Here is a 63,169-nt window from a genome sequence, read left to right as displayed (position 1 = left end):
CGGACTTCAACGAGTTGATCCGTGGAGTCCAGCAGCTCGGGGAGCCTTTGCAGCGACCACCTCCGCGAGCTCTGCGTCGACCTTGCCGCCAGAAGGAACCGCCGCCGCTCGACGTCGCTCGTTTGTCGCCGTTCCAGGAATTTCCCAGTTCGAGCTCTACACGTCCCGCAATCAGCCCGCGCCGTCGCGGCTCTCCCCAGTGCCCTAGGTGAGATCCCCATGCCGAGAGCTTTCCGTTTTGCCGCTTCCGGGCGTTTTCCGTGGAGCGTAGATCGATCTCGGGTTGTAGCATAAAGCCTCTGTAGGTGCGTTCATGGAGTATGCTCCTGTTCATCACGTTCTGATGACCAGAGGTAGAAGAAGCACTATGAGCCCTTGGATCTGAAATCTATGGTCCATAATAGATGTGTTTCATACCCCTTCGTGTGGACCCGGTTCACCGTAGGCCACAGTTCCTTTTTCTCTGGTCCATAGATCCCGTGGACCGAGTTCACAGTATAGTACACAACCATACCCCCACGTGAAAGCTCCTGTATAGAGGCACTTTTGCAATTCAGACCCTGTCCTTAATTGTTATTGCGGCACAACTTTTTTGTGTCATACTAATTTTTTCCTTCTAGCCCCTGAATACCTTGTTAAATCACTGTTTTGGTCCTAATTCCGGGGCGCTGCACACAGAACTTGTTCTGATGCAAGTTTTCGGGGTCACTGTTCACTCCACAGTACGCCCATTACAGTTTAATCCCTGTTATTTGCGCAGTATTTCAGATAAACCCTTGTATCGTATAACGCTTATATCTTTTTATTTATAGCTCCGTTTTTATTGGTTCTTGCGCTCACGCGATCGTTGTAACGCGTAGAATAGTTTTAGCTTAGTTTTGTTCATTGTTTTTATGTATTGTTGTACTGTTTCTTAGTGTTTTTTTCCTTTATTTGCATGTATATGTATGTGCAGGACTTGTTTTGGCGTTGCGATCATGAGTAGATGTTGAGCTACCGGAGGAGCCCCAGTACCAGTACTAGGAGCCATCTTCTGAGCAGTTTGAGCAGAAGGAACAGTTTGAGGAAGGCAAGTATAACATGAACACCACCTATCACTTTTAAATACATTTTCATACTGCATTTTAATACTGTATGCCTATAAGGACTTTCCTAGCCACTTTATATCCTTTATATATATCCTTTGGGTTGCATTTTGGTTAGTTGTGCTAGGTGCCGCGCTATAACACACTTGGACCTTTTTAATTAATTTGATTAATGGTATATGCAACTTAATTCTGAGAGTGGCCCGTTTGAGGGGCTCACGTCTCGTTAAAATTGGTTTTGTTAGAAACATGGTTTAGGGGCCAGCACGGTGCTTACTGCCTGGTTGGCCACTCTCCATAAAGACCGGTTCATAGAGCGACAACCTGGGACAATAGCGCTACCACAAGACTGGAATGGGACGGTCTTGGCTTACTAATTAGATAATTTTGGTTCGGGAGTAACTTACCAACGGGGCAAGAGGGGGGTCGAGCTTCAATGGTCCCCAGGCTACGAGGCTTTGGTCTCTGTACCCCCTCGAGGTGGGCACCATCGTTGCATTGCCTGAATCCTTAGTGGTTACACCTTACCAACGTGTCCTTTGTAACGGCCTCGTAGTGAGTTTGCTAGTCATCTCACCTAAGGAAGTGTGATGAACAACTAGCGTAGCTCACGACTTGTGGGTAAAGATGTGCAACCTCTGCAGAGTGTAAAACTGGTATACTAGCCGTGCTCACGGTCATGAGCGGCCCAGATCCTCCTTTTGATTAGTGGGGTTATCTTCCTTTGACGAGGCAGGTTTCCCCGGGTGGCTTGGTTTGATATGGTTCTCAGTAGTAACATGATTAATTTTGATTAATTATTATGTAACTGGGTTTATGGTAATTTATCAACTTGTAGTAAAAAACTTTAATAAAATTTAGCCAAGACTTAAAATGCTAATGCAGATGAGTCAGCCAACCTTAGAGCCTCATATTTTGTGTTATACTTATTGAGTACAAGTTGTGTACTCACTCTTGCCTACTATACTCTTTTTCCTCTTGGGGATACTCTACTGCTGCTCAGTTCCTGCCGACGCGAGCGAGTTCACCCGGAGCTACCAGGAGTACGAGGACTTCTAGGCGTTCGTCTCCCAGTCGACGTCCCTGTGGTGTCCAGCTTCCGAGAGACTTTGTATATGTATTCTACGCTTCCGCTGTATCAGACATTTTGTCATTAATATAATAAATAACTTTTGTACTCGCTTTATTATGTCTTTTTACGTGATATGTGCTGTGATATACTGTTCATTCTGTTGTATATACATGTGACTTGATCCTGGCACGTATATGATTGCTCGGTTTATGTCTTTTTATAAATCGGGTGTTATAGAGTGGTATCAGAGCCGTATCGACTGTAGGACGAAAGCATAGATAGAACTGTTCGAGTTTTAAGTCTTCTCCTCTCTCAGCCTTGTCTGCTGAAACTATTTTGCTATTATATTCCTTGAACTTCCGAGATTTTTACTCGTCTTACCTTGATTTCTCTCTACATAATAGTTTCCGTAGATTCTGTCTTGAAGTGAGTCGACTGACCACCATAGGTGTAAGCTAAATGACCCTTTTATAATAGCACGATAGAACATTCTGCGACACGTTATGTTATTATGCAAATGTTTGATTTGGATTTTTGGTTGATTGCATAGCTTAGTAGTTAAAATTTGTTTAATGAAAATCAGTTTTAAGTTAAAGTTAATTAACTAATAAAATGAGTTAGATCGTTGGGGGTAAAACCATACATTCTATTCCGTCTACTTTATCATGCCTTGGGCTTCTGTCTTGCTTGCTGAGAAGGATAGCACGAAGAGAACGTGATATTCCAGGATTCACCGACGAGGACGTCGGTTTCTATAAGGGGGTAGGGATGTGACACCCCGGCCTACAGATAGTACTGGAGAATTTGAGAATCTCTCAGATGAGGCAGAAGAGTTATTCTATAGTTCTCTTTTTTGGGTTTATGTGACATCTATCTGGAGTTAGCAGCAGTGATGCATGGGTAGTGTTGTCCAAATAAGATAGAACCTTACGTAGTGAGGTTTTCTCTCTTCTTTGACCTTACCAATCTATGCTTCCTTTTATCCCAGCTCAGATGTCGGCAGAACAAAAAGATCTTGGAGACCGTGCAATGGGTGATGGTGTTCATGCAATAGTTTCCGTGAAGCAGCCGACAACGGTACAAGATCAGTCCTCGCAAACAACATACCACCCGAAGAATGGTGAGAAAGCTTGTCCGTGTTGCCAATTCTATGGTGTTCCCTGTCGTCAAGTTCGTGCGACTGAAGATGAAGCCACAACTAGGAAGAACCAGAGGTTGTTCTCCGGTACAAAGAGAAAGAGGTCTCATCAAGAGCAGCTAGCAGAGGATTCCCTTTTCCTTGACTCCCCATCGGTCGATGAGCTACAGACCATCCAGAAGAGAAAGGATCCTGAGTGCTCTAGAGATACACAGGTCAAGAACCAAGCACTCTATGATTATGTTGATGGGTTGACTATCACTATGAATGTGATTTAGCCACACGGACGCAAAGAGTCCAAAAAGCAAGCAGAAGAAATAATGCAAGATGTGATGTTAAGTTCACAGGGAGGTCAACCAAGTAGCGCCATTCACCACCACCGCAAGTGCTACAAATGCAGGCAAAAAGGTCATTATGCCAAAAATTGTCCACAGAAGCGCCTTTCACTGGCTCCACGGCAGGCAGGACAGCAGGGGCGCCCAGCCCAACCCAGGGCGCCACGACAGGGGAAGGTGAACTTCCTTCTGTTGACTATACTACGGAGCAAAAGAACAAAAAAAAGTCAGTCGCACAACTTTTTGAAACAGTTGAGTAACCTGAGTAGGAAGGCACTCGGGCAGAAGCACAAAGGTCAAATCAATTTCAAAAGCCTACCATGTTGTCAAGAAACGGCTAACGTCAATCTCAATACGGGTACTTCGGTAGCTCTACGTTCGGATCGTGAGGCTGGTTTGAATATATGACATGTAAATGCCCAACCAAGAACTTAATTGAAGAGTGGTTGGTGCTTAATGTTTTGGGCTAACAAAGGGCTCTTTTGAGCGTATTGCAATTGCAAATGTTCTAGCAAAATCGAAGAGAAGATTTGTCTTCTCCTAAGAAAATGGTTGGCACACTTTTCGATTATGGCGCGCACGCGCACTCGATATGGGTCACGTTCCACGGTTAACACGATCTATGTGAGGTAATTTTATTAAAATAAATCATAGAAATAAATTAAAAATGAATAGATGCTCAACAAAGTCGTTGTAGTATAGTTGTGAGTATTCCCGCCTGTCACGCGGGCAACCCGAGTTCGATCCCCGGCAACGGCGATTTAGTTTTTGTCTCTGTAGTCTTAACCATTGGCTATTGCAATTTTACCAGTACGGGCACCACACCCGTTGGCTATTGCCGTTTCACAAGAGTACGTGTGCTGCACCGCTGCAAGTGAACTTGCTCTTGCATCTCCTTCCGGTTGAAAAATAAGATATTTGGCATTTAGGATATTCAATTTAAAACACTTTCTTGAAGAATTTTTATTAATAAAGCAAACTACAGTAAAAGAAAGATGATATTTTGCACAAATTTTTGAATAGAACATTGGGTCAAACTTAGGGTTAGAAAAGCCATACAACTTATAACTTGGAACACATGGAGTATGTCGGTACCTCTGGACTAGGGTACCCCCTCTCGCTGTGTTTAGGCGAGCGCCTCGTAGTTATCTTTGACTACGCGCTGACAGCATGAGCAGCCGGACCCCCGCGGTCCGAAGCCCTTCTCACCCGGTCAGCGGCCCCAGACCCATTCCTTGCTAGGGAAGGGTCCGGTGACGCTGCGTCTCCCGGAGAAGGGAGCGCTCAGCCAAAACAGCCGGGGGCCCCAGACCTTCCACGGGGTCCCGGACCCCCATATACTATCCGGACCCCTCAGCGGGGAGGGAACAGACACCCCACCTGGGGCAGGTCCGGAGCCGCCACGTGTCCGCATGCACAGGCACGCGCGCGGCTGCGAAGCTTCCTCGGGAAGACTCACCCACCTACCACATTCAATACGGGAGGCGTAAGTGCGCTCTGCCACAGCGGAGCCCGAGACGACTTTTGCTAGGCTGCATTGTTGATCGCGTGTTACCAAGGCACACAGTGCAGCCGCTGGCGCCGCCCACGCCACGCATGTCAGTCTGCTACGCCAGTTGGACACGACGTCTCGCCTTCGCCCATCATGACGCCTACGCGGTAGACCCAACAGTCTACGCCGCAACCTACACTACCTCAATGGGCGCCTCGCCGACGGGACAGGTGAATCCACTCCTCGGTCAGAGAGTCCACAAGGCGATGAAGCGTATTCGGGGAGAGATTCTCAACCACTGTTGCACCATTAATGCCTTCTGCGCAGTATACTATACATCCGCGTTGGACCCACCTGTCGGGGTCTCAACGCCTGTGTACGCGTCCCCTTGGGCTATAAAAGGGAGACGCCAGTTAGAGAAAGGTCAGGCCGGAGGAAGTCCCGGCAGAGGCCGGAAGAAGTCCCGGCAGAGGTTGATACCCAGCCTGGGCAGAGGATAGACTCATTCATATGCAAGGGCAATACAACTCACAGTGGATGTAGGGTATTACGCTCCAGCGGCCCGGACCACTGTAAATCCTCGAGTGTTCTTGTGTTCTTGCTCCCTAGGTAGACCTGCCGAATCGCTTAGCGCTTCCCCGAGTACTCACCCTCTGGGATTAGGCGGGTGCACTACGCCACCCGGCTGTGGGTCTCCACAAACCACAACATTTGCCGCTGTCCGTGGGGATCGCGCAGGCGTAGGCCAGATCTCCGCTCACCTCTAGGCTTATGAGGTTGAGCTCATCCTCTGCAACGACGACGAGAAGATGAAGAAAGGCATGGCATCACCTACGCCGCATGCCCCGGCACCGAGGCGGCAGTGCCCTCGGTGCGGCGGCGCACGGTAGCAGCGCCTGCTGTGCGTCGCCACTACGACACCTCAGAGCCGGCGTGGTGGCGCGCATTGGCGACGCCTGCTGTGCGTCACCCTGCGACATCCCAGCATCGGCTCAAGGTTTTCTCTCAAGCAACCACCGGGGTTCCCCTGCGGCGGCACGACGTCGGCTCAAGGTTTCCTCTCAAGATGGAGCCTGGAGCCGACGGCTGTGACTTGGGAAAGACGACGGTCGCCATCTCCCTCGCCTAGCTCAAGCCTCTCGGTGCTGCTGCAGATAGGCCTCGACCTCTGCCACGAGGTGCGGGGGCCCTGTGTCAGCGCCGAGGGGAAGCCGGCGAACGACCGCCCTTCTCCACGCTCCATGCTCGTCCAAACGAGCACCCGTTCTTCCGCTGCGCCAGGGTGTCAAGCCGGCTTCAGCTCACTGTGAGCGGCCACTGGGCTGGCTTCCGACGACAGCCGGTGGCGGCTAGGCCACTCCCATTCAAAGCCAAAGAATTTGTTCCCATGCTATCCGAGCATGGGACAATTCTTGTGCTGGGAAGAGCTCTGCAAGCTTCCGAGGTGATGCTGGATGAAGCTGTACAGGCACGTCCAGGTCGCCTTTGCCTCCGACGACTGAGAGGAACCCCCAAGGTGGTGATTCCACTCCGGCCAGGATCGTACATGCCTTACGGGCCGGCGGCTGTAGGTTTCCCCTAGATAAGATCAAGAGTGCTCCTCGTTTGTAATGACGTGGTGCCTACGTGCGGTCCAGAGCGGTAAAGGTCCGCCCTTGTAAACCCGACCTCTGGCTTCATCGCGCAAACAGGCGACACCAGCGAGTGGTCCAGAGCGGTAGAGGTCCGCCCTCGTAATCCCGACCTCTGATGTACACCACGCTAACCATATGAATCAAGTAATAAAGGAGTTTTGCTTTCTCAGTCTTATCTTTACATTAGCTTAATTGTACTCATCCGTTTCTTCTTGACTGTTTCCTTCTCCCGTGCGGAGTCTTTCCTTCGTTGCTAACGATCCACATTGAGTTGCTGGCTTGTGGTCAGGCTGGGATACCCCTTCTAGCTGGAAGGTGGCCCGAACTCCTAGGGACCTGCTCCGGGGAAGTGGTGCTTGTATCCTGGGGTGGAGAAGTTTTGCGTAGCCGCTTAGCCTGGTAATGTACCCTAAGCCTACGCACTTCACTGCCCTTTTACGAGTCCCCTAGTATCCGAGGCTGCCGTGCCTAGAGGTCCGGACTCCTTTCTAGTATAAGGCGTGGTTTCCTATGCCCTACCACAAGGCCCAGTGATATATCTCGTTGGATCAATGGTGACAGCTCAAGTCCACTCCGGTGGCCTACTCCGGCGGAGACCGCTTGCCACGGTCGCTCAAGTCCACTCCGGTGGCCCGCTCCGGCGGAGACCGCTCGCCACGGTCGCTCAAGTCCACTCCGGTGGCCCGCTCCGGCGGAGACCGCTCGCCACGGTCGCTCAAGTCCACTCCGGTGGCCCGCTCCGACGGGGACCGCTCGCCACGGTCGCTCAAGTCCACTCGGGTGGGCCGCTCCGGTGGAGACCGCTCGCCACGGTCGCGCAAGTCCACTCCGGTGGCCCGCTCCGGCAGAGACCGCTCGCCACGGTCGCCCAAGTCCACTCTGGTGGCCCGCTCCGGCGGAGACCGCTCGCTACGGTCGCCAGGAGCCGGGTCCGGGGAAGTGGTGCTCGCTCCTTGGGCGATCCGAGGTCCGTGTAGCCGCTTAGCTTGGTTCCGTACCCAAAGCCTACACCATCACCGCCCTGTGGAGAGTGTTCTAGTACCTGAACCTGGCAACAGGTGCTCTGGCCTTCAAAGGGTCCGGAGCACCCGCTCTCGACATGAGCATGCCAACGCAACCAGGTTGCGTCGGAACACGTCACGATAATGGCCCCACCTACGGGTTCGTACCTCCCCCGAGGTGGGCCCGGGGGCCACTGTCGGTACCTCTGGACTAGGGTACCCCCTCTCGCTGTGTCTAGGCGAGAGCCTCGTAGTTATCCTTGACTACGCGCTGACGGCCTGAGCAGCCGGACCCCCGCGGTCCGAAGCCCTTCTCACCCGATCAGCGGCCCCAGACCCATTCCTTGCTAGGGAAGTGTCCAGTGACGCCGCGTGTCCCGGAGAAGGGAGCGCTCAGCCAAAACAGCCGGGGCCCCGAACCTCCCACGGGGTCCCAGACCACCATATACTATCCGGAGCCCTCAGCGGGGAGGGAACAGACACCCCGTCTGGGGCAGGTCAGGAGCCGCCACGTGTCCGCAGGCGCAGGCACGCGTGCAGCTGCGAAGCTTCCTCGGGAAGACTCGCCCACCTACCGCATTCAATACGGGAGGCGTAAGTGCGCTCTGCCACAGCGGAGCCCGAGGCGACTTTTGCTAGGCTGCACTGTTGATTGCGCGTTACCAAGGCACACAGTGCAGCCGCTGGCGCCGCCCACGCCACGCATGTCAGTCTGCTACGCCAGTTGGACATGACGTCTCGCCTTCGCCCATCATGATGCCTACGCGGTAGACCCAACAGTCTACGCCGCAACCTACACTACCTCAACGGGCGCTTCGCCGACGGGACAGGTGAATCCACTCCTCGATCAGAGAGTCCACAAGGCGATGAAGTGTATCCGGGGAGAGATTCTCAACCACTGTAGTACCATTAATGCCTTCTGCGCAGTATACTATACATCCGCGTTGGACCCACCTGTCGAGGTCTCAACACCTGTGTACGCGTCCCCTTGGGCTATAAAAGGGAGACGCCCGTTAGAGAAAGGTCGGGCTGGAGGAAGTCCCGGTAGAGGCCGATACCCAGCCTGGGCAGAGGATAGTCTCATTCATATGCAAGGTGAAAGGCCCTTGTTTGGTTTTGGTAATTGAGTGATAACTTAGGTGGACTAATAAGTTTTTATGTTGAGATACACAAGAGATTAGTCCACACAAAGACACTAGTATGAGCAACATGTGCCATGGAGGAGAAATGGCTAAGGGTTGATGCTATGCTCATATAGTGTGATCGAGGAGCTCATTGCATATGAGACATGACATGGAGTTATGTGACCAAAGTGGAGAAGATCAAGACAAGGCTTGGCCTGATGGACCAGTTGCAATGGAGAAGGGCAAGTCAAGGCTTTGAAGCGAGGGACCGCGAGGCGGTGAAGCTTGGGCAAGATTTGACGCCGATGGACCGAGGCAACGGTGAAGAGCGAGCAAGGTCAAGATCGATGAACCAAAGAGGTCATGTGATAATATGGAGTGGATCATATCATTCAAGAAAGATCAAGCCAAGTGTTGACTCATTATGATGATCACAAGGCTTGATGGAGTTTGGTGCTTGTGTGGCATCAATATTTGGGAAGATGAAATAGAATGCGCAAGGCAAATGTATGACTTGTAGGACATTTCATTTCACCGGTCAAAGGTTGTGTAGAGAAGTGCATGACCGGATTTAGGATAGATGGCCGTACTATCAAGAGGGGCAAACTTGTTTGCATATCGGTCATCTAGTGCCACTTGAGCGATCTAACATTGCGATGTTGCTAGGATCGAGTGGCGTGGTGAGTTCAAGTGAAAATCATTTGAAAATGTTTGTGAAATGCTAACACACATGCACATGGTGTTGTTCACGTGGTGTTGTTGGCACATTTGCAAAGGAGAAAGAGTTGGAGTTGATGTATATCAACTTGGGGAAGCAAGAAAGGCTTTTCGGTGTTCTTCGGAGATTAGGTTGTCTCTTGGAGTGAAATACTGCTTTGATCCATTGTGTTTTGGATCAAATATTCAGTTGGGTTGTGTAGCCCTCTGTATAAGCTTTCCATAGAGTCCAAGATCACCAAATTTGGACATTGGAGCTAAGAGTTATGGCCGTTTTACCAAGATACATTTCTGCTGGAAATAGACCTGCGGACGGTCCGCTCCTTGGGGGCGGACGGTCCGCCGTTATCTCGGATGAGCTCGAACAGAACCGTTTTTGGTTATATTGGTGGTCCAAAATGAACTGCGGACCGTCCGGTCCATGGGGGCGGACGGTCCGCATTTAAAAGCTGAAACGGGCGCAGAAACTTGGTATTTCTGTCTTGGGTGTCCAAATTATACTGCGGACGGTCCGGCCCTTGGGGGCGGACGGTCCGCCTCCTACTAAAAATTCTGGGACAGAAACACTGCGGTTTCTGTGTGTGGTGACCTTTTGAACGGCGGACGGTCCGCCCCTGGGGAGCGGACAGTCCACCGGTCACTTCCAGATTTAGTCAGAGACGTTTGCAAATCGGTTGGTTCAAAGTTTTGAACCACGGACGGTCCGCCCCAGGGGTGCGGATAGTCCGCCCGGGGCTCTAACGGTCGACTCTGACACATAATCATTGCAGTTCTAGCCGTTGGTTTTGAATGGCGGACGGTCCGGTCTCTGTGAGGCGGACAGTCCGCGAAAACTCTGCTGCTGCTGCCGGGGAGAGGCACCACCCGGCGGTGGTGGTGGCTGTCGTGGCGGCGGCGGAGGCGCACCTTGTGGCTGCTGCTGTTGCTGCCGGGGGGAGGCACCTCCCGGCGGTGGTGGTGGCGGCGCGGCTACTCCAGGGGTCCCGCGAGAGCCGGGGGCCCGGGAGCTACCCTGGCCCGCGTCCTCAGCGGTCCTCTGACGCTTTGCGGTGGGCTCCATAACTGGGGTCCCGTCGCTGCAGTGCAAGCTGCGCCGGCTCGCTTCCTCCGGTGATGCGCCGGAGCTACTCCGGGCCTGGCTGGGACTGCTCGCGGCAGAGCTACCAGCCACGGCCTGCTTGCCCATGGCAGAAGGGCCAGACCCCGCAGCGCTCGGCACGGCCTGTTCCCCGGACGCACCAGGGATCCAGATCCCACGGTCCGGGTTGCCCCAAATTTGGCGCGCTGCTAGCCCACCGTCGTCGAGGGTTGGCAGAGTGGCCAGCACTGCAGTCCTCAGGCGTGAGTCCTCGCAAAGAGGAACGACACCCTGAGGAAGGATCAGGTGCTCCGGGACGAAGATCTCCCCCGTCACTACCCGCACCAAGACCTCCAGGCCTTCCTGGGTCAGATCGCTATCCTCCCCGCGGTGGGTCCTGCTGCAGTCATGGGGCCTGGTGAAGCTCCAAGCAGGATGCGGCCGCTGCTTCAGAGGAGCGATCCGACGCTTCAGGAAGTCCCCGAGCACATGCAGCGAGGTGAGGCCGCTCTCCGCCAGCGCCCTGATCTTGCTCAACACGGGATCGAACTCCGACGGCAGGGACGGCTTGGCCCTCCAGGACTGGAGGTCGGAGGCGGGTCCCCCAGTCGGCATGACGAGACGCTCGTTGGCTTTGGTGGTGGCGATTACCCACTCCTTGTGCCAATCCTCCCACTTCCCGCCAGTAAGCCCAGGGATGTAGGGCGTCCGCAAATCGCTCCTCGTCTAGAAGTAGTACGCCCCCACTTCCTCCTTGCCCTTCCCGGACTTCACCAGGACGAAGAAGTGGCGGAAGAGAATGACGCAGGGCCGCACCCCCACGAACATCTCGCATAAGTGGACGAAGATTGACGTCAGGAGGATGGAGTGGGGCGTGAGATGCTGGAGCTGGAGGCCGAAATCCTCCAGCAGCAGCAGGAAGAACGAAGAGATCGGCAGCCCCAAGCCGGTGGAAATGTGCGAAATAAATAGCACAAATTCCCCGGCGCGCAGATCGCCGAGGGGAACCGAGCTTGCTCGAATCCCCCAGGCAGCCTCCTGTGGACTCCACCCAAGCAGGCGGCGCACCGTGTTCAGTTCCTCCTCGGTTTGGAAACGACGGGGACGAACGAGGGACGCCATCTTGCTATGGAGGCGAGGAACAATCTGTGCAGAAGAGCAAGGGGCGAGGAGGCTCGAAAGCAAAGGGGCGCAAGGTTTGGAAGGAAGAAGGCGAATGCGGAAAAGTAACCGCGGTATGCAGTTCGGCCCATTATGCGGAAAAGGCGGGATCTGAACCATCGCCCACGCGCGAAGCGAGGCGGAAGCTGAGCTGATGTGCGTGCATAAAGTGCTGGCAAGACCCGGCTTTTTGGGAACTGTGCTGGTGGTAAAAAATCTTGTTTACTCCGGCCGCAACAATGCCGAGCGTCGCTCGCGTGACTAGGTGTACCACTATGCGTGGGGGCCATGAGTCAGTAAGCCATTGCGATGTGATGAGGCAGCGAAAAACCCGATGGATGGTCAAAGCCGGACAAGACTCCTGCAGCGTGCACAGTCTAACACTGGAAGCTTCAAGTTCTGCAGAGCCAAATCACAGTAGTGGCCCCACCTGCGGGTTCGTCGCCACTCCCGAGATGGGCCCGGGGGCTACTGTCGGTACCCTATAGCAGGGATACCCACTCCTACTGCGGCAAGGCAGGACTCGCGTAGTCATCCATAACTACGCCATAAGGGGCGGAGCAGCTGGGCCCCATGGGTCAGGCTCTTACCTCACCGGGCCAACGGCCCCGGACCCGCTCCCCACTCTGGGACGGGTCCGGTGACGCCACGTGTCCCTGAGGAGGGGGAGCTCCGCGCCAACAGGCGAGGGCGCGGACCCCCCATAGGGGTCCGGGACCTCCCCGCGTCCGTCCGGACCTCCCACACGCGTATAATCAACATACCGCCGGGGCGGGGTCCGGGGGCGCCATGTGTCCTGCAGGCGCAGGCGCGGGCGCGAGTCTTCTGCTGGAAGAATCGCCCACCCACCCTATTCAATGCGGGTGGTTGGGGCGTGCTCTGCCGCCGCGGCACGCGGGGCAGCTTTTGTCAGGCCTCACTGTAGACTGCATATTACCGAGGTACACAGTGCAGCTGCATGCGCCGCATCCGCGCAGAGCCCGTCTGCCGCATTAAATGGATACGACGGCACGACACCTTTTCATCATACCGCCTACGCCGCAAGCTACACGGCCCATTCAGCTACGCTGCAGGAAACGCCGCAAGCTACACCCTGGCGCCGTTTCGACAAGACGGGGCATGGCTATGCCGGACGGAAGATTCCCACAGGAAGAGTAAGGAAATCCAGGAATGAGATCTCCGTCGCCTGCAGCGACATAATGTCAGTACAATATGTTATTTTATACTACATCGTTGGGCCCACCTGTCGGGGACTCAACGGCCATGTACGCGCCTCCCTTGAGATATAAAAGGGAGGCGCTCGCTGCACACACCAGACTCTCTCAAGACTCTAGACTCAGCAAGAGACACGCCAATACTCTCACAACACAAGCTCGGTATTCACTCCGAGCAACCCTGCTCTCAACCTCTTGAGAGCGCAAGCAATACAACACACAGTGAACGTAGGGTATTACGCTCCGGTGGCCTGAACCACTCTAAACCTGCTGTGTTCATCGCGTTCTTCCACCGAGATTGGGCTAATCCTAGCTAACCCCCGAGTACTCACTGTCTGGGTTTAGGCGGGTGCACTACGCCACCCGGCTGTGGGTTTGCACACCACGACAGAGTAGAAGAGAAAATAGGCTATCTCTACCTATGATTCGCGGCTAATAAAACGGGCTGCAGTTGTGCCACGTCATAGAGCTTTTAAAAATCGTCCGATCAGAATCGGGCGTCTCATGATTCGTCCGTACAAACAGGGTCTCCAAAATAGTCCAGAGAATTCTACGGTTTACTGTGCCAAGTAACGGGCCGCTACGTCTCTTCACCTTCCCTCGTGGTTTTTTATCTCCACTGGGTCCCTTTGCCTTCCTTGTACCTTTTCGTCTCCCGCCGTCGACGTCTAGGTAACTTCATCTCCCAGGTCTTCTTTTCCTAGCTTTAATGTTGTTCTTCTTTTGCTACAATGGTGTTCTTTGCTCCTGGATCCGATTACTCTATTGCTGCACTAAAACTCTGAAGTTCGAATAAGATCATCTCAGTTTTCCAACACGACATAGTGCTCGCCACCGCTGTCCGGGGGACATTTTCCCTAAATCCTAGAGTCCTTACCACTGCCGCCAGGGAACGAAACCGGCGGCGCCCCTGCTCCTCCGCCGCACCGAGCCGGCCGCTCCGCCCCTTCCCTCCACGCTCCTCTACCGCCCCGGTGTCCATGCCACGGCCCTGTGCTCCGAGCCGGACTCTCAGCCCCTTCCCTCCACGCTCCTCTGCTACCCGGTGTCCACGCCGTGACCCTGCCAGGCCGCGCGGCCAGCCTCACGCCCGCCTACTATGCTCCTCCGCGCCGCTGGTCCCGTATCCCTGCCTGGATCTCCATGTGCATAGCCGGATGATGGACTCCCCTACAGAGCAGAGCCGCGGCACGACATCGAACTACCCCACCGCCTGGTCAAGAGCCACGGCGCCGCCAGATTGCCGTCGGACGCGGAGCCACCGGCTCGCGAGTTTCAGGCCGGCCCATGCGCCTAAAACTACCGGTCAGTGCTCCCCTCCACTCCACCTCAGACCTCCATCCTCCTCCCATGTCGAGGCCGAACACCCCGACCCCTCTAGCTGTCCACCCGGCCGCACTCAACCTTGTTGCCTCTCTTGCTCGCCTCCAGTACTCCTCCCGACACCCTAAAGCCCCTTCCATGCACCATCTACTGGTGGAAAAAAAATGTGATACCCAGCCGCCCACCAACCACTCGATGAAATGCCTTCTGAAGTAAGGCTGCGTTTAGTTCCCAAAAAAGTTTACACAATACCCATCACATCGAATTTTCGGACACATGCATGGAGTATTAAATGCAGTTGAAAAAATAACTAATTACATAGTCTAACTGATTCCTACGAGATGAATCTAATGATGCTAATTAATCTATGATTGGACATTAGTTGTCAAATAGCAACGAAATGTGCTACAGTAGCCAAACCCAAACTTTTTCACCAACTAAACACCGCCTAACAAAACTGCTCACTTCAGCTTCCTGTGAAATATACATCCTTCATCCCATGCAGCATGGTAACCACCTCCATTAGCACAGACTGAAAAAACATTAGTGCACTATCTTTGATGAACATTAGAGTCACCCTGCTGATATTAAGTTCTTGCAGCAGCTATAGGAACATTAGTGCACTATCTTTGCAATGCTCATCCCATCTCCGATACTTCCTCCATCAACAGATTTATGATTTTTCCAGCCTACAAAAATTAACCACAAATACCATGATTCCTAGCACAATTCACTTATAGCACTCCTTCATCGTCAGTTCCATTCCGGTGATTGGTTAACTGATATACATGCTCATTTTGATTCTCTAGATTTTTGGCTGTAGCTACCATATCTCTCTGTGGTTGGGTGTGGAGGAGCGTTCGGTCCGACCCTCGCGTTGCGTGATTAATTAGCTGGAGTAGCTTCCATGTCTCGCTTCGCTTACAACCTAATAACTCCCGTAGCCTGGAATTGGTCCTATTTAACAAAAATCCAACTGATGTATGTGCATGCTATGTGTTTCACAAATTGTCCATATCATCAACACTCAGTTTACTATTCAGTGGATGTGCAACCTTCATCCACAATTAAATCTTGCTTCCCCTGACAGTCACTTAGGATCAATTTAATGGCATTGGCATTGGTTAAAACTTAGGTAGGACAAAGCCAAATAAAGATAAAATTGGTATGTTTTGGCAGATATAGAAATAACTTACCTCTGTGTATGCAAGATGGTTCAGTTTTAGCCGCTAGCTCCTACATAGGAATACAATCAGTGACAGATCAGCTCCTTTCAATTTATGCACCAGAAACACAAAAGCAAAACTTTTCTTATATAATTCTTTTGTTAACTGTAAAAGATATACTGATTCACATTTGCCTTGTACTTTCAGGAAACCAGGACAGCAACCGAACGAAGTTGAAAAGAAATAATAGTGAAGAACAGGTATGTATCCAAAAAGCTATGAAGTAGTACCAGATGTTTTCATAAAGTTATGTTTGGTTACTGTTTACCTATCTCTTTTAGCTTTACCTATTTAAATATGATTCTCCAATTCTATTGGCAGCTACTAACTTTTATGTTCCAAACATTTTCGTTCAATTTTTCATATTAAATTATTAAAAGGCTATCGATATTTGCAGAAAAATACATACATACTATATATACTAATAAGCTCCCCTTTTGTAAGATAAAATAGGGGGGAGTCTCTCCCCCTGGTTGAGTCTTTATATATATATTCACACACACAAATATATATACATATATATACCTAAATAATATATACATATATATATTTATAGAAAAATATAACTAATAATATATATTGGACAAATATGGCCTGTACAAAACAAAAATATCAGCCTATAGCTACTATCGATGTGCAGCCATACTGTAAAAAGATTAGGCAAGAAAAAATATCATTGCTTGGAAAAAGAAGAATGGCAGAAAATAAAGAACATTCAGACGAAGAAAGAGACTCAAAACAAAGATGCCTATCACAAATGTATAACAGTGATACATATATCGATTCAAATTATGGTATGGTATCATTTACACCACAATATATTCAACAACTGAAAGAATCATATAGTGAACGATCATATCTAGGCCTACCAACTTATCAATGCAAGCATTGTGAAGCTGTGTTTTGGTACAATGAATGTAACAAAAAAGAAACCTATCGAAACAAACATCCTACATATACAAATTGCTGTAAAAATGGCAAGATTAAAATACCACCATATAAAGAACCTCCCGCATTTCTGTGGCACTTAGTTAACGACAAGGAAGATGAAACGTCAAAGCATTTCTTGCAAAAAAATAAGACAATATAATAGCCTTTTGCATTCACGTCAATGGGTACAAATATAATCAAAGATATCAACAAAGGTGAAGGACCTTATGTATTTCGTATCAACGGACAAATACATCATCGAATAGGATCATTGCTTCCTGAAAATGGTCAACCACCCCAATATGCCGAGCTATATATTTTTGACACAAAAAATGAAATCGAAAATAGAATAAAGGCGCTACACAGAGAGGACCCTCAAGAAATAGATATAGATCCAAGGATAGTAGAAGAACTAAAAAATATGCTAGATAAATGTAACCCATTAGTAAAAATATTTCGGCATGCCCGTGACTTGCTAGAGCAACACAAAGGCATAGATATAAGCATACGTATTTTAGGTGCTGACAAAAGTGATGCAGTACAATATGAAATGACACACCCCGAGGATTTAGCAATGTTAATAGTTGGTGACCTCACTTTAGAACGACACAAGAGAGGTATTATCATCAGTAGTAGAAGCAAAGGTCTTCAACATATAACTATTTTCCATCCAGCGTACATGGCTTTGCAATATCCATTGTTGTTCCCCTATGGAGAAAGAGGTTTCCAACTTGGCATTCCATATCATGAAAACAAAGCCTCTTGTAATAAGCCTACAAAAAGAAATACGATGACAATGCATGAATATTACAAATACCAAGTACACTATAGACCAAAACAACCTAATCCATTTTTGTGCTACGGCAGACTCTCAAAGCAAGCTATAGTAGACGCTAGGGCAATGGAGGATGAAGATAGGTTGGCATATATTGCAAGAAACCAGGACAAATTAAGGTGTGAATATTTGCAAGGAGTTTTTGACGCCATCGAAAAAGAACTTACTGAGAGCGATCAAATAGGTAAAAAAAAACTTTGCTCCCTTCGAGCCACACAGGTTGCAAACGATATGTCATACAAAATTACCATGATGACATCGCAATTTGCCGTGTATATGGACCTCCTGACCTCTTTGTAACATCACATGCAATCCAAAATGGCAGGAAATAGTTGATACTATAAAACAAGGTGAACAACCCAGTGATAGACCAGATATCATAGTACGAGTGTTCCATATGAAACTACAAGAACTAATAGAAGATATCTGGTCAGGCCAATTATTTGGACCAATTTTGGCCATATTATACTCAATAGAATTCCAAAAAAGAGGGCTGCCCCATGTTCACATCATAATATGGATAGATAAAAAATATCATAATTAACGCAGAAGTAATTAACTCATGGATATCGGCTGAAATTCCTGATCCAAAAGATGATCCTCTTGGATATGTACTCGTATCTGAACATATGCTACATGGACCATGTGGTGATAAAAATAAAAAATGTCCCTGTATGAAAAAGGGAAAGTGCTCAAAATTTTATCCAAAGGACTTTATCGAAGAGACAACTTTTACTGACAATGGATTCACTCTATATCATAGAAGACAAAATAACATCTACATACGAAAAGGAAATCATAATTTAGATAACAGATGGGTTGTCCCACACAATATGAAGCTACTTAAAAAATACCAAGCACATATAAATGTATAATATGTCAACAAAAGCAAACTACTTAAATATCTATGCAAATATGTAAACAAAGGACCAGACCAAGCATCAATCATGTTTGAACGCATATGAAAAGGACAACATGCGGACCCAATGGATCAAACTAACGATCCTAGATTGTCGATACATATGTGAACAAGATGCACTTTGGAGATTATTAGAATATGACATACATTATCATTGGCCACCAGTTGAAAGACTACCGGTATATCTTCCGCTACAAAGCACCATATGTTTACGTGAGGGCACAAAATTAAAATCAATTGCTAAAGATCCAAAATTTCAAAAAACAAAATTAACAGAATAGTTTGAAGCAAATAAGTTGCATGAAGATGCAAGGAAACTTACATATTGCGAATTTCCATAAGAGTGGACATGGGTTGACAAAAATAGAAAATGGACAAAGAGACAACGCAGTTTTAAGATTGGTAGATTATACTATGTGAACCCTATAGAGGGAGAACGTTTTTACCTACGAATGCTACCGATGATAGTTAGAGGAGCTAAGGACTACAAAGATATAAGAACATATAACGGAATAGTATATTCGACATTCAAAGAAGCCTATGCTGCGCGCGGACTACTAAAGGATGATAAAGAATGGTATGATACCTTTAATGAAGCCGCTAATTGGGCAACTGCTGGACAACTGAGATACCTATTTTTCACCATGGTGCTATATTGTAACTTACAAGATGAACAAAAATTTTATGAGCATATCTGGAGAAAAATGACTGATGATATTGAACGACAACTAATAAAAAAATATCATCCAGTTATGTATAACCCAACAGATACCGAGTTACAAGATTTGCTATTAGAAGAGCTTGAAGACATCTTTTCCAAAAACGGAACTTACATGTACAATTATAACCTCCCACACAAATCGGCACAATACATTACAGATACAAACAACAAGTTGATCGAAGAAGAACTTAGTTACAACTATGAAATGCTAGAGAAGGAATCAAACCAATTATACCAACAGTTAAATAATGAGAAAAAAAATGCATTTCATGCTATAATAAAAGCTGTCCTTGCTAAAGAACCTAATATCTTCTTCATCATAGGACATGGCGGTACTGGAAAAACATTTCTATGGAACACTATAATTGCGTATCTAAGAGCCCAAAGAAAAATTGTACTCACCGTAGCTTCTTCAGGAGTTGCATCATTACTACTTCCCAATGGACAAACCGCACATTCAAGATTTCGGATTCCTATCGATTTGGATGAGCTCTCAATTTGCGACATCAAAAGAGGAACAAAGCTTGCCGATCTCATACTTACCACAGACCTTATCATTTGGGATGAAGCTCTGATGACAAATAGACAATGTTTTGAAGCTCTTGATAGATCACTTAGAGATATAGTTTCTGAAAAACAACCAAGATTTCAAGACATACCATTCGGAGGAAAAGTTCTTGTACTAGGAGGGGACCCGAAACAAATCTTGCCGGTAATCGAAAATGCTACGAGAGCACAAATAATTAATGCATCAATATTTCACTCGTATCTATGGAAAGATATAAAGAAACTTTACTTAAATGAAAATATGCGATTAAAAAAATTAGATGCAACGACATCGGAATACAAGGAATTAAATGAATTCAGTGAATGGATTCTAAAAATAGGAAATGGAACTATACAAAATAAATCTTCATGCACTGTGGATGATAATCCAGATTATGACATAGTTGAAATCCCGGATGATCTATTGATAAAGCAAGCTGACAATAAAATCAAAGCTCTTGTAGATTCGACGTTCCCCAATTTCACCTTGAACTACAACAATGCTGAATACCTAAGAGACCGAGCTATCTTATCAACAACCAATGAAATAGTCGATGAAATAAATGACTACATGCTTAGTTTGCTACCTGGGAATGAGATAGAGTATTACAGTGCAGATTCCATGTCTAAATGTATAGATACTTGCAATGATGCTGACATATTATATCCTATTGAATATTTAAATAGTCTCAGCGCAAACAATTTTCCTGCACATATACTTAAATTGAAAATAGGGGTGCCGGTTATGCTACTACGAAATCTTAACCAAAGTGTAGGACTATGCAATGGAACACGATTAATAGTATCAAATCTTGGACACAATGTGATCGAAGCAGTTGTTATAACAGGAACACATATCGGAGAAAAGGTATACATACCTAGAATAAACCTAACTACACAAGGCTGTCGTTGGCCATTCGTTTTAAGCCGTCGACAATTTCCAATAAAAGTATGCTACTCTATGACAATAAATAAAAGCCAAGGACAAACATTATCAAATGTAGGAGTGTATTTAAGGAAACCAGTATTCACGCATGACCAACTATATGTAGCAGTTTCTCAAGTAAAAGAGAGAAAAGGCCTTAAAATATTAATTGAAAATGAAGATGGAACATGTGGAAACAAAACAACAAATATTGTATATAAAGAAATATTCGATGTGCGTTAAACAGATTGCAAAAATGTCTGATTAAAATATTTGATTCCTCTATTATAATCTATATCATTTACATTATTCTATTATTTGCTTGTATTTAACTTTCGGTTATTTACTTGTAGGTTCCATTGCATTGGTTAAGAATGCAGGTACAGGGACAGATCACTCCACTCTCAGAGCTGTGTCCAATAAATGCTCTGTATAATATTCATGTCAGAGTATCAAGAACCTGGGAATACAGAGGCAAGAGTGAACAAAATGATCTGATCCATTTCGACGTGGTGCTCATCGACCAAAAGGTATAAGAGCTTATTCCTTTATCAAATATGCCAACAATAATATACTGACACAAAATGATGAAGATGCACTGTTTTTTGTGAACCTTAGATTAGTTATTTCACTATTTTGTTACATGACAGAAATAAGATTAATATATTTTCATTTTTATTGGGTTACAAATAGATGGCAGCATATCTACTCATTCTATGCTTGCATAGTCCTCTGAGACAGCCAATTCACTACTTCTACGAGCATATGCATTGGGTCACAGTTTTAGATAACTATAAAATTATTTGTTACGCAACCAGTTCAGTACTTGTAGGAGCATTTGCTGCAGTATAGCAGGATAACCACCCATTATCCATGGTCTTCAGTCAGTGTACAACCTCAGCAGCTTGTTGACATAGCCATTTTCCAAACAGGTCTGCTACTACTTTCATATTTATGCATATGCTAAGTAGTCTTTCAGCTTTACTATCTCTATTGTTTTAAATTATATTTTCGATTAAGTATATATTGTGCTTAATGATAGGGCCCCTATTGGTTGCTGCGCTCCAACAAAGGCACAGCATAGCCACTCCAAGTACCATGATGACAGCTGCAGTTTTAATTTAATGTTGACAATTTTCTTCCAATGTTTAAAACTGTAGGGTTATGCAATGTACTGTGAGGTGCCAAAAGACATACTCGCCTAATTCAAGGAGCACCTACAGGAAGGAAAAATTATTTATATCTCCAAGCCAATTGTTGAAAAAGCTAAGCCTGGCTACAGAGTGGTAGATGCCCCTTACATGCTAAAGTTCAGCAAGCGAACACAAATCTTGGAAGCCAATGATGACCCAGCTTTTCCCAAGTATGTGTTTTCATTAACTCCAATTGAACAGCTACCACAATATGCCAAAAGGACAGATTGTTTCCTAGGTAATAATACTTATTCTGAAAATTCATACCAAATATTTGAATATCCTAATATAGATTGTGTATAATTTCCTAAACTGTCCATACAGATGTGCTTGGGAAAATTACAGCCGTCTCAAACGCAGCCATTGTGCGCAACACATCTGGAGATCTCATGATGCGTAGAATCATAAAACTCCAAGATCATAAGTATGATTTCAAACTACTAAGTTTACTCATTTTTCAGATGCTGGTTTTATTCTTAACTGTTACATTAATACTCAGATTATCTAATCAATATGCAGGGGGATCACAATTGACTTATCATTATCAGGACAAAGGGCTCTCGAATTCAATGCAGAGGCTGTATTTGATGTTGGTGAACCATCACGTAATTGCAATCTTTGTGGGCACTTTAATGAAGGTGTATAAAGAAAACGATCAATTTCTCAGTGGAACATCAACTTGTCGTTGGTACATAAATGAAAATGAAATGCCAGCAATAAGGACATTTCAGAGAGGGTATAATTTCAATCTTCTTTCTTTGATACAGCCGACAATTCTTAAACTATATGCTTATGGTAAATATATTATATTATGCTAACAGCTTGCCCTACGGAGTGACGCTAATTCAAAAGCTAGAACTCTAGAGCGAAGACTACATGGAACAAGGTGTCGAAGAAAAAACTTTGTTCGATCCCAAAGAAGTTGATCCTTATACAGAAAAGGTGCAAACCACATCCTTACATTATTAACAGTTACCCATATGTGTATTACATGCTGCTTAGCTCACTACTTCACTACTGTCCTAATTATGCAAAACCAGGACAATAGATTCCAGTGCACAGTTACACTACTTTCTCTAGCAGACAAGCAATAGTGGTGCTACAGAGCTTGTAAAGTTTGCAACTCAAAAATGGTAGCAGGTCATGATGGGTATGAATGTACAAAGGCAACTGGTTGCTCCTGCAAACAATTTGACTGGAAGTAAGAAAAGCTCATGAAACATCTTTTTTTTGTTGTTGTGTGCCCTGTTGCAATTATGGTGCTAATTTATCTCGTATTTAATCAACTTTAATACTAAGTATGAGTTTGATTAGACAAGCCAATGGCAGGTAATTATTACACATTCCATTGTTTAAATATATACTATTAATGATACAATGAAAAAAATGCTTTTCTAATTTACATAATTTTCCTGATTACCACCATCTATTTAAAGCATTGTGGCAGCCTAGCTCCTGTCAGCAGCGGCTCCAAGCTCATTAAAATGTACTCTAAACATATGTCCCACTGATCTAAAACTGCTAACATTGGTACAATAATTATGGTAATCTGACACATACCTGCCTACCAACAGTTTAAAATAAATAGAGCAATTTTCAATCTGTAACCTCAATGCCACCATGTCTGGGTCTACTTTTTGCTGCCTATACCCATGATCCTTTAGCACATTTCCAACCGTTGTATTGTTTCTGTTGGTAGCACACTGAATCTGAATTTTAGATTCTATACTATGCAATTTTTTTAGCTCATGTAATATTCACCCCGTTCGGCTGGTGGAGGCTGCTCCAGCCCTACAGTGTTTCCTTCTCACACAACTCCAGCTCCAGCCTCCAGCCACCAGCCAGGTAATAGTATTTTCCTCTCACACAACTCCAGCTCCAGCCTCCAGCTCCAGCCTACCGAACGGGGTGATTATGCAAATTATATTTTCACTATATTTTCTACATGTCTCAGGTACAAGATCTGTTTCATAGGAGCAGACGACACCTATAGCCTTGAGTTTATGTTCTTTGAGAAAAAAGGCATAGAACTCATTGGGAAAAGTGCAGAAACTCTAAGGAAACAGTAAGAACCAACTTCCAGCTCACCTGACATAGCGCAATGGATAAATCATAAATTCACCTTCATAGTAAAAGTTCTATACAAAAAAAGCGCCTGAAGTTTGGATCCTTCTTTTGAGGTTGTTATGATCAAAGAAAGACATGGAAAGCAAGCAACACTACCAAGCATTGCGAACATTGAATTTGTGTCATCAAACATGGACACATCAGATCTACCACCACTGGTAACAATAACATCATCCAAAAAGATAGATCAGGTAAATTTAAATAATTATATTCCTTATGCTAAAATTTGTTGCTTGAGGTTATAATCTGTCGGTACCCCAGGACTGGGGTACCACCTCTTGCTGTGTCCAGGTAAGGATCTTGTAGTTATCCCTAACTACATCCAGACAGCCGGACCCCTGCGGTCCGGAGTCCTGTTCTCCCAGCAGTGGCCCGGACCGTTTCACAGCTGGGAGGGGTCCGGAGACACCACGTGTCCCGGAAGAGGCAGGAACTCGTGCGCAAGCAGCCGGGGCTCCGGACCTCCCAAGGAGACCGGACCCCCGCAGGGTCCCGGACCCCTCATGGGGTCCCGGACCCCTCATTGGGTCCCGGACCCCCTGTATAATAACCGGACCCCTCACTAAGGGAAGAGATCGGCGCCCCGCGTCGGGGTGGTCCGGAGCCGCCACGTGTCTACAAGACATGGCCGTTTGGGTTTCCTTGCTAACGTTCACCCACCATTGCATTTATTGCAGTAGGTGAACGTCTGCATTGATATGACAGAAGCTGAGGCGTCTCATTGACCAGGGGACACTATTGATCGCGTATTACCAAGGCAGTGGAGCCGCTGGCGCCGCCCATACCGCATCTGCCAGCCTGCCGTGGCAGATGGATACGACGGCTCGGCTCCGCCCATTATGACGCTACATAATAGCCTCAGCAGGCCACGCCGCAAGCTACGCTACTCCAACGGGCGCCTAGCTGACGGGACAAGAAAAGACCCCCCTGATTCACAAGAGCAGCAGGGTGCATATCGGAGGAAAGATTCGCTACCACTGTAGCCACAATCACGTTGGGCCCACCTGTCGGGGCATCAACGTTCTATGTATCCGCTCCCCCTTGATCTATAAAAGGAGGGGGCGCCGCTAGAAAACCTCAGGCTGGGCAAGAGCCAAGGCCAGCAGAGGATAGGTTCATACACACCACCAAGAACAATACATCTCACAGTGGACGTAGGGTATTACGCTTCGGCGGCCCGAACCACTCTAAATCGTGTGTTCTTGAGTCCCTTTCACAGCGTAGATCCAGTCCCATCGCCTAGTACTTCCCCGAGTACTCCTTCACTGGGAATAGGCGGGTGCGTTCCGCCACCCGGCTGTGGGTACCCCTAGAACCCCACAACATTTTGGCGTCGTCCGTGGGGAAGTCAGGCGCAGGTTGGATCTTTAGGCCTCTGGGCTGTGTTCTTCCTCTGCAACGACGAACCTGAAGATGAAGGAAGGCAGGGCCACACTCTCTCCACCTGTCTTGGCACCGGCACGACAACGCCCTCGGTGCGGCGGCGCACGACAGCGACGCCTGCTGTGCGTCGCCACCGCGACACCTCGGAGCCGGCGTAGCGGCGCACAACGGAGGCGCCGCTGCCCCTACGTCGACTCAAGGTTTTCTCTCAAGCAACGGCCACACCTCCTCTGCGGTGGCATGGCGTCGGCTCAAGGCTTCCTCTCAACATGGAGCCTGGAGCCGACGGCCATCCCGGAGGAAGTGGACCGTGTCGTCCTACCGACTCCAGCACCGGAGATCCACCGTAGCGTTGCTCGGTGCTGCTGCAGACAGGACCCCGCCTCCTCGCGCGGGGGCCCCTGGCGCTAGCACCAAGGACAAGCCGGCGAACGACCGCACTTCTCCACGCGTCGCACTGGTCCATCTGCTGCGCAAGCGCTCTGGTTTCCATCGGCAACGACGACGGCAGGGGGAGGGGGCCTCTTCCATTCAAAGCCAAAGAATTTGTCTCATGCCATGTAAGCATGTGACAGCTCTTAGGCAAGGAGGGGTCCCCCGAGCTCCCGAGGTGATGCTGGATGATGCGGTTCAAGCACATCCAGGGCGCCTTCACGCGCTGTATAGCATGCAGCCGTAGGTTACTCCTAAGAAAGGAATGATAGATTTTCTCCTTTGTAATAGCGTGGCGTCTACGTGTGTGTCCAGAGCGGTCAAGGTCCGACCTTGTAAATCCGACCTGTGGCCCTATCACACAAACAGGCAAAAGTGGTCCGGAGCGGTGGAGGTCCAACCTCGTAATCCCGACCTCCGATGTATACCGTGACAACCACAATAATAAAAGAGATTTTCTTTCTCAGTTTTACCTAGGCTCCACCCTGATTACATTTATTCGCCTGGTTTAACCATTCTTTCCTCTTGAACGGAGTTTCCCTTGTTGCTAACAATTCAAGTTAAGTTGCTGGCTTGTGGTCAGGTGAAGACACCCCTTCTAGCTGGAAGGCAGTCCGGACCCCTAAGGACCTGCTCTGGAGAAGTGGTATTTGTATCCTGGGGTAGAGAAGCTCCGCGTGGCTTAGCCTGGTAATGTACCCTAAGTTTACATACTTCACTACCCTGTTACAAGTACTCTAGTATCCAGGACTGCTGTCTTTAGAGGTCCCGGGCTCTCTTCTAGTATAAGGCTTGGTTTCTTGCACCTTACTGTGAGGTCCGGTAACATACTTCATCGGATTGTCAGCAACGGTCGCTCCAAGTCCACTCCGGTGGCCCGCTCCGGCGGAGACCGCTCGCCACGGTCGCTCCAAGTCCACTCCGGTGGCCCGCTCCGGCGGAGACCGCTCGCCACGGTCGTTCCAAGTCCACTCCGGTGGCCCGCTCCGGCGGAGACCGCTCGCCACGGTCGTTCCAAGTCCACTCCGGTGGCCCGCTCCGGCGGAGACCGCTCGCCACGGTCGCTCCAAGTCCACTCCGGTGGCCCGCTCCGGCGGAGACCGCTCGCCACGGTCGCTCCAAGTCCACTCCGGTGGCCCGCTCCGGCGGAGACCGCTCGCCACGGTCGCTCCAAGTCCACTCCGGAGGCCCGCTCCGGCGGAGACCGCTCGCCACGGTCGTTCCAAGTCCACTCCGGTGGCCCGCTCCGGCGGAGACCGCTCGCCACGGTCGCTCCAAGTCCACTCCGGTGGCCCGCTCCGGCGGAGACCGCTCGCCACGGTCGCTCCAAGTCCACTCCGGTGGCCCGCTCCGGCGGAGACCGCTCGCCACGGTCGTTCCAAGTCCACTCCGGTGGCCCGCTCCGGCGGAGACCGCTCGCCACGGTCGTTCCAAGTCCACTCCGGTGGCCCGCTCCGGCGGAGACCGCTCGCCACGGTCGCTCCAAGTCCACTCCGGTGGCCCGCTCCGGCGGAGACCGCTCGCCACGGTCGCTCCAAGTCCACTCCGGTGGCCCGCTCCGGCGGAGACCGCTCGCCACGGTCGCTCCAAGTCCACTCCGGTGGCCCGCTCCGGCGGAGACCGCTCGCCACGGTCGCTCCAAGTCCACTCCGGTGGCCCGCTCCGGCGGAGACCGCTCGCCACGGTCGAACAAAAGCCGGGTCCGGGAAGTGGTGCTTGCTCCCGGAGCGAACCGAAGTCTGTGTAGCCGCTTAGCTTGGTTCCGTACCCTAAGCCTACACCTTCGTCGCCCTATGGAGAGCACTCTAGTACCTAAATCTGGCAACAGGCTTACCGGCCTCAGGGGTTCGGGGTGCCGCTCTCTCCATGAGCACACCAACGCAATCAACTTGCGTAGGAACACATCACGATGGTGGCCCCACCTGCGGGTTCGTACCTCACCTGAGGTGGGCCCAGGGGCCACTGTCGGTACCCCAGGACTGGGGTACCCCCTCTTGCTGTGTCCAGGCAAGGATCTTGTAGTTATCCCTAACTACATCCAGACAGCCGGACCCATGCGGTCCGGAGTCCTGTTCTCCCAGCAGTGGCCCGGACCGTTTCACAGCTGGGAGGGGTCCGGAGACACCACGTGTCCCGGAAGAGGCAGGAACTCGTGCGCAAGCAGCCGGGGCTCCGGACCTCCCAAGGAGACCGGATCCCCGCAGGGTCCCGGACCCCTCATGGGGTCCCGGACCCCTCATTGGGTCCCGGACCCCCTGTATAATAACCGGACCCCTCACTAAGGGAAGAGATCGGCGCCCCGCGTCGGGGTGGTCCGGAGCCGCCACGTGTCTACAAGACATGGTCGTTTGGGTTTCCTTGCTAACGTTCACCCACCATTGCATTTATTGCAGTAGGTGAACGTCTGCATTGATATGACAGAAGCTGAGGCGTCTCATTGACCAGGGGACACTATTGATCGCGTATTACCAAGGCAGTGGAGCCGCTGGCGCCGCCCATACCGCATCTGCCAGCCTGCCGTGGCAGATGGATACGACGGCTCGGCTCCGCCCATTATGACGCTACATAATAGCCTCAGCAGGCCACGCCGCAAGCTACGCTACTCCAACGGGCGCCTAGCTGACGGGACAAGAAAAGACCCCCCTGAGTCACAAGAGCAGCAGGGTGCATATCGGAGGAAAGATTCGCTACCACTGTAGCCACAGTCACGTTGGGCCCACCTGTCGGGGCATCAACGTTCTATGTATCCGCTCCCCCTTGATCTATAAAAGGAGGGGGCGCCGCTAGAAAACCTCAGGCTGGGCAAGAGCCAAGGCCAGCAGAGGATAGGTTCATACACACCACCAAGAACAATACATCTCACAGTGGACGTAGGGTATTACGCTTCGGCGGCCCGAACCACTCTAAATCGTGTGTTCTTGAGTCCCTTTCACAGCGTAGATCCAGTCCCATCGCCTAGTACTTCCCCGAGTACTCCTTCACTGGGAATAGGCGGGTGCGTTCCGCCACCCGGCTGTGGGTACCCCTAGAACCCCACAACATAATCACTTACAAAAAATTTCAGGCTTCATCTTCAGCAACTCCTCACTTCATAGATGTCAATGCTATGGACATAGACGATCAATCTGAGTAAGTAAATGCACACTCTTGCATATCCACATATTCTATTTACATGATTTTAACTTTTACCTTTTAACTACAGCACTTGGGACAAAAGCCATTATTACCAACAGGTAACTATTTATTATTCCATGGGTTACTATGCTATGTTATTACACCTTTGAGAATTTTTATAAAATCAAAATGGTTCCATCAATGTCATCATACTATGTTGCTAGGGCAGTTGAGATGATGAACACGATGAAAAACAGGCCGCCAAAAGGCAAAAATTTACCTAACCGTTAATGGTAAATTGCAGTAACAATAATCTACTATTTCCCTTCAACTGTATGTGTACTAATTACTTTTTTCCATATTAATCAGACATCAAGCAACGAAGAAGTGAAGGGGATGGAAACACATTTTGATGTATAGGAAGCAAAACAATCGGCATCAGAAGATTTGGTTTACTCCTATCCAGTTAGCTTTTGTGAACTACAAATGCAAACAACACTGGAGAATGATATTTTGCTCTTCACAAGCTGATAATATGACCCTTGTATTTTGCTACTGTGGTACGCAAGTCTTTGGTAAGACCATGCTGTTCGTGCAATGGCAAACACCAATCTTTTGGCCCCTATGTGTTTTCAGGATCTTTATAAAATCATGTAACATCTACAATTCTAGTAGTTCAATGCAAGTATGGTGCTCGCTCATCGGTACATTTGTTTTTTACAAATTTAAAATCACAGGAACACAGTCCGGTCACCAGATTGAAATTTTGCATACATTTTCATCTATCCAGCTACCATAGCTACATATTCAGTGCATGCATTCGCTATTCTGAGTATCTAAAATATATACAAATATGTGGCAAAACAAAAGGTAGACAATGGCTTCAGCGCGGCAATGCCGCGTGTTGTTTCTAGTTTCAAGGATACAAAGTTTCAAAGTGGTTGCAACCAAATCAATTTTATTGTTGAGCTTTCTAATTGAATCAAATTCATAGTCCTTTTGGATCAGTACAACCAAATCCAAAAAAGCAAGCGCAGGCATTTCTGCTGCTCCCTCTCGCCATTGTTGGGAGAGATGTGGCAGTGCCGTTGCTCCACTCCATCTCTCCTCTCTAGCCCGTTCTACTGCTTTTGATCCAATTCTGATTCTCTGAACATTGCTCCCCTTTTGTGGCACCAACTACAGATCGAATCGATTCTGCAGATCACGGCAGTTGCATTGATGCAAGGAGGCACAAATGGGCAGCAGGAGGAGCGCGGAGCTACGGGAGAGCAGCCCAACGAGGCTCGAAAGCGCATCTGGCCTGCCCATGCTAGAGGACAACGTTGCCGCTGCATACACTCGAGCTCGACGTGCGGAGGCGGAGGAGATGCAATGCACGACGAGGAGATGCAGCCCGCAAGGAGGACAACCGTCTCTTCACAATTCAACTTGATTTTTATATCATTTTTATCTCAAAAATTATATAAAATTAGAGTCTGTCTTTTTTAGAGCTCGAAACTTAGATTATTAAATTTTAAGAATCTTTACCACCCCTAGATAGCAGTGCTTTTCCCTGTGCTCAAAAAATGAATAATTGTAATATTTTCCTTCCTTCTACGTTGTATGCTCACATGAGAACCCTACACTGACATTAAAAGTCATATTCATGTCACTCGAATCTCTCTCGATTTGCATATTGCGCACCATTAAAGATTTGTTTGTCATCTTTCAATAGCACCACTGTCAGATGCCCGACTACCACACTAACATAATCTGGCCCCGCAACCTTCTCCTCCCCCTATTCCTACACCAATATTAAAACTCCTCATTCGCCTCCCCATCATTCCCCGCCTGCCTCTGTACCAATATCTCCCGGTGGACAAATATCATGTTGATGATGAGGATCCCCGTTCCTCCTCCTCCTCCTCCTCCTCCTCCTCCTGTATCTCTAGACCAAGATTGGAATCAAAGGGATTGTGGAGAAAGAGCGGGCATGAGTTGGGAGCTTGAGGATAATCGAAGGAGCACGTCTAGAGAAGCACAAGCAACTGTGGCGGCTGCCGGTAAGGAAATCAGTTTCTCCTTTTTTTTCCCTTTCTTCCTATCTCTCTATATCTAGATCTGGATCTAAGATACTAGGGAAGAGAGGTAGAAACAATGACGGCAGCTACAAGTAAGGACAACACTTCCTCTTCCTTCATTTTGTTTTGCCTTTTCATTTTCCTAAAAAAAACATTCGATCAATTTTCAGTGCACTTTCCTGTTAGTTTGGAGAAAATATATTTTTGGATTTTGTAAGACAATAATTATATAAAGTGAATTGGTGGAAATGATGGGCTTAGGGTGCAAAAGTGTATGCCATCTACGGAGGGAAAAAAAAAAGGAAAGGAAGGAGTGGACATATATAACAAGACCAATTTCTCTCCACAAAAAAAAAGTGTTCGAAGCCGTTCATTGTTTTACCTCCTGTTAGCTTTGTTCTTCTTTTGTATGGATCACTCTGGATTCTAGAATTCAGCTTTCAAACATTTCAGATTTATCACAACTTCTACAATCTAGACGTGCTATGCATTATATAATCCTAAAATCTAAGCAAATCTAGATTCTTGCTGATTCTAATATTAAGAGGGATCCCAACATGACCCCTGTACTCAACCTGTGAAACAAGCCTCGTTCCATGGACCAAAGTCAAGGGCTCTAGTATGCCTCTATACGGGGAGTCGTGGTTGCTGTCTTCCTGTCGTGCCCGGCTCTTCGCCTCTGCCTGTACTGTTCGATCACACAACACCAAAAGTCAACACTGCCGCAGCAGCCAGCAGGGCCTACGCCTTCCCCACGCCCGTTTCCACTGCCGCCGCTCGGTTGCTTGCAGCCCACCATCCGCACGGCCGGGGCCGCCGGCCCGCAGCAGCCCGTGCGCCGGCTGCTGGAGTCGTCGCGTCGTCAGCGCGGCCCAACGCGCTCCGTCCGCGTGGCGGCAGCGGAGACAGAGCAGAGCAGAGAGAAAAAAAAAACTCACGCGTTCCCCGCCATTTCCCACTCGGCCACTCTCTCCGGTCTCCACACCCCGCCTAGCCGCGGCGGAAAACCAGAGTCCAGAGCAGAGGAGGGAGAGGGAACGCTGCACCCGCCCAGCCCCTCCGCCATTACTCCGATTCCCCTTCCCGGCTTCTCCTCCTTCCCCGGCAATTAATGCCGCCAACAACCAGATCCAGCCCCCGGAAACCTAAGCCGCGCAAACAAATACCCTCTTCCCATTCTGCCCCTCCCCCGCGCATCATGCCATTCCGCCCCACGATCGCGCCGCCGCCGCCGCTGACGACGAGGGGGAGCGGAGAGCCATGTCCTTCCTCGACCCGCTCGCGTCGCTCGGGCTCGGGTACGCCATCGCCATCGCGCTCGGCTTCCTCGTGCTCCTCGCCTCGGTGCTGCTCGCCTCCTACTTCTGCCTCCGCCGCGGGGCCCGCGAGGGGTTCGGCGCCGGCGCGGGGGGCTCCGCGCGCCACGCCGTGTCCTCCGCCTCCAGCTCCTCCAGCTCCGGCCACATCTCCATCACCGTGCCCCGCGTCGTCTTCGTGGCCGAGGACTACGACTCCCCAGGCTCCTCCTCCCGCGGCGCCGCGGCCGCGGCCTCGCCCGTCGGCCTCGACCCGGCAGTCATAGCGACGTACCCGACGGTGCCCTTCTCCAGGGCCGCGCTGGGGGCGGACGCCGAGGCCGCCTGCTCCATCTGCCTCTGCGAGTACCGCGACGGCGAGATGCTGCGGGTCATGCCCGAGTGCAAGCACAGGTTCCACCTCACGTGCCTCGACGCGTGGCTGCGCCGGAGCGCGTCGTGCCCCGTCTGCCGCTCCTCGCCTATCCCCACCCCCGTCTCCACCCCGCTCTCCACCCCGCTGTCGGAGCTCGTCCCGCTGTCGCAATACGCTGCTGACCGTCGCCGGAGCAGGTGATGGAGGTTGTCACTTCGCATTCTTCGTCCATTTCGTATTAATCCCGCTATTGCTGCCTGTCAACGCTGAGAAGCCGATCTGGTTGTTCGTTTCTCTGGACAGGTTTGGGTGATTCACTGGTGATGCTTAGCATATTTCAACTGTTGGATTAGAGAGCTGCCATAACTTATAGAAAGTTTTGCTTGGTAGCAGTGAATTGTTGGACCAAGGAAGACAAGCAGTGTACATACATTGTTCTTGCGTTCTAAATTTTAATATATAGCTTCTATCTAGTGAGGTACCTGTGGTCCTATAGAGTTGTATGTGCAATATCAGTCTCTGAATTATCTTTATTCCATTTATATAAATTATATTGCAGTGTACATTCTTGGATGTGGGCTTTATTGTTTTGGTAGCAAGAATGTGAAAGAACCTGCTGCTTAGTTCTCACAAAATGTGGGAGTACAGCTGTGCAAGCAAAAGCTTCTAGCATCTAAATGGAAATTCTATATTGTAAAATTCTTAGTCATTGAGCTATTTCTGGGTCTTGAGATACTTCTGACACCCTGCCTGTCTGATAATTTGGAGCACTGGATTTTGCAGTCACAACTGAATTAATGTTCAACAAGGTCATTAGATTTTGAGGAAGCTAATCACATTTGAGATGATCCTTTTGTGCAGATTCCTCCTTAAACTTCCATCTGTAACTATGTCCTTGACCCCCTTCTATTTGAATCATACCATTATATCTGTTATGGAAACTGTCTTTCTATTTCAATTTGTCCATCCTGTTGACTAGCCTGAATTTTCAAACACTATCCTTGGTAGGTTCAAATACTCATGTTTTCTCTCTGGTTCTTAAATCTCTGGCTGAACAATTTCATTTTTGTACATGAATGTTGCTCCTTTCTCTTGTCTTTTGGTTTCTGGGATATTAGTAAACCAACTGTAACTAGTTGACATCATGACACGTTAAATGCATACCTTATACCAAATTTGGGGTTCTTTTATAAAAGGCAAGATGTTGCTAGTTGCAGACTTGGACAATTGCCAAATGAATAATGAACCTAGTATTGTACTGTAGTACAATGATCAGTTGGTGTTCTTCATTTGCCATGTCACCATTCAACAATGTAGAGTCATGGTGACGCTCTCATTCCTTTTGTTTCTTTCTTTACTTTTTCAGGGATGGCGGGCCCATATATACCAAGTTGCTTCTCTATAAATACTATGCGTGGGGTTAATTATTACGTGAAGTTAGCACATTTTCATGCCATTTCAAGTTAATTCCGTGTGATGTGATCATGTGGGATTGAGCACCAATGAATCAAATAAATTGCTGACGGGATACCCCTGTATCTACTATTCTACTATGTATATTGTGTTCTGTTTGAACCAGCAACTTTCTGCAGGGAAAAGGCTGTCTTTGAAGTAACAAGTATGTTTTGGCTACGTGAAGTTAGCACATTTTCATGCCATTTCAAGTTAATTCTGTGTGATGTGATCATGTGTGATTGAGCACCAATGAATCATACCAAAGAAATTGCTGACGTGATACCCTGTATCTACTATTCTACTATGTATATTGTGTTCTGTTTAAACCAGCAACTTTCTGCAGGGAAAAGGCTTTCTTTGAAGTAACAAGTATGTTTTGTCAGAACTTTCTGTATTGTATTCCTGTGTTTTGTGTGATCTGCTGAACCCATGCCCGAGGGTATGTATGATACTGTGAAACAATGTATTGTTTTGGTCCTAGTGCAGTGCAAATAGATTAGTTATTATGGCTTATTGTGCTTCTTTGCACTTTTCTGATGGTGACAGGTACATGATTGAAGGAATGCTGTTCTAATTTCTAAAGTTTGGTAATTATTATTGTTTGACATCTGTGTTTATGTGCTGAACTATTGTATCGAAGTACTACTATCCCAGAATAAGTGCAATTTTGGCCGCGCACCGGATAAAGTAGATTGATGTTTATAATTATCAATTCAACTTTTCTGTCACATTAGCTTTAGTTGATACCCCCCTGTGTCACTTCTGTAATTGTGCAAATATTTTGTTTGAAATATCCCCATTAATCAACCTTTGTCTGAGTATTTAACCTCTTATCATTTTTTGTGATCAGTTTGTTTAGGCAAGTCTCTACATATATTCTGTATTTTTTAACATTTACATTTCTACAGGTTTAAGAATGAATTATTCTTTTTACCTTCTGTGTCATTTCTACAGTAGATTAAACCACTTTGTTTGTATAGTTGGCAGTTGTTATGAGTTCATGTGCTACTATCAATTGCTGTCCTTTAATTTCTTCCTCTGCCTATGTTTTTATTATATTTTGGTCTACCTGAAACTGAAACTGGGGTTTTCAGCTTTCAGCTTGACTGCGTGAGGATGCCTCTTCTGTGCCGCCATTGCTGTAGACCAGCAATTTAAATTGACACGGGGCACAAGCTACAGATAATGGGTTTACATGAGCAGACTGTTTCTGAATGATACAGTATCCTGTATCATGGAGTCATCTGTCCCTTATCTGACAAATGCATGTCAGTAACAGATCATGTGCATTCCCATCAAAATTTATAGGGTTCATGTCACAAAAAAATATAGGATTCAGAAAGAACGAGGGACTCAAATAGTAAAATATGCAGCAATTTAAGCATGAAAACATAACATACATGGTATTTATACAACCTAAATAACAGTGTAGAACTGATCTATAAACGCTTTGTTCGGCTGGCTGGGGCCACTGCTGCCGGTTGCCAGCAAAATAGAGCGAAAATGAAAAGGAGTAAGACCACTATAAGGAAGAAAATAGACATTAAAAGCATACTCGCAGTTCGCTAATCGACTCACATGGACACATCTGCAATACAATCCACGCCCTTGCTCTGCATGGTGGAGGGGACCCCTGACTGGATCGCCGCGGCCGCGCCCCCGACCTCGATGACGATGGTGCAGTTGAGCTTGATCCCGATGTGCTTCTTGATGATCCCCAATATACTGACCCTCCCGTTCATCTCCGTGTGGGTGGTGATGTCGTACTCCTGGCCGAAGATGAGGCCCGTGGTGTTCATGGCGCTGGCGAGGCGGTCGGCGAGGAGGTCGACGGTCACGTTCGTCCTCAGCGTCCGGTCGGCGCCGACTTTGCCGGCGGGCACGTACGCCACGCTGATCGTCTGCCCCTTGTAGTAGACGTCCGTCGCGGAGCGCGAGAACCGGAACGCCGCAGCGTTGGGGTTCTTGATGGAGACGTCGGCGGTGATGGTGGCGTTGGTGGCGACGGGGCTCGTGACCCCCGTCCCGGACCCCGAGCTGATGGCCGTGAGCCAGACGTTGTTCATGGTTATGCGCGGGTCCTTGACCTTGAAGACGGTGAGCGCGAGCACCAGGATGATGATGCCGACGACCACCGTGGTGGTGACGCAGCAGCCGCCGCAGCACAGCAGGCACCGGCGCCGCTTCCGGAGGTACGACACGGAGCGCCACCCGGTCGCCGTCTGCGCCGCCTCCTCCTCCTCCGCGTCCCCGGCCGCCGGGTACACCGTCGGGGAGGCGAGCGCGAGGGGCCTCGCCGGGTCGCTCTTGTCCTCCTCCGCCGCCGCGCTCCTCGACGCCCCGGCGGTCGCCATGGCGGACCGGAGGAGAGAGGGCCACGCGCTGTGTGATTCGGCGCTGCTCTGCTCTGCTCTGCTCTGCTCTGTTTGGTGCACGGTCTTGTGAAGAGTTGGTTCTTGGTTGGTTCACGCCACGGCCGGTCTTGGTCTTATACTTGGTGTCCCAGCCTCCAGGGAAGCCACTGTCAAGTGTCAATACCGCGGGGTGGTCTTCTCTCTTGTGCCGGGGTTGACCCGCTTGACTTAGCCCGAGTGGAGTTGCCGGTAAAAAAAAAAAAGGTTGTCCTGTTCATGCATCTGATCATTTCTGCTCGGCAATCTTGGTACCGGATTGAAAACATACACGAGTCACACGATGGTCGTTACATGTGCCGGTATTAAATCCTGATCGGTCCGCGTGCAAGGAAAAATCCCGGTTTCCGATCTAGAAGCTTGAAATATTCGGCTCCATGACTTCATCTGGTGCCGCTTCTTCAAAAAAAAAATCATTCGGTCTACGACTCTCCGCCACATGCACCCCCCACCCATATTTTGAAGTTCCCCGGCGGCTGCCCAGCTTTCTTCTAGATTCCGACGGTTTCTGGGGCTGCGTCGAAATCAGGAGTACGAGCCGAGAGGTGGACGACAAATACAGGTGCCGAGGCAGCGGATTGCCAGGCAAGAGCGCGAGAGGTTAGCCGTGGAAGCGGAGCGGAGGCAGGTCACGAGCACGCTGTCCGTTTCGATGGGGTTTGGTCAATTCAAATTGGCAGTCAGTAGGTAAGGGTTTGACATTCAACGCTTCATTTCGGGTGCTCTGAAAAGCGGGAGGTTCTTCTAGATGCAACGCAATGCTCGTGCTACTTGCCTACTTTGTTAATGCCACCCAACGCGTGCCGGCGCGTGATAGGCACGCCATGCAATTTGCGGTCTTCAGCGATGACAGGGTCTCATCCTTTTCAAATGGCAACTATGACTAATTAAAATCACGCCAGTGTTTCCATCACCAGAGTCGTACATGTGTTTTCCTTTATTTTTGCTTGGAACCGTGGAAGTCATGCAAGATGTGACGAAAACCAGGTGTGTTTAGTTGGTGAAAAAGTTTGAATTTTAGTATTATAGCATATTTTATTGTTACTTGACAAATAATATCCAATTATAGATTAATTATGCTTAAAAGATTCATCTCGTGCTAATCAATTAGATTGTGTAATTAGTTATTTTTTCCACTGCATTTAATATTACATGCATGTGTCGAACATTCGATGTAATTGGTACTATAGAAAATTTTTTAGAAACTAAACAGGGCTCGCTAGTTCATGCATGGACCAGTTTTTCCCCCTTCTGAGAAGATGAGGCTCCAAACCGTAATCAGTTCACATGTGCTTCTTCTTTTTCGGCTGGTTCACATATGAATGTCTGATATCTGTTGGGTTCACATCTTCACTCCAAGAACTTACTAGTAACAATGCCCGCGCGGCACGGGCGTGCTAGAAGTTGGTATGATCATAATTGGAATGCCACTAAGCATAGAGCACTCTCACGTTAGACTATGCGGAGAGCCTGGGTCCACACAAATTAACACGAGCCGCCGCCGATGGTATCGTTCCACCCTGCGCCTGCGCCTGCGCCTGCGCCTTGTCTCTTCCTCTTCCCCACGTGCTTCGTCTTCCTCAGGTCGTTCCGCCCCGTGCCTTCGCCAGGCGCCTGTCCCGCGCCCCTGCCTCCCCTCGCGCATGGGCTCTGAATTGAATAATGCAAATACAAAACTCAATGCTTCAAACAATCATACTGGGAGTAATGCTTGTTCCTTTGTATCACCCTGCGGAGTTCTAGAAATCAAAGCAGATGCTTTCCTTAGTGATAATGATTATGACATAATAATGCACTTCTTAGTTATGGCTAATATGGAGGTCATTCGAATTTAGGATCAGTTCAGGTACCTGTCCGAAAGGCACCATGCACCCAGGCAACAGATTTAGGCTTCATGAATGTAGCCCGCCAATTGATCAAACATGTCATAAGCAACTTCAAACACACCTGTTATCAGTATTGGAGGGTCGCTGCATGGCCAAGAAGGTAGAAGCATTATCATTGCCAAGCAGATAATTCACAATGCCTACCATTGCCACACCCAACTTGACACAACCATTATTTGGATACCCCAGAAACTTTGAATGGAATATATATGAGCACCTTTTAAATGGATGAGCCAGAAAACATCTGAAGGTGAAGGATGGTCACTACCCTTCGATGCAGCAGGAGCTGCTTTTTCAAGGATGGCGGCACCAGTCAAGCTGGGCATGACAAATGCCATTAGTTAAAAGGTCCAAGAATATGTTCAGAAGACTCCAACCTTTTAATTGAACAAACAAAGCAGGGGGCAATTGGTTTGTGCCTTAAGAAGGTGTACACGTATCAAGCATGTAGAAGAATTGTAGTTTTTTACAAATATATGACAATGACAATACCACAATTGATTTGCTTAGAGAGAATGTACATAACAATATAGAGGAAACACTAAGGAATTGCACCTGTTCACTTGGTTGCGTATACAAGTTTGGTTATAAGACTTCAATTACAGTGATTTCTGCAGTTGTTTCTATTCCAAGCCTATCACAAAGTACCTACAAAATAGAGGCATATAATATCACTGAACTTGCAGATGGAAAACACACAGGAAGGAACTATGCTCTAAAAACAGACCGGTAGTACAGGGCTACAGGCCCATGAAATTGCTACTTTACCATGATGATGCAATTGTTTTTTTTAAAGGAGGATAATGGATAAAATTTAAGCAAAAGATATGCCAAGTGAATAACTCATGTTCATCCTTTTTTAGAACAGTCACCCATGGGAACACTTACTGTGAACACCTTGCCATCAAATACGCATTCACTCAAATACGCATTCACTTTGCTGCCCAGGAGACCATTTACTGCATTTTAACAATATGAGAACCGGAGAAGCAAAAAAATGTCATTTTACAGAGGTAAGAAAACATATAGCAAAAGCAAGAACAATGTGATTTCACAAATCATAAGCCCCATTCTGATTGCAGTACATTGTAGCACAATGCTGTAATACTTATCCTCTAATTGTAGTACATTGTAGAACAATGTTGTAATACTTATCCATAGGAAAAGAAAAATGCAAGACCAAAGCTGAACCGAACAAACCATACAGCACAATCCAAACTATATGATAACCACATAAGGCATGCGAAGATATCTAAATAGGCAAAGTGATTATGCTTCTATTTGAATTAAATGGTTGCTACCCAGGATGCAGTGAGCCAGTGATTGCCCTAATAGACAAGAAAGAAAATACTGCTTATTTCCACATATGTGCTGCACTTAAATGTAGAATAAGAAAATAGGTTAATCTTTCGCCTCCAAAATTTCTTGGATAGATCACGATCCTTTCCTGCAATAAACACAGAATAGTACCTTCATTTAGCACCTGCACAAGTTAAGAACTCATGTTGTGAAGAATGCACACGTACATGCATCTGATTCCTAAAAGCTGCGCCAAAGCAAACATCCAATGCAATTCACATATGTAGAGTTGTCCTGAATTGGGATGCAATTCTACTTTTGTAAGAATCCAGACTGAAAAAAAGAGAATGAATGTTTTCTTATGAAGCTCACAATTACTAATAAATCAACCAAGGGCTTGTCACTAAAAATATATGCAGATGCAACTTCAGCATGGCATGCATGCTTCCAAGAACAGAGCACACATCCTTCAAAAAAAAAGCAAACGGCTGCTAAGCAAGAAGCTAATACAATATCGGATTAGCTTACCTGGTGCTGTTGTAGTCTCTGTGCCTGTTGCCCTCCACTACTGATAACAGGTATCGAAAATCATGTTTTGTTTCTTTTTTAGCTACTTCTTGCATTCTAATACCAAATCAATTAATATGTATATGCATCAATACAGAGAAACAAATATTCTGATCAGGGAAACTAAAGTAGCACCTGACTCTCTTTGAAACAACAGCTGGCTATGATTGGATCACTCATAATGATGATGTTGCCTTTGCATTCCACACTGCAGAAGAACCCCTCCATTGGTCATTTCAGCAAGAACCTAAAGCATCATAACATTGTGCATTACATTCAAGTCCACATGACTGTCAAAATGTTTATTTGGCCCAAGTGAAGAAACAAATGTCTTATGCACTGGCCTATTATGATGTGCAGTGCAACCTAAATTTATACTTAAAAAGATAACACAGAATGAATTAACTTACAGAATTATCAAGGGAAACATTAGTGGAGCTGTTTCGCATAATTCAAAATGCATTTTGTAGCAGAATATTGCCTGATTAGTGTCCTGTGAAGCATAAAGGAAACAAGTTATTAGTGTCTACTTTTAATTTCATGATCATCAAGCAAAGTAATTCTGTTAAAAAAAAGGTGTATGAAACAAACCAAGTGGTTTATACTTTATCTGACAGGGAGGCAGTTGAATCAATCTAGTTTACATATTCTATGGTAAAGACTACTCTGCTGCTCGTGGTGTCCTGTGAATCAATCACCAGAGCTTGCCGCGGGCGCCTTCGATCGCCGACCGGCCAGAAGCAGGGTTGAGGAGGTCAGGCCAGCAAGTGCTTCGTAGAAGTCCTCATCATCTGCAAGGGGAGAAAATCTGTCAAGAACAAGAGATAATCTCGTACCATTGCATCTGGCACCTGGAGCAGAGAGGGGGGCATGTCACCGAGGTTCTTGACGGTGGTGTGGACGGTGTAGCCGCGATCGAGGAGGAAGCGGACAGGCCATGAGCCGATGAAGCCGTTGCCTCCAGTCACGCAGATGAGGTCACTACGAGCGGTGCCGCCACCATCCCCGGCTGACACCATCTCGGCGCGATGCGCGCTTCCTTGTGGACGGTGCGCCGCCGCGCGCTGCGCCTCCGCCTCCGTGCAGCCGCGGCCGCGCCATCCATCCATCCAAACCTCCCAACATAGTCCCCAAGCACCAAGAACCTGTCATCAGTAAGAAGAAAGATCAACATGATAATATACGAGGCTAATCTAGTCTAGTGCAGAAACAGTTAATACTTCAACCAGGACATGGGCTGGAATAAAAGAATAACACCAAACGGAGGTAGAATTTCACCGAACTCCCTCAGTTGTCTTCAACAAAAACGGTTGTCATGTTCACGAATATTGATATTTGTGAGACAAACAATTAAACCAATCACTGACTTCAAGCCGCCGTTTGTAACAATTTCTGGCTCAAATTGCAAGCATAACTACTAACATATCCCCAAATCTCAACCAGGAAACAAGGCAAGAAGTAGTTAGCGTTGCTTTCCGTCAACTCTTCTGAACGCAACAAATCTTTTCCCAATCAGATTCCTGCAGACACAACCAACAAGCGAGGGAAGCTGACCCTACCTTCTCGTCGTGGTGCGCCAGGACTTGGATGAGGTGCCCAACGACGGCAGCGGCCAGCACGGCCCGCGTGCCATCGTCCTCGCCGCGGCCTCCACCCTGACGAGCGCCGCCAGCGCCGCCACGACCGCCGCCACGACGCCCAGGCCCGATGATCTGGTTCTTGATCTCACGCAGCGCCTGCACGCGCTCGTGCTCCGCCTCATCTCCGTCCGCGCTGACGGCGCCGGACCCGCCGCGGCCCGTGCTCGGGGTTGCGGGCCCCGAGGCCGCCAGCCTTGCTGTCAGCTCCTCCGGCCTCGTCCCCATCCAGGAGGCAACGGTCGCCGCCGCTGCCGCCTCCTCCGGCCGCGCGCCGCCGCTCGCCGTGGCCGGCATCTGGGAGGGTCGGGGGGAGCGCCGGCGCCGGTGCCGGAACCGCCATGACCCGCGCTCGGAGGCCGCCAGCCTCGCCGCAGCTCCTCCGGCCTCATCCCCGTCCAGGAGAACGCGGGGCGCCGCCGCTGCCGCCTCCTCCGTCCGCGCGCCGCCGCTCGCCGTGGCCGGCATCTGGGAGGGTCGGAGGGGACGCCGCTCGGGGTGCGCGGGGGCGGGCGCGGCCCCGCCCTCCACCCCGCCCCCCGGCGCGTCGATGCCATGGCCGCGGGATGGGAGGGGATGGGGATTTGGGAATGTAAAACCTCCTTTCCTCGTCAATCGACGTGCGAGCGCTGCAATCACGGCAGCGCGTCTGACGGGCATGGCGCGTGGGCGGGTAGGGGTAGGAACCGTGGTGAGAAAAAAACGTCGGGAGAGGCAGAAACATCGCGGAATCGGTTGTTTCGCTGTGCGGAGGTTTTCGTCGAGGCTGGTTCAACTAAAAAATTTCAATTTCGTGGGCTATTCATGAGAGGGTGGGTGTAACATTTTTTGTGGAAGGCTATTTCAATTATTTTTATTCCTTATAGTATAGATAGATATAGATAGATAAGGTTGTGTTTAGTTCGCGAAAAAGTTTAGGTTTTGATATTATAGTAAATTTCGTTGTTACTAGACAAATAATGTTTAATCATAGACTAATTAGACTTAAAAGATTCATCTCGTGCTAATCAGTTAGACTGTGTAATTAGTTATTTTTTCAACTGCATTTAATACTTTATGGATGTGCCAAAAAATTCGATTTGACAGAAACTGTAGAATTTTTTTTGAAAAGGCCTAAGTTCGTATCGATCAGTCACTAATTTGGGGGCAGCCACATTTCTGGTCTGTGGTGGGGCGAAACCGACGCCGGCTGCGTCATGCGGGGGCGGTGGACGCCGGCTGCTCGTCCCAGCTTCTCCGCGGCCGGATCAGGTGGCTCCCTGGCGGGGGTAGTAGCTCGACGTGAGGTTGGGGGGCACTCTCATGCCGAGCACCCCGCGTGCAACTCCTACAGCTCGGCGGCGGCGGCGGCGGCTTTTGGGCTCGACGGATCGACAGCACCTAGATGGATTAACTCCGTCCTTCTGCTAGGATGCATGTCGGTTAAGATCAAATTTAGCTTTATTTTTTCTAAAAACGAGATCGTTGATCTACTACCCCTTTCAATACAATTCAAGTAGGGATGCTTCCCCACCCTTAGAACGGCCTTGCTAGCGACCGATCTCGACACCAGCGTCGAACGGCCGTGCCACCAGATAAGGGAAGCATCAAAAAAGTTGGAAAATCCCACCACAAATTACTGCAACATTAAGAAGGACATATTGTAACAACCAAATAAAACTACGGCAATATCTATAAAACACTTGTGGGACATTTAGAAAGTATCTTCACTCTTGGTAGATCTAAGAGCATCTCCAAAAGTACCCTATTTCTTTTCTATATTTTTTTTGAAAAAGACAAAAAAATACTCTCAATAGTTCTTCATCCTAATTCCCTATCTTCTAACAATTCGCAAATTGGGTTTTCTTGTGCGTAAAAATACGCACACCTCCGTCGCTCCCCGTCGCCCCTCCCTTGCGACTTTTTTCCCGGTGCCTTCTTCTTCCCCGCGACATCCTTCCTTCGCACCATGAATCCAGTATATTCTTTTGGTTTTCCCCATGTTCTAGGATTTAGGATTTAGTTTCTGTAGCCGCCATTGCCGTCGTTGGCCTACCCGCCATGGACTGCGCCCGCCGCCACTTCTTTCCGCACCGATTCCAACCGCCACGGTGCGTTACGGGCACAAGTAAGAGGTAAAATGGAACGCTCTCATCGTTATCTTTCGTTTCCCCCAAATTTCAAGCCCTCTCATGCCCTGAATCACCGGCAATCTGACTTGCAAGAAGCTTCTGTTTGCCGGCCATGTCCGCCAGCTATGGAAGTTTCTCGTTGAAAACATCTAGGCCCTAATTCGTGTTTTGGTAATCAATGACAACACTTATGGACTAACAACTTCTTGAGAGAATTTGTATGTAAGGTTGGTCCATGAGAATGTGTGCATGAGTTGATGCCATGAAAGAAATTGGAGATGATATGGATGGTTTCGCTCAAGGCAAAGGTATATGGTAGGGTTTTTCTATTTTGCCGGTCATGAGGCGATTAGTGGTTGAAATATGACCGGATTAATAGGATACATAGCCGTACTATAAAGAGGGGTTGTTGTACCCTTGTTTGACTGTTCGTTAGTGCCATTTTGCTCAAAAATCTAGTTGCATGCATGAGAGCTAACAACGTCATGAGAAAATGGTGTCTAGGTTTGAATGAGTGCCTTCTTGAAAGAACTTGGTTAGAAACATTTGTTTCTGTGTTGAGCTGAAAAGTAGTAGGGAGGACGGTCCGGCCCTCAGGGGCGGATGGTCCGGCCCTCAGGGGCGGATGGTCCGCCCACTAACACATTGTTTTGGACAGAAACTTCAAGTTTCTGTGTTGCGCGGCAAATTGAAGGGCGGACGGTCCGGCCCCCCAGGGCGGACGGTCCGCCCCATAACATATGGTTTTGGACTGAAACTTCGGGTTTCTGGTGGCCTTCACGGAGTAAAGGGCGGACGGTCCGCCCTAGGGGCGCGGACGGTCCGCCCCCCTTTTTTCCAGTTTTTCAGAAACGATTGTCTCTCTGAGTGACTGAAGTTTTGAACAGCGGACGGTCCGTCCCTAGGGCGCAGACAGTCCACGAAGTGTTGTAACGGTCGACTCTGACATGTAATGTTTGCGTTTCTAGCCGTTGGCTTGACCGGCAGACTGTCCGGTTTGTCTAAGGCGGACAGTTCACGAAACCCCTGTTTGAACGCGTTTTGAGCATAACGGCTAGATCCCGAGGGGTACTATATATATATATATATATATATATATATATATATATATATATATATATATATATATATATATATATATATATATATATAGTCCGGCCGTTGGGGAGCTCTCTTGGCCTCTTGGAAAGCTTTCTTGACATACTATAGCTGGTTCCTCCCTCTCACACACACTCTTTGCTTAGAGATTGCATTCTCGTGAGTGTGAGAGCATCCTAGTGCATTGCATCAAGAGTTTGAACTTTGTGGCACTAGAGAATCTTCAAGCAAGCGTTATCGACTTGTTACTCTTGGGAGTTGCCGCTTCCTAGACTGCTTGGAGGAGTTGATTTCGTGGAGCCCTTCAAGGAGATTGTGGAGGAGCCCCGAAATTGGTTGTGGAAGGTCTTTGTGCTCACCTCGCCGGAGTGGTGAAGAGGTGACCGACAAGTTAACGACACCACGGGAAAAATTTTTATGTCAAGCTCGGTTATTTCTTTGCTCATTTCAATACTTGCAATTTACTTTGAACAATTTACTTTTTTAGTGCTTGAATTGTCTCTTGTCATCCTAGGTTGCAAACCCAACTAGTGATAGGTCTTACTAGAAGTAGAAGCTCTCTTGTTTTACTAATTAAATTTCTCTAGTGTTTGTGTTTGAAGTTTAAAACCGCATATTCACCCCTTCTAGTCGGTGTCCTTGATCTTACACTCGTGAAATTATTCTTATGGGGCCACAACTTTTTATTTTTTTATATACTATAAAGATCGAAAATAATTGAAAATCTTTTTCACTCATATTGGGCCCACCTTACCCCTCACGCCGGACCCGCTTGTAAGAAGCGAGAGGTGGGACAAAGAAAAGACTCATAAAAATAAGATGCTAGGAGATGTTTCTGCCCTAAATCAACTATTTTTTTTCACCGACAAAATTGTTTACCCGCTCACGTACCCACGTACCTTCCATGATCTCGGCTGGATACCATGCGGTGTCCAATCCGTGCACCACCACGTCTGGCCCCGTGCAAACCACGCACACGCCTTTTCGATGGGCTCGTATCGCATCACCCGCCCCGATCCGACTGCTCCTCTTCTTCCCCTATCCCATCCTTCTCCGATCTCATCTGCCTCTCTACCTCTTCCGGCATCCGGCTCCGGCTGAAGACGAGCCGCTAGCGCTAGCATCCGACGGAGCTCAGCACCATGCGGGCGTTGCCGCCGCCGCTAGCCGGCGTTCGTCCGCGCCGTGCAAGGCTCCACGGCCGCAGGAGTTCGTCGATACTCGGGTGCACCGCCGGGCTCCCCCGCGCTGGCACCCGCCGGAGCTTGGCCGCCCCATGTGGGCTAACAATGAAGCTCTTGAGCAAGCAGGTCGCAGACGCCGGCGTGGGACAGTGGGAGTGAGGGTGCATCACCGGAGCTGGGGAGGTGTATCCTATCCTCCGACGCAGGAGAGACGGAGCTCGGCCAAGGAGAAGGTGGGCACAACATGAGCTCAAGCCGAGCCGGTGGTGGCCATCACTCGTGCCATGGAATTTGAGCATTGGGCTGCCATTGTTTACTTTATCAAATCCAATCAGTGGAGGCAAGGAGACGCATCGATTCAGCCAGCGCGGAGGCGCGGCCGGTAGCGAGGCGAGGCGAGGGCTCTAGAGCACGACCGGCGCGAGCGGATGTGACGGGAACAGGATGCCGGGCGTCTGCTGCAGCAGCTGCCACCGCCGCTTTGCCGAACGGCTGCCGCAACTAGCAGTAGCTGCAGGCGAGCGCGCAGCAGTAGAGCAGCCGAACGGTGCGTCGCGCCGGCCTCCCCGTAACCCTCCACCTCGAGAGTGAGGGAAAGAAGACTGGTGCGCAACTTTGCAAGAGGAATATAGCGAGTGATGATAGAGTAGTATTCTTTATGATGAGAAAGAGAGAAGATAGGTGTGAAAGAGAGAGCTAGATTGGTAAAGACAAGATTGATAATAATAGAGCAACATGATGGTTCAAAATATAGCAAAGAAAATAAAATTGCTGCAAATAACATTGTTTATGTATAAAGTATAAACCGATCACTTGTTAGTTAAAATTAATTCGTAAATAGAGGTGAGTGAGAAGTAGGACGGTGTATACGAAAGATTGATGTAGAGGGATGGAATATGAATGTGAGACTTGTACGTGGGTGTGAGATTCGCATGAAACTTGAAAGAGTAGTGTGTCAGATTTAAAAGACTGATTGAAGTTGCTCCTATAGAATTTTCTCCCTTTCTTCCCGTGTGCATCTCTTGTTTTCTCTATCGCAGGTTCATGTGGTCGGTGTATTCTAAATAAGCATGCAACCTATCAAGTATGTTGTGGTTGTCAAATTTAGTCCCCATGCTTATTTCAAATGTTTCTTACAGATTTTTATTTAGAATGTTGGGTAGTTGGATATATAGTGATAAACTGAGAGTTCAATGATAGCTTGGTTTCATAACTATTAGGATAAATTCTAAAGGTTTTTTTATTGCAGTGTTAGCTGATGCAATAAAGTCAAAATATTGGTTTTCTCAAGAAAGTCAAAGTGGTGATTTTGACAAGAATAGTTAGTGCTTCCAAACACAAAAGTTAGGTCTTAGCGCTTCGCTTAACCTCTTGTCTCACATAGTCTATAATTTTTCTAAATACCTTCATTTTTCTTGTGCTTTTGTGATATGCCCTTATGACTGCATCAAAAAGACATTATGCTCGTGTGTTTTGCCCGCGACATATTGTTTGTGAGATGATATTTAGCTCCAATTTTTCCTTCAAAGCTAGATTTTATATATAGTGTTTTAATTATTATCATATTACGTAAAGCACGCACGGGCCACCTTGCTAGTGAGAGAAAAATAGGGAAATATTAGAGATAGACTCTTTTTTGACTTCCTATACCTATTTGGGGAGTTGGCAAACAATAATTTTTGGGGAGAAAATATTAGAAACTCTTGGAGATGCTCTGCAAAAGCCAAATCAGCTTCCGAAATATCTAGAGAAAAACTACTGTAACATCTAGAAATAAATGTTGCAACTAATACGGATGAATTATTGTTGGAACGTCCGTCAATACATCAAGAAAGTAACGGTGCAACAAATAAATCGATTTACTTCTTGCAACATGCACTCCTCCGTTGAGGGTTGTACAGCCTCACTGCTTATGATTCACTAAAAGTGCTCAATCACAGCCCCAATTAGCACAGTGTCTCCCGGGCACAACAAATCAGCCCACCAGCCATCGTCTGAAAAGCTAATGTAGCCCATCTAGCTTTCAGCCCACGTGGAAAGAGACAAAGGTACAGAGTTAAATTAAATTTAGCCCGTTAGTAGATTTTCCCTTTTATCCTGCATGTGGTGAGATACGGTCTGGCTGGTTGCGGTTAAGGGTGGATATCACAGCTTGGCTCGGCTTGACTCAGCTTGAGCTGGCTTGTTAAGATAGCAAGCTAGTTCAGCTCGGCTTGTTATTGTAATGAGATGGAAGGTGAGCTCGGCTTGTTATTGTAACTAGGCAAACAGCGCGCTCCGCCGCGCCCCATCCCACGCGCTCCGCCGCTGTAAAAGCAGAAAGGAAAAAATCTCGCTCGCTTACGCTGTGTGCACCCCCCATCTCGAGCGCGCCTTGCTCCTCCGCCGGCGGAGGGCGGCGGCCGGCCGGCCGTCAGCGCAGCCCTCTTCCCTCGCCAGCCTCCAGCTCCCTCCCTCCTTCCTCCCGGCCTAGAGCTCCCTCCCTTCTCCCTCCAGACCTCGAGCTCCCTCCTCCCTCTGCAGCATGGCGATGGTGTGACACCCCAGGTGTTTAATTAGCTAAACCAGAGTCATTAGCACCAAATCGTGCATCCTTAACCAAGAAGCGTTGAAATAGATGTGTATGTATGTGTGTCTATGTGTATATATATAGGTCAGAAACCTTAAATAATTTTTAACCCAATGCAAGTATGCATATGAAATTGAATAGACATCTCACTAACGTCAGGACAAACCAAAGTTTAGTTGAAGTCAAAAGGAGAAAATGAATTTTTGCACATGAAATGACGAGTCTTTCAAACCACAGTTTTCAAACATTTAATTTATCTTTCAAATTTAAACAAATATGCTTTGAAAACAATTTCTAAAACATAGCTCAAATAAACTTTTTCCTAGAACTAAAGTTGTAGAGTTTTAAATGTTGAACAACTTTGTGTTCAAGGAATTTCAAGTTGCTACAAAGAAATTGAAGAAAAATTTGAATTTGAAGTTGAATAGGGCAATAATTCATATTCATCGAACATTCAAATTTAACTCTTCATATAAACTTCAAATGAGTTTTTGTGCCTGAAATGAAAATTGTGAAGTTCGAAATTTTCTACAACTTTCGTGTTGAAAGTTTTTCAAATTTCCATTAGAAATTTTGAGAAAAATTAAGTCAAACTTGTTGACTCTTTCCCCCTCTTCTCTCTGTTCCCTTCCCTGGTTCCTGAACAGAGCCGAGCAGGGCATCATTGCCCCTGCCGCACGCGTGCCTGCTCGCCACCTGCCGCAGCTCGCTGCGCCGTCGCTGCGGCCACTGCCTGGCCATGAGTACCCGCCCCCGCTGACCTTCCCTCCCATCCTGTCACCGCTGCAGCACGTCTCCCTCCTCGCTGCGCCCTGACCCGGCTTCAATGCCGCTCCGCGACGTCGCCGTAGCGACAAGCGAGCCCGGCCGCGCACCCGCCCGAGCTGTCCCATCACCTTCGCCACGTTCTCGCCATGCTTGAGCATCCCCGGCGCACCGCGCGCTGCTCGGTCGGTCCTCGTTGCGCCCTCACCCCGCGCCCCTCACCCTGCAGCGCCTCCCCTCCACCATTTACTCGCGCAGCAGCTGCGCACTCCTCCCCTCTCCACTCTCCTTCCCTCCCAAACCCAGCTGGCCCTGCACGCGCGCGCCAAGAGCTGCCGCCGCCAGCCATTGCCGCCACCGCCCTACCTCACCGTGGAGCACCCCTCTCCGCCCCTCCGCCGCCGCAACCAAGACCCCAGAGAGTCTCCCCGACCTCCACTGGTGCTCTCCGGTCGGTCCTCGTCGCTCCTCCCACACTGGAGCGCAGCCGCCCCCTGTCCTCGCCCACCAACTGGTAGAGCTCGGTCTCCTCTAACTTTTCCCCTACTTCCCCCTCGCCTCCGGCGACCAGAGCTGTCGGATTTCTTCCGGGAATGGCCGCCCAGATCCTTCCCTTCTTCAACCTCCGGCCAGGGGCCTTTCTGCGATTACTTTTAGATTTTTAGGGGGTTTTCCTCAAGATCTAGGGGCCTGTCCGCGTTTCTATTTTTCTTTTTTTGTTTTCCAAAAACAGCGAACTTGTAAAATAGATATAAATTCGTAGAGAAATTCGAAAAATGCAAACTAAACTGTTTTGGAATCCTTGAAACTAGATCTACAACTTTTGTTACATCCACTTTTCTTTTGACCAATAGTTTTATCTCCGGATTACATATTAGTTTAATCCACATTTGTATGTATCTCAAGTTATACCCATGATCTTTAGCTTATTTTTATATAGTGTACTTAAACCTAGATGAGTAGCTTACTGTAAAAATTTGAGGACCTTTTGACAAATCTAGCTATAGGTTCCATTAGATCTTGTTTTATGCCTATGTTAAATAGATTTAAATCCACAGGGTGCTATACTAGTTTAATTGATCTGAAATTTTTAAAACAACCTTACCTTAGTTTGTAGATGCTATAGAAATTTTTTGGGATGTTTTAGTAATGTATAACTAGTCCTTTTGTTTTATTTATGAATAAACTTTGTAAATCGAAAGCCCTAGTTTCCTTCATTAGAAAAATCTCATAGTTTTACTAGAGCTTGGTTTTCAGTACATGAACAGGCCTGTAAAATTTTATCCACTGAAACTAATTAGTTTACTCTGTAGATTTTTAGTTAGATAAATACCTAGGAAAGGAATCTAAATTCCTATGCTTGCTGTATAGCTCAATAAATTATAAAAACTTTACCACAAGCTCATCTTAAGTAATGTAACCTACTGGTATAATTTCATTACCAGAACTTATATTCTCTACCCTAGAGATTTGTTTTTGTACACTAGTAGTAATAGATTCATGAGTTTTTCTGATTTATTTGTTACATCAAATGACCTGAAAATGTTACTGCACACTAGTGACCCAGTAAAGCATCTCTCATAAAAATATCAGCACCATTCTATGCTTTTAGCTTTATTTATAGTTTTCCCTTGTTTTCCATGTGTTAATATGATGAAAAACACTTTTTCTGCATTTTTCTAAAAGAAAAACAGCAAACCCATCTCCTTTGTGAGTTAAGTATAAATAAAATACTACTCGATGAATGTTTGCCCAATAAAATATTTATGAAAGTGTTTCATTCTCCAATTCGTGTTTTGTTGGACTACAACTTTATAGTGAAAAATGAATAAATGAATAATATCACCAAAGTAACTCATATGTATGCATTTCATATAGATTCGACTACTCTCGCTAACGGAACGTACGAGCTGGTGCCGGAGTCCGAGAGTGAGCAGCGTAAAGCTCAAGTGAATCTAATTGAAGCCACTGAGGACCCAAACCAAGTTTCGGAAGAGCCCAAGGCTAGCTACGCTCAGGAAGGCAAGCCTCGGAGCATGACCTATTACTTTCAACTCTATGCAACTTATTATTTCTATATACTTGTGCATTTAAGTTTACAAAAGTTGATTGAAACCTTAGTTGCATGATCCTAGGTACATATGCTTGAACACTAGTTGGTTTAGTTCGCTAGTTAGCTATGATAATGATTCGGTAGAAGTCGAGTGATTTCCTGTCACTCGCGAGCTCATAGGAGTTAAATGTCTACTACATGCTGCAATCATAAGGTCCATGGGCGGGGCTATGGTACTTGTTGATGTCCCGTCTGTTTAGTGAAAAATGTTAAGGCCGCAGTGTGTGGTAGTGGTGGTTAAGCGTTTGAACGTACTAACCACATGTCGAGAAATATGGTAATCGGTAAGCTTAAGTACCTGATCGACCCGGGGAGTGGACTTTTCCCTCACCCTCTTTGAACGTTGTTTCTCATGCGGCCACATGCGGGTGGAAGCATGGTCACGACCCGGCATCGACCGTGGCATGAGGCTCTTGTAGTCGAAGGGGGTGACCCTGATCCACGAGACGGAAAGAAAGGGGAAATATTGCGTGGGGACTCGGTTTCTATGCGTGTGTTTAGGTCTGCCTGGCCAGGTTAACAAATTCGATTCGAATCGTCCGCCTCTCACGGATATTGGGACTGCTTAACCCTTTTGCCACATAGAATAAGAAGTGGAACAATGAGGATGATGAATATGGTTGAATGATGAAAAATAATTGTTTTTCACCATGTATGCTATTGGATAGATGCTCACTTAGAATGGTCAATTGAACTAGAATTTTTAAAGCTAAAATTTGAAATTAAGGAATTACTCTTAGTTGCTTTTCGGCGAATCAAACCTCTCCAGCCAAAAGCCTTACATGTCTAGGTAGTGGGCTAAGTATACCCATAGTCGGGTAAGCCTTGCTGAGTATTAGTATACTCAGCCTTGCTTGTGGCTCAACTTTGTTTTAAGGTGATACGTTTGTAGATCAGATAGCTAGCTTTACTTGGCCATGTACTTACCTCCTGGTTGGTCGGTGGAGTGGGATCCGACTCCGGCCAACGATGGCAATGCCAAGTGATGTCATGTACGGGCTTCATCATGACATCTTGTATCGTCGTTTAGAACTCGCTTTATTTTCCGCTGCAGTTGAACTCTGAATTAATTTAAATTTTGCATTTCAAGTACTTTTCTGAGATTTCAAACTTGGTTTGTAATAATTATGTTAAGACTCTATAATGTAAGAATTTGTGAAATGTTGTACTCTCTGGACTCACCTTCGTGTGAGTTGCATGTAAGCTTTGGGTTCGATCGACGCTCAGGTGGATTCTTCGGGACTTTACCCGACAGCACTGCCGGATTACTCCGTTTGAAGTGCGTGTTAGCCGGGATTACCTTTAGGGTGATGGTTAGCGCACTTGAGCCGGATTAATTCGGGCGGTTCTGCCACAGATGGCGGCGCGGAGGCTCGCGCACGGCGGCGGCACGACGAAGGCCTGCGGGTGGCGGCGGTCCGGTGGAGGCCCACCTCAAGCTTGGCCGCTCGAGCTCAGGCGCTTCGAGCTCGGCGGATCTGCGGGCACGGCCGGCTCTGCTCCCTCTCTCGCGGCGGAGTCGGGGCGACCGCGGCGGAGCTCCTCGCGGCGGAGCCAGTGCGGTCGCGGCGGAGCTCCTCGGCTGCGTGAGGCGAATCCGGGCCTCCCTCTCTTCCTCCTCTCTCACGCCGGCCACCCCGCCCGTGATCTCCCCGCGTCACTGCTGGTCCAAGCGCCGCCGGCCGAATCCAGACGCGACCGGCCGGATCCAAGCGCTACCGGTCACCGCGCGTGCTCGGGCAGGGCGTCCCCGAGAGCCGCGTCCAGGAACCGGCGCCTCCGCCTCCGCCTCCGCGTCCAGGAACCGGCGCCGGCGCCGGCGCCGGCCCTGCCCACCTGCCCCTCTGCATCGGCCTCGATTCGGTGGGTGCGTCCCTGGCGGAGAGTGGCGTGGCCTCTGGCCGACTCGGCGGGGCCAGAGCGAGGAATCCACAGTCGGCGCCGACCGCCTCTCTCCGGCTTTTAGACGGTGGCATAGCCAGGCCCACGGCAGCGAGGTGCTGCGCGCGTGGCATGCGAGCGCGGCTAGTCCACGGGCCGCGTCGAGAGTCTGCCTCCTGCGCTGTTGGTGGGCCCCCAAAACCATCCACGCGTCATCACATGGACAACCAGCGCTTGTGAGGCCTCGCTCTCCAAGGTGTATAGAAGTTACTGTATGAGATGGAAGGTGAGCTCAGCTTGGCTTGTTCGCCATCTCGATCTGGCTCGTTTAGCTCGTGAGCCGGCTCGGAAACATAAAGTGCTTGATCTTCTCATCTTCCTCCTACATATTGTCATGCTACCTCTCCATACATCTGCAACTGCATCTCGCCGAGAGGAAGGCCTGGGCCGGCGGAGCCTTAGGCCCTCGAGTGGTCGGAGCCTAGCGCGGCTGCATGGGGTCATCGCGAGGTGCGCGCCGCCGCTGCCTGCCGAGCTAGCAAGCCGGGGCCTGATGGGAGAGCTGGAGGCGAGGTAGGGGGGACGGGCGCCCTTGCTGCTGCTGCTCTTCATGGCCACGGGGGAGCGAGTTCGAGGCGGCAGGGTCCGAGGCCATCAAGCGGCAGGAGCAGCGCGGGGCGCGACGAGGTGCGCGGCGGTCGCGATGCTGCGCGGCTGCGCCATTCCTTGGCCAGAGCCCAGGGAGAGCCGGCACCAACATGTTGCTAATTTTTTATTTCTTCTTTTGTTGGTCCATAAGTCTAATTTGTTCGTCTTCTAAGCACATTTATTCTCCATTTAAAGATATTATTTTATTTATTTTATATACAAATTTATTCATGATATTAAATTATTTATTCAGTTTGTTAACTAAAAGATTATGCGAGGCGAACTCGTTTGCTCGTGATATCTAATTTTCAAAGGTTCCGAATGTGCAACATGTTTGTTTGTCTTATTTAATCATTTTTTTTATATAAAGCAATATTTGTTCTAGTCGTTAAAGTATTTATTTACAGTAATCAAAATTAATTGTCTTATATTAAAATATCCTTTAGAAATTGTTTCAAATATAAAGTATGATCTTGATTTAAAGATCCCATCGTAAGGAATAATATGATGAAATCAAAATTTAATTTAGTTTCTCGATTTATAATTTATAATTTTTAGTTGAGCGTCTCTCACATGTGGAGTCACAATTTATACTTCAATTTTGTTTGTTTTTGAAGAAAACTTCTACTTTGTTAACACGTCGGTTTTATTGAACTGTGCATACGCTACATGTGATTATAATTACACAAATGTCTATCAACTCGTGCTCCCGCGCGAGCTAATTAGAATTAATATAAAAATAAGACTTATAGTTAGTAATCATAATTATCTCTATCTCACGCTCTTTTTCATCTATTAAATATTTTAACACATATTCTAAAATACATATTCATCATTATCTAGTTGCAATAGATCTCATTTTGCATCGCACGTCTCTATGTATTTGATATATGTTAATTGAAACATTTGTTTGTGAATCGATATTCTTATCTCTTCCATCATACATCAATACATGGTGACATGTATCGTGGGTAGTATTTTTATATAAACAATAACATAATTAATATATTAATAATGGTAAAAATAGTAATTTAAAAATTTATATTGGCCCACTCTAATATTTTGTCGTACTTATATAATTTAGATTCAGATTTAGGGGTTACTTTAACCTTTTACATTAATATAATTGGATAATTTATATGCAAATTTATAGAATTATTTATTATTTTTTTATAATCACAGAGGTATGTAATTTAGATACATGTTTAGGGGTTATTTTAATTTATTTTCATAATGTCAGATGTGGATAATCAATCTATAAAAGGTTGAAACAATTGAAACTCTTTCTCATCGGCTCGCCACACCCCTCATGGAGGCCCTAATTGTCAGTCCAAAAGGTTTGACGAAAGAAAAGGAGAAATTGGTTTCGTAAATGTTTTCCACCAAAATCTTAATACTTTTTACACCAGTAACTTCCTATACCCACCTCTTATACTCGTGTATTACTTTCCTTTATCACATACTTTTACTTTCTTTTCCACATGCATTCACCCATAATTCGCGTCATTATTTATTTTGAAAAGATAATAATTGACATCATCGTTTTTGGAAGAAAAAAAAAGACGTGTATTATTTTTGGAAGAAAAATAAATAACATTATTGCTTGATGGAAGAAAAATTAAATATGTGCCTGTAGCACGTGTATCTCCACTAGTTTATTAAAAAAATAACAGATTCAATGTCTATTATGAACAAAGTTCTCGGATTGATAGTTAGATGTTTCTAATTTTTATTTGAATTTTTAAAATTTCTCTATTTTTCTAGAGTGTGTATCTAAAATTTTAGGTGGTTTCATGTAGATGTTTTAAAAAATCTCCAATTAGTAATAATAAGATGGTGTAGACTTTTCACCACGAAGTGAACTCGCGCACGCAAAGAGCTCTAAACACCGGATGTTGGCCTGACGGTCCATAGTTGGAGGAGGAATCTTAGCCCGTGTTTAGATGTTTCGTAAAAATTTTTTGTGATGGAATCTTGCGAATTTGAATTTGAAGTACTAAATGAAGTCTATTTATAAAATTTTTTGCACAGATGGGTTGTAAATCGCGAGACGAATCTAATGATGCTAATTAATCCATAATTAATTAATAATTAGCGGATGGTTACTGTAGTTCACTGTTACAAATCATGGATTAAGTATGCTCATTAGATTTGTCTCGTGATTTACAGCTCATCTATGAAATTTTTTTTGTAAATAGATTTTATTTAGTACTCCATGCATGTGTCGAAATATTCGATGTGACGTTTTTTTTTACATTTACGGGGTTTATGGGGTGGGAACTAAATATGAATGGTTAGTGGAATTGTCTGATGTATAACTGCACGCCGGCTAGTCTAATAAAGAAGTAGGGAAAAAGTCTACCTAACCCCCTCACCTTTGGAGGGTTGTCTACTTCACCCCCTCAAGTTTATTTCAGTTTATGCTTGTTAAATCTATGCTTTATCTATAACTAAGTTATACATGATCCAATGAGTATGGAATTTTTACTGTAGTTCAAGTATACAATAATTTGCCAACCGTAAAAATTTCACTACAATTGGACCATAGAAGCTGCAGATATGAATTATTTGAGTGGGTGAAGTAGACAACCCTCCAAAGATGAGGGGGTTAGGTAGACTTTTTCCAACGAAGAAGAAGGAAGAAAGAAAAACTTCTCCAGGGCCACTGGCCACTAGACCACTACTCGCAACACTCACAAGAGGAAAGAGTTCACCACTTCACCTCATCGGCTCGTCCAAATCGCCGGCGCCAATGGAGCCCAATCCCAATCCCACCCTGACCGTGGTGCTGCACGCCTGCCTCGGCGTGGGCCACCTGATCCCGATGGTGGAGCTCGCCAAGCTGTTCCTCCGCCGCGGCCTCGCCGCCGTCATCGCCGTCCCGACCCCGCCGGCCTCCACCGCCGACTTCTTCGCCTCCTCAGCCTCCACCGTCGCGGAGCTCGCCGCCGCCAACCCCTCCGTCTCCTTCCACCACCTCCCGCCCCCGGACTACCCCGCTCCGGACCCGGACCCCTTCCTCCAGATGCTCGACGCGCTCCGCCTCACGGCGCCCGCCCTCGCCGCCTTCCTCCGCTCCCTCCCCTCCGTCGCCGCGCTCGTACTCGACCTCTTCTGCGTCGACGCGCTCGACGCGGCCGCATCCATCGGCGTCCCGGCCTACTTCTACTACACCTCCTGCGCCGGCGACCTCGCCGCGTTCCTCCACCTCCCCCACTACTTCGCCGAGACGGACGGCGGCGCTAGCTTCAAGGACATGGGCAAGGCGCTCCTTCGCTTCCCCGGCGTCCCGCCGATCCCGGCGTCGGACATGCCGCACACGGTTCTCGACCGCGCGGATCGGACCTGCGCCGTGCGGGTCGGCCACTACGGCCGCATCCCCGAGGCTCGGGGCGTGCTGATCAACACCTACGAGTGGCTGGAGGCGCGGACCGTGCGCGCGCTCAGGGACGGCGTCTGCGTCCCCGGCCGCCCCACGCCGCCGGTGTACCCCATCGGGCCGCTGATCGTCAAGGGCCAGGACGCGGCGGCGGAAGCGGAGCGGCACGCGTGCCTGGCGTGGCTGGACGCGCAGCCGGAGTGCAGCGTGGTGTTCCTCTGCTTCGGTAGCCTGGGCGCCGTCTCGGCGGCGCAGCTGAAGGAGATCGCTCGCGGGCTGGAGAGATCCGGGCATCGCTTCCTGTGGGTGGTGCGGAGTCCGCCCGATGACCCGAGCAAGTTCTTCCTCTCGCGTCCGGGGCCGGACTTGGACGCGCTGCTCCCGGAGGGGTTTCTGGAGCGGACGAAGGGCAGGGGCATGGTGGTGAAGATGTGGGCGCCGCAGGTGGAGGTGCTGCGGCACGCGGCCACCGGCGCGTTCGTGACGCACTGCGGGTGGAACTCGGTGCTGGAGGCGGCGGCGGCCGGGGTGCCGATGCTGTGCTGGCCGCTGTACGCGGAGCAGAGGCTGAACAAGGTGTTCGTGGTGGACGAGATGAAGGCCGGGGTGTTGGTGGACGGGTACGATGAGGGGATGGTGACGGCTGAGGAGGTGGAGAAGAAGGTGAGGCTGGTGATGGAATCCGAGGAAGGGGAGAAGCTCTGGGAGAGGCTGGCATTGGCGAAGGAGAAGGCGGCAGAGGCACTGGCCGATGGCGGGCCGTCGAGGGTGGCGTTTGAAGAGTTCTTGAGCGATTTGAAGCTCGCCAAATGATCAATCACACACAGAAGGTGAGCATCATGGCTGATCCTGGAAGCTGACATGCTTGCGTCAATGCCCACACTGAACTCTGAACTCGCCAAATAGCTGCCCCTTACAATCTGGGGCTAATGAAAAACTGCAAGCTTTCCCGCAGTAGCATATTCTAGCACAAATCGCTATATGGTATACGAGATAATAAGTACAATAATCGGCGACTTGATTCAGAAAATTAACAGTTGACAATCAAATTGAACTCCTGCATTTAGCATACCACTGGCTCTCTGCTTGGCGTTTTGCCAACTATCTGGTCCAATTTCTACTGAAATACTACTGCTGCAACATTTAATTTGTCTATGTCGATGACAAATTCGGTGATATGTTTTGAATCCTTAAATATAGCGCTGAGTCGTCACCTGATGGTCCTGATCAGTGGTATTCTCCATTTCCTTAGCTGCTCTTCTCCAAATCTCTCAAGAACTCCGCGAACACCACTTCGGAACATTCAGTATGTAGTAGCTGCCCCTTCCAAGCTGGGGCTAATGAAAAACTGCAAGCTTTACTCAGTAGCACATTCAGCACAAACCACAATATGCTATACGAGATTAGCACAATAATTGGCGAGTTGATTCAGAAAGTTAACAGTTGACAATCAAATTGAGCTCCTGCATTTAGCATACCAGTGGCTCTCTGCTTGACGATTTTGCCAACTAACTGGTCGTTAAGTATAGCACTGAGTCACCTGATCAGTGGCATCCCCCCCCCCCCCCCCCCCCCCCCCCCCCCCCGTAGCTGCTCTTCTTCTCCAAATCTCTCAAGAACTCGGCGAACGCCACTACCGAAGAACCGCCTTCCTTGGTAGCCTCCAATGCCTTCTCCCTAGCCACCGCGAGCCTCTCCCGAAGAGCCTTCCCTTCCTCGGTCTCCATCACCAGCCTCACCTTGGCTTCCACCTCCTCCGCGCTGACAACCTCCTCGTATCCCTGCAGCTCCACCGCGATCTTCATCTCCTCCACCATGAACACCTTGTTCATCCCCTGCTCCGCGTACAGAGGCCAGCATATAATCGGCAGCCCAGCCATGATCGCCTCGAGCGCCGAGTTCCATCCGCAGTGCGTCACGAACGCGCCGACCGCCTCGTGCCGCACGACCTCCGCCTGCGGGACCCAGTTCTTCACCACTATTCCCCTGCCCCTCGTCCTCTCCAGGAACCCCGCCGGGAGCAGCCGCTCCAAGTCCGGTTCGGGAAACCGATCGCCTTCTTCCGGCGGGCTCCTCACAGCCCACAAGAACCGGTTGCCGGAGCTCTCCAATCCGCGGGCGATCTCCTGTAATTGCGCGGCGGAGAAGGCGCCCTTGCTCCCAAAGCAGAGGAACACGACGCTCCGCTCCGGCTGCGTGTCCAGCCACGCGAGGCACTCGTGCGTCTCGCCGCGCTCTCCCGTCTTCCCGTCGTTGACCAGCGGCCCGATGCAGTAGACCCTCGGCGTCGGCCGGCCGGGCACGCAGACGCCGTCGCTGAGCGCCTTGAGGGCCCTGGGCTCCAGCCAATCGAAGCTGTTGACCAGCACGCCGCTGCCCTCCGGGATGCGCTTGAACTGGTACAGCCGGACCTTGGTCTGGTCGCTCTCCTTGTCCTGCATCGTGATCACCATGTCGAGCGCCCGGATCGGCGGCATCCCGGGGCAGCGCACGAGCGTCCGGCCCATGTCCCTGAACGACGGGAGGGTGGGGTAGAGGTACGGCAGGTTGAGGAAGACGGCGAGGTCCCCGGCCGCGGAGGCGAAGAAGAAGTAGGCGGGGACGCCGAGCTCCGCCGCGACGTCGAGCGCGTCGACGCAGAACATGTCGAGCAGGAGCGCGTCGGCCGCGGGTCGGAGCGAGCGGAGGAGGTCCCGCAGCGCGGGGTTGGCGAGCGCGAGCGTATCGTGGCTGCGCTTCACCGGGTGCGCGCCGGCGTCGGGGCTGGGCGGCGCCGGCAGGAGGCGGAACGCGATGGCCGGGTTGGCCGCCGCGAGGCGCGCCACCGCGGCGGCCGACGCCGGGTCGGCGTCGGGCGGGTCGACGACGGCGATGAGCGCGCCGTGGCCGCGGCGGAGGAGGTGCCTGGCCAGCTCCACCATGGGGATCAGGTGGCCCACGCCCAGCGACGGGTAGAGCACGAACGTCTTCTTCTTGTTCCCCATGGATCCCCGGCCTGGAGCTTCCATCCAGACTTGGTGCTGCTATGCAGGGAGCGCGGGCTGGGATCGGCAGAGCGGAAATGCTACGAAATGGACAGGGGACCTCGCGGTCCCGACGAATCGACAGCTGCTACTGCTAGCACCGCTGAAATCGATTCAGGAAAACTGAAAAAAAAAAACACTGGGGGTCCGGAGGTGGAACGCTCCAAGTCTGCGGATCGCACAAGTGCTTGGTGACTCGTCTGAACGGAACACGACCAAAGAAGCTAGCGGTCCGGACACGGTTGTTTTCTGTGCGATGACAAGGAGAGGCTTCGGGAGCTTTGCAGTTGTAGCTGCAGTCATGGACGGCGCCATAGATTCGATCATCTGGGCGTGCTCTTTTTTTTTCCTAATCGTCTGGGCGTGCTCTTGATTGAGCATTGCTTTCGTCATGGGTGACGTTTAAGAGAAGAAAACGCATAATGGCTTGTCGGTGCAGACAATGTGCGCGGGAAGCTCCACTGCTCGTGCTTTATTATCGTAGGGTGGATGTTGAGTGAACCCGAGGGGCACACGCATGTGCCGGCTCTCGCTAGTGTCTTCTGTTATCGCCGATAGCCAGCCACGCTGCCGTTGGAGTGAGAGTACTTGCGCTCTGTTTACAACGGGAGTAATATTTTTCTCTTACATCAAATTAATACGAGCCAATCAGCAATATATTTTTTCATAGTAAATTAGCACCAGCAACAGCACCGAGCAGAATGTTAAGTGTTCGGATTTTAGCCGACATGGAGCTGAGAGAAGATGGAAACGTCGCTCATCTTGCTCGGGTAACGAGATTCATCTCGTGCTAATCAGTTAGATTGTGTAATATTTATTTTTTTCGACTGTATTTAATATTCCATGTATGTGTCTAAACATTCGATGTGACGGGTACTTTGGAAAATATTTTGGGGACTAAACAGAGCCTTAGTTCACCGTCAAAAACTTTACACATCAATCACATCAATATTTGGACACATGCATGACATATTAAATGTAAATGAAAAAAAAAATCAGTTTTCACATATTGCTTGTAAATTGCGAGACAAATCTTGTGAGCCTAATTAGTTTGTGATTACACAATAAATTGCTACAGTAAGCATGTGCTAAGGACATATTAATTAGTCTTAATAAATTTGCCTCATGAGTTCTGTATAATTAGTTTTGTGATTAATATATATTTAATACTTCAAATATGAAAATATTACATTTTAAAAAACCTTACATGAAAAAACTAAACTAGACCTTAGACAATAGGTGGATATAAACCGATATATAGTCTGCTAAGTTTTCCGGTTATCCACTTTCAAAGTCTTTCGCCTACACTCCATGCATACATCAGAATGAATGAAAAGCAAGAAAAAAGAAAAGAGAAAGCAAGAATACTTTACGAAGTGTACCCGTTCTACTGAATAACGGAACATCTCTGGGATAAGATGCGCGTGCATGCTTGTACTCTAGTCTGTAGGACGTAACGTAACAAGCTGCACACTATCAAAAGAAGAAAAAAAGGTAACAAGCAGCACCTAGCTATGCCGCATCAAGCACGTCCCTTCCCCGCCCCTAGATTTGCCATGTCCAACAAAAACTTACCAAATGCCGCACGCGACCACCCACCTTCCTTCCACGCCATGGCTGCAGCCTCTTTGAGCGACGCCACCCGCGCCCGGAGTATCTCCCCCTCTTCGCTCTCGAACACCAGCCGTACCTTAGCCTCCACCTCGTCTGCCTTGACCATCCCCTGCTGCCACCCGACCACCTCGACTCCGACGGTCCGACCCCAAACTCCTCCACCAGGAACACCTTGTTCATCTTCTGCTCCGCGTACAGAGGCCAGCAGAGCATCGGCACGCTGGCCGTGATCGCCTCCAACACCGAGTTCCAGCCGCAGTGCGTCCCGAACGCGCCCACTGCCTCGTGGCGGAGCACGTCCACCTGCGGCGCCCATAGCTTGACGACGAGGCCACGACCGCCGGTCCTCTCCAGGAACCCCTCCAGCAGGAGCGCGCCGAGGTCCGGGTCCGCATGGACCGCGAACGTGTTGCCGCGGAGATGGGCTCGCACTACCCAAAGGAACCGGTGGCCGGATCCCTCGAGGCCAGCCGCGATCTCCTTGAGCTGGTCCTCCGTGTGGAAGCCCATGCTCCCAAAGCAGAGGAACACGTATTGGGATTTTGTTTCTTACATGCCCAAACAGAGAGTATGAATAATATAAAAGTGGCAATAAAGTAGACTTTTAATTCTACAGTAAATCACTCGGAAATTCAACCTTTTACACTGTGAAGATAGGGGGCTATTTATACCCTAGTCCTCGGCCAGATTTTCCTAAATTACCCCCTTCCAACTCATTTACAGCTCACTTACAAACAGTTTCAAGGTAAAATTACAAGGTGAGAGGTGCACAAATCCGACCTTCTCACGTATTCACGTTTTACACGCATGCCCACTACCGACGAAGGTTCTGATATTTTCGAGGCCGGGATCAACCTTCGAGGGACTTCCCGAAGGCCCAATCCCCAACAGTAGCCCCTCGAGGGCGAGGTCCGAAGCCGGCGGTCCGAACCCGCGTTATTGGTAAGGATTGATCGTATCCTTCGAGAGGCTCCCGAGGGAAAAACGTCTCCCGAACCGTCAGTTGCAACGGTCGAGTTATTGGTGTGTACATGTTAGGCTCCGATTGTGCCGCTGGAACGGGTGACTCC

At 48.5% G+C, this 63,169-nt stretch overlaps 6 protein-coding genes and 2 long non-coding RNA genes across 23 annotated transcripts; 2 read left to right on the top strand and 6 right to left on the bottom strand.

Annotated features, from left to right (window-relative positions):
- Window positions 1-5,402: 5,402 nt before the first annotated feature.
- On the bottom strand, window positions 5,403-5,994 carry LOC120698060. Its single transcript, XR_005684703.1, has 2 exons — window positions 5,655-5,994; window positions 5,403-5,515 (listed from the first exon to the last, which is right to left on the bottom strand). It is a non-coding gene; the product is annotated as an uncharacterized LOC120698060 (long non-coding RNA).
- An 11,036-nt stretch (window positions 5,995-17,030) lies between these two features.
- Window positions 17,031-19,760, bottom strand: LOC120701281. Its single transcript, XR_005686026.1, has 2 exons — window positions 18,432-19,760; window positions 17,031-17,303 (listed from the first exon to the last, which is right to left on the bottom strand). It is a non-coding gene; the product is annotated as an uncharacterized LOC120701281 (long non-coding RNA).
- A 12,005-nt stretch (window positions 19,761-31,765) lies between these two features.
- Window positions 31,766-34,427, top strand: LOC120698059 (RING-H2 finger protein ATL67-like). 4 transcript variants are annotated; one of them, XM_039981522.1, is made up of 3 exons: window positions 31,766-32,656; window positions 32,763-32,882; window positions 33,826-34,427. In XM_039981522.1, the coding sequence occupies exons 1-2, from the start codon at window positions 32,049-32,051 to the stop codon at window positions 32,770-32,772; spliced, it is 618 nt and encodes a 205-aa protein (XP_039837456.1). In that variant the 5' UTR covers window positions 31,766-32,048; the 3' UTR covers window positions 32,773-32,882; window positions 33,826-34,427. The 4 variants fall into 4 exon arrangements, with proteins under 4 accessions (XP_039837456.1, XP_039837459.1, XP_039837458.1 ...); XM_039981524.1 differs by having other exon boundaries at window positions 31,767-32,665; XM_039981525.1 differs by lacking the exon at window positions 32,763-32,882 and having other exon boundaries at window positions 31,766-32,665.
- An 836-nt stretch (window positions 34,428-35,263) lies between these two features.
- LOC120698058 lies at window positions 35,264-36,361 on the bottom strand. Its single transcript, XM_039981521.1, has one exon. It carries the CDS (start codon window positions 36,266-36,268, stop codon window positions 35,489-35,491), a length of 780 nt encoding a protein of 259 aa, XP_039837455.1. The 5' UTR covers window positions 36,269-36,361; the 3' UTR covers window positions 35,264-35,488.
- Window positions 36,362-37,548: 1,187 nt separating this feature from the next.
- On the bottom strand, window positions 37,549-42,456 carry LOC120698056 (translation initiation factor IF-2-like). Of its 13 annotated transcripts, XM_039981518.1 has the most exons (13): window positions 41,637-42,453; window positions 40,955-41,222; window positions 40,669-40,868; window positions 40,488-40,570; window positions 40,213-40,324; window positions 40,039-40,134; window positions 39,738-39,843; window positions 39,513-39,658; window positions 39,100-39,170; window positions 38,767-38,859; window positions 38,429-38,529; window positions 38,176-38,295; window positions 37,549-38,064 (listed from the first exon to the last, which is right to left on the bottom strand). In XM_039981518.1, exons 1-3 carry the CDS (start codon window positions 42,372-42,374, stop codon window positions 40,768-40,770), a joined length of 1,107 nt encoding a protein of 368 aa, XP_039837452.1. In that variant the 5' UTR covers window positions 42,375-42,453; the 3' UTR covers window positions 37,549-38,064; window positions 38,176-38,295; window positions 38,429-38,529; window positions 38,767-38,859; window positions 39,100-39,170; window positions 39,513-39,658; window positions 39,738-39,843; window positions 40,039-40,134; window positions 40,213-40,324; window positions 40,488-40,570; window positions 40,669-40,767. The 13 variants fall into 13 exon arrangements, with proteins under 13 accessions (XP_039837452.1, XP_039837445.1, XP_039837449.1 ...); XM_039981511.1 differs by having other exon boundaries at window positions 39,100-39,658; XM_039981515.1 differs by lacking the exon at window positions 40,039-40,134.
- A 14,278-nt stretch (window positions 42,457-56,734) lies between these two features.
- LOC120698055 (anthocyanidin 5,3-O-glucosyltransferase-like) lies at window positions 56,735-58,528 on the top strand. The gene has a single exon (XM_039981507.1). It carries the CDS (start codon window positions 56,836-56,838, stop codon window positions 58,273-58,275), a length of 1,440 nt encoding a protein of 479 aa, XP_039837441.1. The 5' UTR covers window positions 56,735-56,835; the 3' UTR covers window positions 58,276-58,528.
- Window positions 58,529-58,773: 245 nt separating this feature from the next.
- On the bottom strand, window positions 58,774-60,862 carry LOC120698054 (anthocyanidin 5,3-O-glucosyltransferase-like). The gene has a single exon (XM_039981506.1). The coding sequence runs from the start codon at window positions 60,468-60,470 to the stop codon at window positions 59,007-59,009; it is 1,464 nt and encodes a 487-aa protein (XP_039837440.1). The 5' UTR covers window positions 60,471-60,862; the 3' UTR covers window positions 58,774-59,006.
- An 888-nt stretch (window positions 60,863-61,750) lies between these two features.
- Window positions 61,751-62,609, bottom strand: LOC120700673 (UDP-glycosyltransferase 1-like). The gene is made up of 2 exons (XM_039984919.1): window positions 62,176-62,609; window positions 61,751-61,787 (listed from the first exon to the last, which is right to left on the bottom strand). The coding sequence occupies exons 1-2, from the start codon at window positions 62,607-62,609 to the stop codon at window positions 61,751-61,753; spliced, it is 471 nt and encodes a 156-aa protein (XP_039840853.1).
- Between the last annotated feature and the right edge of the window lie 560 nt (window positions 62,610-63,169).

Source organism: Panicum virgatum, chromosome 3K, assembly GCF_016808335.1.
Source record: "Panicum virgatum strain AP13 chromosome 3K, P.virgatum_v5, whole genome shotgun sequence".
Taxonomy (NCBI): Eukaryota; Viridiplantae; Streptophyta; class Magnoliopsida; order Poales; family Poaceae; genus Panicum; species Panicum virgatum.
This window is presented reverse-complemented; position numbering and strand designations above follow the sequence as displayed.

Bases quoted from the DNA above. Each gene is read 5' to 3' on its own strand.
- LOC120700673 (XM_039984919.1), bottom strand. From the start codon at position 62,609: ATGGGCTTCCACACGGAGGACCAGCTCAAGGAGATCGCGGCTGGCCTC. The intron at 61,788-62,175 runs GTACGGCTGGTG...CATGGAGTGTAG, and splicing joins CAGACGAGGTGGAGGCTAAG to GCGAAAGACTTTGAAAGTGG.
- LOC120698056 (XM_039981514.1), bottom strand. From the start codon at position 42,374: ATGCCCGTCAGACGCGCTGCCGTGATTGCAGCGCTCGCACGTCGATTG. The intron at 41,223-41,636 runs GTAGGGTCAGCT...TACTGATGACAG, and splicing joins TGGCGCACCACGACGAGAAG to GTTCTTGGTGCTTGGGGACT. The intron at 40,869-40,954 runs GTGACATGCCCC...CTCCCCTTGCAG, and splicing joins CACCACCGTCAAGAACCTCG to ATGATGAGGACTTCTACGAA.
- LOC120698059 (XM_039981522.1), top strand. From the start codon at position 32,049: ATGTCCTTCCTCGACCCGCTCGCGTCGCTCGGGCTCGGGTACGCCATC.
- LOC120698055 (XM_039981507.1), top strand. From the start codon at position 56,836: ATGGAGCCCAATCCCAATCCCACCCTGACCGTGGTGCTGCACGCCTGC.
- LOC120698058 (XM_039981521.1), bottom strand. From the start codon at position 36,268: ATGGCGACCGCCGGGGCGTCGAGGAGCGCGGCGGCGGAGGAGGACAAG.
- LOC120698054 (XM_039981506.1), bottom strand. From the start codon at position 60,470: ATGGAAGCTCCAGGCCGGGGATCCATGGGGAACAAGAAGAAGACGTTC.